The 71,434-nt window shown below is 42.1% G+C and overlaps 2 protein-coding genes across 4 annotated transcripts; both read left to right on the top strand.

Annotated features, from left to right (window-relative positions):
* Nucleotides 1-10,126: 10,126 nt before the first annotated feature.
* Rpl34 (ribosomal protein L34) lies at nt 10,127-13,842 on the top strand. Of its 2 annotated transcripts, none has more exons than XM_008843591.3 (5): nt 10,127-10,206; nt 11,533-11,606; nt 11,690-11,789; nt 12,008-12,111; nt 13,720-13,842. In XM_008843591.3, exons 2-5 carry the CDS (start codon nt 11,542-11,544, stop codon nt 13,802-13,804), a joined length of 354 nt encoding a protein of 117 aa, XP_008841813.1. In that variant the 5' UTR covers nt 10,127-10,206; nt 11,533-11,541; the 3' UTR covers nt 13,805-13,842. The 2 variants fall into 2 exon arrangements, with proteins under 2 accessions (XP_008841813.1, XP_029424572.1); XM_029568712.1 differs by lacking the exon at nt 10,127-10,206 and adding an exon at nt 10,271-10,563.
* Nucleotides 13,843-34,208: 20,366 nt separating this feature from the next.
* On the top strand, nt 34,209-48,982 carry Ostc (oligosaccharyltransferase complex non-catalytic subunit). Of its 2 annotated transcripts, XM_008843566.2 has the most exons (4): nt 34,209-34,407; nt 37,770-37,863; nt 40,089-40,286; nt 48,661-48,982. In XM_008843566.2, exons 1-4 carry the CDS (start codon nt 34,269-34,271, stop codon nt 48,677-48,679), a joined length of 450 nt encoding a protein of 149 aa, XP_008841788.1. In that variant the 5' UTR covers nt 34,209-34,268; the 3' UTR covers nt 48,680-48,982. The 2 variants fall into 2 exon arrangements, with proteins under 2 accessions (XP_008841788.1, XP_008841798.1); XM_008843576.3 differs by lacking the exon at nt 40,089-40,286 and having other exon boundaries at nt 34,227-34,407.
* Nucleotides 48,983-71,434: the final 22,452 nt, after the last annotated feature.

The raw sequence follows: 71,434 nt of genomic DNA, 5'->3' as shown, positions 1-71,434 counted from the left end.
TCAGAGTCAAACTATCTTGGGGCATCTTTAGTCCCACTAACAACCATTTACTGCCCTCCTCTGTATGTGCCCTCACATCTTTGTGACCATTAGGTAAATCCTTTAGTGTATGCTAACAGACCCCTAGTGTCCACCAACCAAAGGGCTAAGAGTATTGTGAGATAATTCCAGAGGCCTACGGCAGCGTTTTTCCTGCTTTGCTCTAATCCAGCCACCTGACATACCCACAAATGTATTTGAAAGTGTGTGGTTTTATGACTTCCTTTGTTCTGTTAATATTAAAAAAAATTACTACTTCATTGGAACACAGCATATGGGGAGATCTGGATCTGTGTTCCTGGGCCATGGCACTCATATTTCGTTCTAGAATAAACCATCTTGTTCATTTAAGATGAGAGCTGTTTCTTTCATTAACACTTTCAATATAAGTTTTAAAATTTATTATTTTTATTGTATGTATACCAGTGTATTGCCTGCATGTGTGTAAGTGCACCCCGTCACACAGTACCCATGGAGATCAGAAGAAGGTGTATGATCCCCTGGAATTGGAGTTACAGATGGTTGTTAGCCACCATGTGGATGCTGGGACTCAAACCCGGGTCCTCTGCAAGAGCAGCCAGTGCTCTTAACCGCTGAGCCATCTTTCCAGGCCCTCAATATAAGGTATAAAAGAAGATATACTAAAGCAAGGTCATCAGTTAGGACCTTTCAAATGTTTACACTGAATCAATTCATGTCTTCAATACAGAAAATGGAGCACAGGTAATGTAACCAAGCTGCCCACAAATAATCACAGAATTAATAAAATACATGGCTCCAGGTACACCACAGATTAGGGACCAGTTTTGAGGCAAAGCACAAAGGTTCTTCAGTGAAAACCTTTCAATCTTTTTATCTCAATGAATATAAATTCATTTAGAAATAACAAAAAAATTTGAGACTCATTTCAAATAAGAGGCTCAAGTCCTAATGTTCCCTCTCGACATTCCTTAACTACCTCCAATCTCTACCCATTCACTAAAAAAATAAGAGAATGGGGGAGTGGATTGATTCAAACACATTAGATGCATGCATGAATATTAAATAAAATATTTAATTAAAAAATAGTTTTGAAGCCGGGTATGGTGGCACACGCCTGAAGTTCCAGCACTTGGGAGGCAGAGGCAGGTGGATCTCTGTGAGTTTGAGGCCAGCCTGGTCTACATAATGAGTTCTAGGCCAGCTGGGGCTACAGGGAAACCCTGTTTCAAAAAGACCAAGAAAAAAAAAAGTTTTGAATGCTAGCTATGTACAGATACTGCTGTGTGCTCTGGAAATGCATCAGTTAAAAAAAGAAATACAGGCAATGCCCTCGGCCTTGTGTAATATATTTCTAGTCAGCATAATTAACAGTAATATATTTGCTAGAAAGTGTTGTTTAAAAAATAAAAGTCTGAAACTTAGGGCATTGAGCTGCAAGTAGGACCCTGAGACTAAGTATAAGGACATCTGGGAAGACTTGAACCAGCCTGAGTCTTGACCTGAGGAACAGTGTGTGGCCAGGTGGTCCAGAGTATTCCTGTTTACAAACAAAGACCCATGTGCAAGCCAGACTTCTGGATGCCAGTCATTCTCGATAAGCCATGCGTGCGCTTTTACAGCTGAAGACAGTCCCATCTCAGCCCACCAAGAGAGCAAGGTAGTTACTAGAAGTTTTATCAGGGTATTGCTGAGGCTATTTGTCTCCCAAAGTAAACATTAGACATAATACATACACTGGGCACCATCTAGAAGATAAGAACAAAGATCTGATGAGGCTGTGAATTCAACTTGCAGCTCTGCAACCTCCAGGGTCACATTTAGGGATTTCAGCTGTATGTGTCCTATGACTTCAAGATATTAAAGATGCTTTTCTGGTTAAAAAAAAAAAAAACAGTCTGAGAGAGGCAGCAATATGCAATTCAAATTCATTACTCATCAATGACATGAAAGAAAATTAAGAAACTATAATCATTGAGTATTTTCTTAACACTTGACCTAATGGAGAAACACTGGAAGCTTCCCTGATGAAGTCAGACACAAGACCAAGGACCCATTTTCTACACTATTCTTTAATGTTACATTTGAGGAAGTGGCCAGTGGGATTGGATGGGAAGCATAGGAACTAGAAAGAAAGAGGGAAGGTGTGGGTAATATGCTTAGAGCCCCTCAAAGTTAATTTAAAATTAATATCAGTGACAGGAGAACTTAGTAAGACAGTAGAGCATTTTATTACTTTAATTGTATTTCACAAGTTAACTTGTGAAATCTTTTTCTTTTTGAATAAAAATCCATAACATCAATTTAAAAGAAAATAGCTAAATGGAGCAATGGAAAAGAAGATGGTCACATACAGTAGTGACAAAAGAAATAAGATGCTGCGATATAAACGTAATAGGAAGTGCACATACCTATGTGACAGAGCTCTAAAATCAGACACAGCAAATAGAAAGATTGCTCTTATTCTTGTTCTTACTCTTGGCTAGGATGATCCAACATCAAAAAGATGTTAAGATGTCATAAGTTAGGCTGGGCATGGTGGCCCACGCCTTTAGCCCTAGTACTCCAGTGGAAGAGGCAGGCAGAGCTCTGTGAGTTCAAAGCCAGCCTGGTCTATGCAGCGAGTTCCAGGTCAGCTCGGGCTACAGAAAGACCCTGTCTCAAAAAAATACAAAAAGAAAAAGATTTCACAATATATACAATTCAAACAACAAAATGTTAGCAAGCTTTTGTCTAGAATTAAATAATTCTAAAGTCCGTGTGAAATAATCATTAAGAACTGTCACTTTAGTGGCTAGAGAGGTGGCTCTGGGCTTAAGAGCATTTACCTTTCTTTGAAAGCACAGAGCAGCCAATGCTCTTAACTGCTGAGCCATTTCTCCAGTCCTGCATTTGCTATTATTCCAGAGGACCAGGGTTCAATTCCCACCACCCCCATGACAGCTCTGCTGCCCTCTTCCAGCCTCTGCGGGCCTACACATATACCAGTACACATACAGGCCATCAAAACACTTGTACAAATGAAAAGTAAGTATCATGAAAAAAAATGTCATTTCTTTCAAAAGTAGTGTAGATGAGATGATAAAGGTACTTACCACCAAGCCTGGTGGTCTGAGTTCAATCCCTGGGTCCCACATGGTGTAAGTAGAGAAGCAACTTGTGCAGGGTGTCCTTTGACCTCCACATGTGCACTGCAACATGAGTGCAAGCACACATATGTAAAATAGAAGATAAATGGTTTTTGTTTTTATTAAAAAATAGGTGCTTCACATAACAAGTTCCAGATCAGCCAGGACCTTGTCTCAAAACAAAAGAAAAATAGATGGGGCTGAGAAGATGTCTCAGTGGGCATGCGTGCTTGCAGTGTAAGCTTGAATTCCCAGCACCCACATAAAAGTCAGCATGATTGTGCATGCCTCTAACCCCAGTATTGGGGGATGGAGACAAGGAGCCTCTGTTTTAGACAGCTTAGCTGAAAAGCCTCAGGTTCAGTGAGTGACCCTGTCCCAAAGGAAGAAGAATGATAAAGCAGGATACCCAGTGTCTTTCTCTGGCCTCTGCATGGGTGTGTGCATCTGTGCACACATACACAAACACAAAGTAGAGCAATATGGAAAAGGGCACGGCTTATCAGATATATTAAATAATATTGCAGGGGCTGGAGAGATGGCTCAGCAGTTAAGAGCACTGACTGCTCTTGCAGAGGGCCTGGGTTTGATTCCCAACACCCACATGGTGGCTGTAATGGCTAATCCTGGGTGTCAACTTGATTGGATCTGGGGTTAACTGAAATGAAAGAGATTTTCTTGATTGTCTGAAGCTGGAAGACACACCCTAAATGTGGGCGTTACCTTCTGATGGCAGCCGGTATAAAAGGCCAAGGCAGAGGAGAATGCCAATCTTCTTGCTATGTGCCTTCTCTCTCGCTGGTGAGTTTGTCTTGCTGCTATAGACTGAAGACTAGCTGATCTTTTGGAACTCGTCAGACCTTCAGTGCCAGATTGGGACTTACTGAAACATCTAGCCTTGTGGACTGAGCAACTACGGATTCTCAGCCTCTCCAGTGTGGTGCAGCCATTGTTGGACTACTTGGACTCTATCCTGTGAGCTAAGCTGATAAATCTCTATACATATGTATATTCATTCTATTGGTTCTGTTTCTTTAGAGAACCCTAATACAGTGGCTAACAACCATAACTCCAGTTCCAGGGGATCTGAGGCTTTCTTCTGACCTCCACAGCATTGCACAACATGGTACACTTACACACATGCAGGCAATACACTTATACACATTAAAAATAATCATATTACAAGACATCTCAGACAAAATGGTATAGTCTTAGAAAATGAGTGGATATTAGAAGTGTAAAATTGTTTTCATTTTAATTTTCATATTGAATTCTTGAAATGGATAAAAAAAAAAAAAAACTAGGGCTATTTGATTGGCCAGATGTCTGTGAGGGCTTTGCAGAAGAGATCACCACTGGAATCCGTACACTAAGCAGTGAGGATCACCCTTGCCAGTGCATGTGGCACTCTCCAATTCACTGGGGGGCTGGATAGAAAAGATAAGGTGGGGGGGTTGCTCTGTAGGATACTCACTTCTGCCACCAGACACCAATGCTCCTGGTTTTTAAGACTGTGGATTCAGATTGGGACTTAGATCACTGACTTTCCTGGCTTTCCAGCTCACAGACAGTTGATCAGGAGACCCCTCAGCCTCAATATTCAATTGAATCAATTCCTATGATGATCAATCAATAAATAAACAACCTATTGAGTTTGTCTCAGGAGAGTCCATAAGCTACCTAGCTATTCAACTCACATTCGTTAAGGCTCTATTATAGCTAATACAGAAAACATTTCACACTATGCCCTGTGGAGATTCCTAACCCATGCAATCCACAAGGACAGCAAAATGGCTGCTAACTAATGCTCTGTTTCAATAGCTTGTTATAACAGCTGATAACCAGGAGAGATCTAGAGATGCCATGACGTGAAAACACCCTGCAACCTGAGCCCCAGAATGAGAAGAGACAATATGTGAACAGAAGCAATTCTTGAACAGAGAGCAAGGTAAGAATTCTCTAAAGCATCATGAAAGGCATCAAGGTAAAAATTTAGATTCCTACAATCTCTCAGAATAAGAGGGAAGCGCCCCTGAGTGTATCACAGCAAAACTGCAGAGCACACTTAAAGAGATGTTTTGGCAAACGCTTGCAGAAAAGGTTCCCTCTACAGGAGCAAAAATTTGAATAATTTCTGACTCTTCATTGCATGATGGAAGCTAAAAGAAAAAGAAAAATGTTTCAAGAATTTAAAATTTTTTATTTATTATTTTTATTTTACGTGTATGAGTGCCTGCATGTATGTAAGTGCACCTGTGTTGTGCAATGCCTGCAGCGGTCAGAAGAGGGCATCCTCTGGAACTGGAGTTATGGATGGTTCTTAGCTGCGGTGTGAGTGCCGAGAACTGAACCCAGACCCTCTGTGAGAGCAGCTAGTGTGCTCTTAAGCACTGAGATATCGCTTCAGCCCCAATAATTAAAATAAAAGACAAGTGGCAACACTGTAGCAGCCATAGCAGAAGCTGGTGGTGCTTTGCTACACCTACCTTCAACTCACTTCTAGTTTTGGCTTGACTTGTGGTCAATTGGTCAATCGATTACAATCTTAATTATTTCTGCAAAATTCCTTTTGCCATATACACATTCCTTATGCTCCACCAGTTCTAACTTTATGTTTATTATTACATTATTATTACATTACAAATTATTGTCACAAAAGTGCATGTACTACAATATTCATAGAAACACTATTTGCTGGGTGTGGTGGCACACGCTTGTAGTCCCAGCACTCAGGAGGCAGAGGCAGGCGGATCTCTGTGAGTTCAAGGCCGCCCTGGTCTACATAGTGAGTTCTGGGACAGCCAGCTGGAGCTACAGGGAGACTCTGTTTCAAAAAAAAAAAAAAAAAAAAAAGAAACACTATTCATAATAGTCCAAACTTAGAAACTACTCAGTGCCCCTCCAAAGGACAATGGTGAATATGGTTGTTCAGTAGAATTCCATGTAGCAATAAAAATGAAAAACAATATAAATGAATCTTTTAAAAATATTTTATTTATTATTTTTATTTTCTGTTTATGCTGTTATTCCTGCCTGTAGGTAAATGCACCTGTGTCATGCAATGCCCGTGGAGGACAGAAGACGCTATCGGATCCCCTGGAACTGGAGTTATAGACAGTTGTTAGTTGCTGTGTGGGTACTGGGATTTGAGCCTGGGTCTTCTGCAAGAATAGTCAGTGCTCTTAACCACTGAGCCATCACTCCAGGCCCTGAGTGAATCTTATAAACATAACATTGAGAGAAATAAGTCAAGTAATGAGAGGTGTCATTTATATGAAGAACAGAGATAAGAGAACCCTATCAAGCGGGTTAGAAGTCAGTATTATCTTTGAAGAAAAAGACAGGGAAGAGAAGAAGGCACAAAGGATTCATTTGCAGCCTTGACAATATCGTCTTAAGGTATGTGTTAATCTGTGAAATTTTATGAAGTTATATAGTTATTATTTATGTAAACATCTTAATTTTTTATGTGTATGAGTGATTTGCCTGCAGGTAAGTGCATCACATGGATGCAGTGCCTTTGGAGTTTAGAAGAGGGCATTGGATTCCCTAGAACTGGAGTTACGGATAGTTTTTAACCCCCATGTGGGTGCTGGGAACTGGACCCAGGTCCTCTGGAAGAGTAGCCAGTGCTCTTAACCGCTGAGCCACCTCTTCAGCCCCTTATGTAAACAGTTTAAATTATTGCTTCTAAAGAATCTAGATCCAAAAGAATCTTTATATAAATTACTAGAAATAACAGAATTTATCAAGATGATTGAAAGTAAATATACACTAAATTACATTTCTAAATACCAGCAACACACTAGAATTCAGAATTTTAAAAGATATCATTTACAATAGATTAGAAAATGTCAAGTGCCTAAAAGTTGATCTAACAAAGTCATGCAAATCTCTATTTTGAAAACATCATAAAAGTTTACTCAGAGGCATTAAAGAGGACTTAAACACATGAAGGGATACATTATTATATTTAGGAAATTCAGGAATCATGAAGATACCTGTTCACCGTTTGATCTACAAATTTATCACAAATCAAACAAAATTCAGAATAGCTGACTATAAAATGTATCTGGAAAAGAAAATGTCAAGAACTTTCCTTTTGTAGAAGAAGGAAACACAGTACATATGTACCATTTTCATGGTTAGAATTTATGAATTCTAAAGAAGTAGTAAAATGTGGAACTAATAAAGCAAAGACAACACAATCAGTGGAACAGAATAGAAAGTCAGATCACAGACCAGTAGATATACGTAACTCTGGTATAAGTCAAAATTTGCATATTAGATTGGGTGGGGTGACAGTGCAATAACTGAAATTAGAAAATTATATATATATAAAACCTGTCTACCTAAATCACTCTATACAGAAGAGTCCATGCAAAGGCTAAATAAGTCCATGAAAAGGTTTTATTTTATTTTGAAACAAAGTCTCTGGATGTAGCTAGGCTCGCCTCAAACTCATACTCCTCCTGACTCATCCTCCTGAGTACTGGGATCACAGACTTGTGGCACCGTACTCAGCCTCCAGAAGACTTTACATTACTGAATATGTAGGTGGAATCCATGTTTATTGCTACACTAAGGACAAGAGCAAAAGTGTGAAACCAGGCTATACTCCCATCAGCAAATGAACAGATGAGGAAAATATGGTACGTATACACAAGGGAGTTTTATTCAGCTACAAAGAAAAATAAAATTACATTATTTGCAGGAAAATGAATGGAACTGGAGATTATGTTAAGCAAAATAAGCCAGACTTGGGTATACAAATATTACGTGTTTTCTCTTGTACATGTATACATATGTTACATGACAAGAAAGTAGAAGGGGATTATGAGGGAAAAGGAGGAAAGGATCCAAATGGGGGAACAAGGTAAGGTAACCTAGATCTATATCAGAGAGAGAGAGAGAGAGAGAGAGAGAGAGAGAGAGAGAGAGAGAGAGAGAGAGAGCTTAAGTGGGCTGGAAGGGGGCCAGCAAAAGGTGGGGAAGGAAGGACAGAGGAGAGAGTCTGGAACAAATATGAGCAAGGCTTAGGTGAATATCTTATGAACCTTTTTAGAAAAAGGTGGGGTTTTTTTTGGTTTTTTGTTTGTTTGTTTGTTTTCTGGGTATGGTGGTGCACACTTTTAGTCCCAGCACTCGGGAGGCAGAGTCAGGCAGATCTGTGAGTTCAAGGCCAAGCCGGTCTATTTTATGTGTATGAGTGTTTTGCCTGTATGTTTGTATGTGCACTACATGCATTTAGTGCCCATGGAGACCAGAATGCATCAGAATCCTGGGAACTGGAGTTACACAGCCTCCGTGTGAGTTCTGGGACTGAACAGGGGGTCCTCTGTAAGAATCAGTGCTCTTAACCACTGAGCCATCCCTCCAGCCCCAAGGTTTGTCTTTTTTAAAAAACAAGACACAATCCCACAAATTCAGAGTAATGTTGAATTTGATAGCATTTAAATTAACTGTTTTTTGCCGGATGTGGTGGCGTTCGCTAAATACAATGGGGGAAAACTGCAATAGCAAAACCATTTTTTTTCCTGCCAGAATGGAGAGGGGGACTCAGAGAGATGCATGAGTAATTTGCAATGCACTATATTAAAGGTCGCATCTCCCATGTACTCTGCCCAGCAAAGCCTCTCTAGAGATATAGAGATTAGATCCTAAGTTAGTACATTCACCCATTCATTTATTCAAAAATACTTGGCTCTCTCTACCAACCTTTATCCCGGTGCCTGGGGCAAAAACAGAAAGGATTAGAGACTGGGAAGACTAGAAGCACTTTATGAGCAAGTCGGAGGGTAGCAGGTATTTGACAGAGATAGCGGAGCCATGCAATGGGAGCCTTCTAGTTAGTGTCTTGACAAAGGTGGCAGCTATGTAGGGCATAATGGAGTTTACAGGCCTTACAGATAGCTGTACAGACTATCACCAGCCCTCAGGCACTTTCCTGCTTTCTCAGGTGCTAGTTGGAATACAAACCCTTCAGAAAACTTGAATGGGTACTGAGGGTACTGAGATGCTTTATCCAGACCCTCTGGTCCTGGAGTGCCTTCCTCTGGAAAATGCTTTCAGCTTTACAAAACCCTGTCATCAAGAGGCAGCAGCACAGGGACTGGCTCATGGAGGAACACAAACAAGTCCCCTTGCTTATTTATTTAGGTCATCTAGGAAGAGGCTGCCTATTAACAGGAAAGTGTTGATTACTTCTTTGGAGGTCATGAATCTCTTTGACAGGATGATGAAAACTAAGGACCCAATTTTCAGAGTCCTAGACCCAGAGCCTTAAGCTTCCACATTATCCTTTGGAGGTTGTTTCCCTCCTCTGTGCCTCATCTTCATACAGATCAAACTTCACCACCCAAGTAAAGCATCCTGAAGCTCTTTGCACATAATCACAGATTAACCACTATTTACTGCGCACTTACTCCTCTCAAAATTTCTAGGCTAAATGCTTTAACCTCCGGGTGACTTTGATCAAAGCACTGCAAGGGCACTTAATAATATCTTCCTTTCAAAGACCTAAGGATTTGTCCAAAGCAACACAGCTAGTAATTAGCAGATGCTGGATTAAAAGTCTTACTTGTTTGCAAAGTTTGTGCTTTTAATAAATGACAAGAAGGGAAGGTTGAATACCAGAAGGTCCTGGAAGGTCACCTAATGAGGTGCAAACTGAGACTTAAACCCAGGTCTAACCTCAAAGCTGGCTAAATGTGTCGTAGAGGGAACTCATCACTGTAAAGGAAGTTGATTCTGAATTGCCTCTGTTCTTTTTTTTCTTTTCTCCTTTGCTCTTACTTCCATAGTGATTCTCCATTTACTTTTCCGTGACCCACGGCCAGGGAGCTTCACGCCTATGGAAGCCTCACTACAAATCCGCCTCAGCGCCGGGCGGCGCGGCAGATTCCGTACAACGTGGCCGCGCGCAGTATTCCGTACAACATGGCGACACTCGCTCCGGCAGGTCCTTTCCTCGGATGAGACTTCCTGTCCTGCGTATGTACGCTTGACCCTTGACCTCGTGCGCCCTTTCCTTTTCCTCTTCCGGGGACTGTGTCTGCAGGTATGGTGGCCTGTGTCTTCTCCGTGTGTGTTCTCGGTACAATCCGCCTCCATCCGCGGGGTTTGTGGAGCTGGGCGTCCCCGGCGGCGGCTCCGCAGCTGGCGTGGGGCGGAGGGAGGCCTGCGGGGCCGGTTGTCGGCCTGGGCTCGCCGCCGGCCGGAACGAACCCCGCGGAGCCCGGGAAGCGGAGCGGTCCAGAGTGTGGCCCGCAGCCCGCGACGGCAGAGCCAGGCTTCGAGGGGCGCCCGGGGTTTTCTGGCGCGTCCTCGTGGCCGGAGTCTCCATGGCGAGGCCTGTCCATGTGAGAGTGCAGACGGCGCAGTGGCTTTCGCCTCGGGCGGCCTCGGTGTGCTAGAAGTAAGCTGGAGGTACTGAGTCCTGTCACTCGGGGTGACATGCGTGGAGCCCTGGCCTGGCATGTTGAGGTCCGCATGCAGACGGGGAGGCCTCGTTCATAGTGCTGCGTGTCTCACTTGCTAAGTAACCACTGCGCTTCAGAGGAGGACAGAACGGGGCCCATTAGGAGGCAGAATTCTTGATGCTGCTTGGGACAAAATGTAGGGTCGTAAATAGGTATCTTCCCAGTGTCAGGCACTGGGTAGAGAGAGCTGGTTAATTTCTTTTTTTATTTTGTTTTGTTTTTTTTCAGGCAGGATCTTGTAGCCTCAGCTGGCCTCAGTCTCACAGAGATGCCCCTGCCTCTGCCTCCTAAGTGCAGGAATTAAGGTCAGGAGTCGTTGACGCCCTTTATTTATTGCTAATGGTCGTGCTGTAAACTAGGTTAAATAAGATTCTGTTTGAGAAGGAAAAAGGCAAGCACTTGGCTCTGAATTGCAGATGATACACTGAGGATTCAACGTGAAGAGCACGGTTGTCTGGGTCCTTTAAGCCAGTGTCTCTTCAGTCTTCCTGGTAGCAAGTTGTCTAGACACCAGACACTTAGGAGTGAGCCTTACTAACCTGAGAATTTTTTTTGTTTTGGTCTTTTTGAGACAAGGTCTCCCTGTAGCCCCAGCTGTCCTGGAACTCACTATGTAGACCAGGCTGGCCTTGAACTTACAGAGATCCGCCTACCTCTGCCTCCCTAGTACTGGGCTAACTTGAGAATTTTAACCAAGCTCCACATTTGATTACAGAAAGGAACCCATTGCCTCTTACTAGTCCTTTCTAAATGAAAGTAGTTTTAAAACACGGGAGTCTTTTCAATAAGGGCTCAAGTGTGTGAACGCATGTATATATGTAAGGATACTCACGTAAATTATGTGATGATGCTTTGTGGTTTGACTTAACATTTACAGTGAGAAAATTATTTTATTTTTAATTTAGGCACTCAGAATGGTCCAGCGTTTGACATACCGTCGTAGGCTTTCCTACAACACAGCCTCTAACAAAACTAGGCTGTAAGTATTCACCAAATTTAGAATCACAAATACATTCATTTACTCTGATACACTGAGTTGCTGGCTTTTACCTGCCTTCCTAGGTCCCGAACCCCTGGTAACAGGATTGTTTACCTTTACACCAAGAAGGTTGGGAAAGCACCAAAATCTGCGTGTGGTGTGTGCCCGGGCAGACTTCGAGGGGTAAGTGATTCTTTTGTGAGTCTCAGTCCCTTGATAAGAAAGTGAGCGAAGGAGAGGTCACTGCTAAGATGATCAAATACCCCCATCGGTAGGTGAATTGACGAGCCTTTCAGATAAAGCTTTAGACCATTTCCCTTTGTAACCTAGTCTTAACACCAAAGTCTAGGAAAATTTGTTTTTAAACCTCATAAGATAATTACAGTGTTTTTATTATGCAGGTTCGAGCTGTGAGGCCTAAAGTCCTCATGAGATTGTCCAAAACAAAAAAACACGTCAGCAGGGCCTATGGTGGTTCTATGTGTGCTAAATGTGTTCGTGACAGGTGAGTAAAATGTCTAAATCAAATTGGATTAAGCGAATTGTATGTTTCTGTTGCTCTGGTCTAGGTAACTGACTTAAATCCTTCCTTTACTACAGATAATTGCTTATACAAAGTAAGTGATACTGAGACAATGTCAGAATTTAGGGACACCCCTAAAAGAACTTTGGTGGTGGTTGGGTTTGTTTGTTTTAGACTGGGTCCCACTATGTAGCTGGTCTGGAAGTCGGAGAGATCGGCCTGCCTCTGCTCCTGAGTGCTGGGATTAAAGGCATGGGCCACCTTACCAGGTGGGACTTTGGTTTTTATAGAAGTGGTTAAGTGTTATGTTTGTGAGTGAATGGGTAGGAGAGAGGCCTTAAAGGTGTAGGAACAGTATCAGTTTTGGTGTGGCTTAAGTAACAGACAACAAAGGTAGAAAACACGGATTTTGAGTCTTAAAAGAAAAGGATTCTTAGTTTCAAATGTGGGAGTAGTTAGATTTTTGGCAAAGTTGAGAATCTGGTGAACCAGAAACAGATTGCAGCAGATTAGATGAAGTTATTTGTTGAACAAAAGATGAGCCTTTGGAGTGTACAGATGCCTTTTACAAAGGAGAAGGACATTTGTACTTACTTGCCTTGACACCCGGAGCCTGGATGGGGGAGAGGACTAGGTCTTGTAGAGATGGGAAAGAATAATACAGTAGCTAAGAGTGGTTGTTGCGTGCATGGGTGGTGTGTATATGATAAAGTCCATCTAGAGGGACTTTCTGTGCCCATTTTTATGTAAGTTCACATGGCCAGTAAGGGGCAGTGCCAAAACCAAATGGAGGTTTTATAGAGGTCTTTATTCTTGACTCCACTGGCTCTTTTAAAATTAGTGGGAGGCAGTGGCAGGCAGATCTCTGAGTTTGAGGCCAGCCTGGTCTACATAGTGAGTTCCAGGCCAGCTGGGAGACCATGTCTCAAAAACAAGTCTTTGGAAAGAATTGTGATTGCTGAGGAGATGGCTTCCGCAGTGAGGTCTTGAGTCCAGTGGAGCCAAGTCCTGACAGCAGACCTGCTGGCCCAGTTCATGGAAGTGCTTTGTCAGGGATGAGTAAAGCATAGTTCATTAATGTAAACAGGAAATTCTGTGAGACAGACAAACTGTAAGGTTTAGAGGAGAAACTTCGTGCTTGTATTTGACGAGACTAAGGGTGCCATTTGAAGTTGACCCACAATTCTGGTTGTTTTAGAGAAGCAGAAAGGACATTGTAAATTAGCATAAGAAATGAGGGGGGTCATATATTTCAAGTTAGAGGACTTCGACTTTTTGCCTCTTTGGTTCAGTAACTGCAGACATGGGCCCATATGTTAAGATAAAGTCCCAGGCTCTGACTCCTTTCTTTACTCCTTAATTTCAATTTCCAATCATTGGTTAAGACATTTTGAAAATCAAGTAATATGCTGTGGATCCCAATACCACTTGGAATTGAAGAATGACTTTGCTTTAAATGTGCATCCATATAATTTCCCAAGCTACATGAATTTTTTGTTCTGTAAACTTTTCTGGGCCCTTGATTGCTTTGTTCTGTCTTACATGACTTTCCTGTGTTAACTGATAACTGAGATTTTTCTTTTCTTCTAGGATCAAGCGTGCTTTCCTTATTGAGGAGCAGAAAATCGTTGTGAAAGTGTTGAAGGCACAAGCACAGAGTCAGAAAGCGAAATAAGGCTTTTCTAAGTAATAAAAACCACAGCTTGTTGTATGGTTCTGTGTTGGTTTTCATTGTTTATCAGTGTGCAGATTTGGTTTGGTGGTATTTGAGGGCACTCTAGTACATTTTTTTGTTTTTTTGAGACAGGCCCAGCTGGCCTGGAACTCACTATATAACCTAGGCAGGCCTTGAACTGAGATCCACCTGCCTTCCAAATGTTGGGATTAGAGGCGTGTTCGACCATGCCCAGCTAGAGGGCACTGTAATTTATGATTGATTACTTTTTCTAAAGGGATTCTTTGACAGTCACTGTTGGAGCATAAACAGCCTTCATTTTGTGGCCTAAGTGATTTGAAAAGAATGGCCCTTCCATCCAAATATTTAATTATCATTTGGACCATTTCCATAGTAAGTCCTTTACCTCACCAAATCAGAAACCTTGTTGATCTTCAGCTTATTTGGAACAAAATTTTTCTTGCTATGTAGAGACCAGGCTGACCTCAATCTCAGATCTACCTCCCAAGTGCTGGTATTAGAGGTATGCACTACCACACCTGGCCTAAAGAAATTCATTAGTCTTTAAGTCCTTTTTTTTTTTCTTATGGTAGATCATGACCTAGCAGAGGAAGGTATGATCATGTGTGTGGATCTTACTTGTTACTACCAGTTTGAACAATGTGATGAACCCTTGATGCTCAGCACTAGTACTGAAGAGCCTCACAGTCCTGTCCAAGACTGGTTCCGCAAGGGGTCATGTTTCTTTACAGTCTCCTGGAAAGCAGAGCCCACCAGGCACACGCTTTGAATCCCAGCAGAAGTAGGTGGATCTGGTTTATATAGCCAATTACAGGTCAGCTTAGTATTTTAAAAGGTTCACTCTTAGCCAAATTACATATATATTATAGATGAGCTCTGTAAGACTGCCTCAAGTATCAGTGTTGAGAGTTAAATGGCTAGGTTGACAATTATCTTGTATAATTAATACTTGAACAATATTAGAAAATATAAGTGGCTGGGGAGATGGCTCAGCATTCAGTGTGTGCTGTACAAGTGACCAGAGTTCAAGTCCCCATGCTCATAAAAGCCAGGCACGGTGGTGCTTCTGTAGCCCCAGTGGGGGAAGGAGGTGGTGGTAGAGCAAGGTGGCCAGTCTAGCCAAAACGGCTGTGGTGCCTAAGTGAGCCTGTCTCATGAGATGGAGAGAGCAGAGGACACTGGACACCGACCTGCCCAAATGGGAGTATAGTTGAAAAGCTTTGACCCTTTAGGATTCACTCTTCCCTGTGACAGGTTGGTGTTCTTTGCCGCACCACAGTGCTTTGTGGCCCTCTGAGCTAGTATTTTAAAAGCTTGAGAACTAGTTTTTCTAAACTGGAAGGAGAAGCTTCATTTATTTGATCTTTTTGAGACAGGGTCTCCCTGTAGCCTCAGCTGACTTGGAACTCACTATGTAGACCAGACTGGCCTTGAACTCACAGAGATCCACCTGCCTCTGCCTCCCTAATGCTGCGATTAAAGGTGTGCACTACCAGGCCTGGTTCTACTTTTGCTTTTTTTAGAAAGCATTTTTGTAGACAGTTTGAAAGTATGGGAAATGTCTGTCATTACTTATAATTTTAATAGTGGATATTTTCATTTTGTTTTTAAGGCAGAAAAGATTAAGGGAGAAACCTGGGTCTTGAATGTTTCTCACATGGTTGCATGTTCCCTTGTCCCTCCCTGGCAGCTTCTCTCTGCCTCTGGCCATGGGGCAGGCAGGGCTTGTCAGTTTTATTCTCTAATTTGCTCTGTAGAAGGTCTGATTTCCATCTCCCTGCTTCCTGCTCTCTCCTGAAACTGAGGAGAGAGCAGGTCCCTGGCTGCCCTCCCTCCCTCCCTCCCTGCTTCCTTTTCCTCTTTCCACTGTTTCCTCCCAAAGATAATGTCAAAATTGAAAGCATAATATATGGATAAATTTTCAACCCTTTGATACATTTTTTGAAATGTATTTTATTGTCTGGGTGTGCCATCAAATCCATGTGCCATAATTTAATCATTTTAAATGTTTGAGCTAGTTCCAGTTTTTCTCTTAAAATTCATGAGTATTCTTTAATATTTGGTTTTCCACTTGAAATACAGTACTTATAATATTGAAGAGCACTGATTGGTGTGCATAGTGCCAGCTCTATCCAAGTGACCAAATGGATTCTTTAACTGCTGGGTTTCAGCTGGGGCGAGGGCAAGTTTTTATTGAAGCCAGTTCTGTGTGTGACAAAGTAGTCTTGACAGGTTCCTAAAAAGACATATGAATGTAGTCAGTGGTTTTCTTTTAAAGTCTAATATTTCTCCTGCCATTGGATTGCTTATTATAAATTCTATTAGAACGTTGAAGGGGGGCTTTTACCCATAAAAGCAGAAAATCTCCATATGTTTGAGTCAAGTTTGTTTTCAGCAGCTAAATATTAATGGCATATCATTTTTAGCCTAATTTAGGTGCTTGAGATGGCTAGCTGCAAGCTTAGCTCTGCATCTTCCAATGAATCACGGTCAGTAGGCAGAGATTGTGCCGTCGTTCTGGGTGTTAAGTTTTCTCCAAGCTATCTTCACTTATGGCTAATGCTAATTCTATAATTAGTAGATATTACCACAAGAACAGCTGGTGTGCTGGACCTACCCCATCCTGACTTGTGAAAGCAGTTGTGTGCACCTCTATGGCACTGAAGTTGTGTTTATCTAGAGACTTAGCAAATGCGAGGAGATCCTGTTTTCAGGGAGGAGCTGGTCAGTGCTGGCACAGCCTGCACTACCTCTCTGATTATGGTGTTGCCAGTTTACACAGGGTGCTTGCTGTTTGTTGGCTTTGGGAGCACTACTTTTATTTCATACATATTGGGTAAAGATTATCACTTTTTGTATGTGCTTATTAATAACTCATCTCCTAACCAAATACACCTTTTGTTGAATCTAGTATGTGCAATTGCAAGGGAAAACAAAGACTTTCAAAGGTGAAAATTTTCTCTTTAAACAAAATTAGGTGTGTAGGTGGCTTGGCTGCTGTACCAAATAACCTTATGCAGGGCACCTTAAACAACAGACATTTACTTTTCATCATTGGGGCTGAGAAGTTCAAGGCACCTGTAGATTCAGTGCCTGGTGATGGCACTTTCTCCTGGTTTGTTGATGGCCATCTTTTTGCTTTATCTTTCATTTTATAATGGCTGAAGTCTCATGAAGAGTGTCTTTATTACCTAATTATTTCCCTTCCCCCAAAGCCCCAGTTGCCAATACCATCCCCTCTGAAGTATGTAAATTTTGAGGGTATACAAATACTTCAGACTACAGTATTTCCTGATTTAAAGGACAGGATTCATAATACTGGGTCAAAAAAGGCTTTCTGGTTTCCCAGACACTAGCTACCACCCATTCTTAGTGGGCTTTCTCAAGTAATTCTGGTTAATAGGAAGGATTATACAAGTAGCTTTGCCATTCATTTACTTTTTAAAATATAATTTGCCTCAGCTTCCATTCATTCAACTAATACTGTGTGCCAGAAAATGATGCTGGATAAGTAAGTCCTAATATAGTGATCAAAAGAAGACCAGACTCTTCCTCGTGGTGTCCAGGAGAGACCATGTTAAATGAGGGGTGTGCACGCACTGAATAAGAATGGAGGGAAAGAGCTGAGCATGGAGGCATGTGCCTTCAGTCCAAGCACTGAGGAGGCAAAGGCCAGCCTGGTCTACATAGGTTTTAGGCCATCCAGGCCTGCGTCAAGAGCCCCTATCAAAAGGAGGGAAGAGGGAGGGAATAGGCTGGAGAGGTGGCTCAGTGGTTAAGAGCACCACGGGCTGCTCTTCCAGAGCATGTGAGTTTGGTTCCCAGCACCACATCACTAACAACTTCAGTAACTCCAGTTCCAGGGGATCTGATGCCCTCTTTTGGTTTCCACGGGTTTTGCATGGCACAGGTGCACTTATATACCTGTAGGCAAAACTCATACACATAAAAATAAATCCAAAAACTGGTTGAGGGGTGAGTCCCACTGTAAAACTAACTGACCTAATGAGCAGTTAAACTAGGCTTTTCTGAAGAAATAAGTTCAGGGCAAGGATAAGTGGTGGCTACATAGGTGACAAGTACACAGAACATTCCAGACTGTTCTGTGTCTGGAACCAGCCTAGGCAGTTGCCAGAAGTTAAGAAGCATCCTTAAAGAGAATTCATTCAATATAATTCACTCATAGTGTTTAGAGCCCCACCCCCAAACCTGAAGTGTGTGAGCATGCCCCCAGTCACTAAGGAGTATCCTGTCATGACAGCTTTTAATAAAAGGCCATATCTGTGATGTTTGTCCATCCTAAAGGAGACCAGTGAAGAAAAGCCTTTTCATCCTGCTCACCTCAGGACAAAAACTGCATTAGAGGATACTGAAATTACAACAAACAGTAGGTAATTTGGGCTCCAACCAACCAACTGTGCTATTAAGGATGACGGGATCAGACGTATTGACTGAACTCCCCTGATACGCATCCAGCTTCTATATTCTTTGGCCTGTGCGAACAGCCTGAGGACTTTGCTCTAACTCTCTCTCTCTAGGGTTGAAAATAAGCTTACTTCCTGACATGCCTAAAGAACAAATGGTTTTGAGGAAAATTCAAATGTTTACTACATTTTGGTGTAGGTCATGCAAAAACTATAGGGCATAGTGTCTGTCTAAACTATTCAACTCTATAATTGTAGAGTGAATGTAGCCACAGGCAACACACAAGTAAATGGACAGAGCTGTACTCCACTAAATGTTTATTCACAAAATGTCAGATTTGGTCCACAGTCCATCATTTGTGGACCCCATTCTCTTGATCCCACTTCTAGCCACAGCTGCCATCCAACTGCTCTTTACATAACAGATCTCAGATAAAATGAGCCCAAAGTTGCCTCAAGTCCCACTTCCCATGGATGGTAGGAAGGCATGCTGCTTTCCACCCCTTAATTTTTAGATCGGTCATGAACACAGTGCCACCAAAACAGTGGTGCAGTGCAGTGATCGGTCACACAGCACAGTACCATCAAAACAGTGGTGCAGTGCAGTGATCTTTATTATTTCTGCTTGCATACCCCTTAGCTTTTTTGAAAGTTTCATGTTTTAAAAAAGTTTTGAAAGATTTTGAATGTATAGACCTTCATAGGGTTTTAGATTGCCACCTAAAACTTCTCATTAGGAATTTGCATCCTTGCAAAGGATGCCATTTTCAGCAGAGTAAATGTGATTTTTTTTTGGGGGGGGGGTCTTACTGAGACAGGGTTTCCCTGTAGCCCCAGCCAGCTTGGAACTTGCTATGTAGACCAGGCCGGCCTTGAACTCACAGAGATCCACCTGCCTCTGCCTCTGGAGTGCTTGGATTAAAGGCGTGGGCAACCATGCCCGGCTTAATGTTTGAATTTTAAAGTAAACTGTTTAACCAGCTTATTAGATTGAATTAGGCTTCATAGCAGCTATTTTTTAAAAATATTTTTATTTTATATGTATTGCAAGTGCACCTGTGTTGTGCAGTGCCCTCAGGACAGAAGAGGCTGTCGGATCCCCTGGAACTGGAATTATGGACAGTTGTTAGTTGCCATGTGGGTCCTGGGATTTGAACCCAGGTCATCTGCAAGACCAATCAGTGTTCTTAACCACTGAGCCATCTCTCCAGCCCCCATAGCAGCTATTTTTAAAGACAGAAAAGGACTGCTCACAGAGTTAAACTATTCCCTTTTCCCTGACATACCTTCATACGATTTTTCCATAGAACATTAGCTAACATGATTTCACACTGAAGTCCTTTCCTGATTGGCAATTCTTCCAGTTTTGTAAGAATCAGAGCCTCAGAGCCTTGCTCTCACTGGTCCCGTGGATGGAGTAAGGAATCATGGCCTCTTGAACCGTGTTCTCTGGGCTCCAAACGTAAGAAACTCCCTCTCAGGAATGACCATTTCGGACAAAGAAAATGATTAGGATATTCATGAAAATTATCCTCACTCTATTCTATATTCTGAGTTCAAAAGATCCTCAGTGTGGGTCAGGAGAGCCTGTTACAATGCCCAGGATTTCTCTTATGTGTGCATAAGGAAAGAAGAGCTCAGCCACTTCCTTTTTATTTATTCACAATAACTAAAACAGTACAACCAATAAATGCTACAGCAAAAAATCAAGCAGGTCAAGGAGACAGAACACAGGGTGCAAGAGTTGCAATGTAAGCAGACCTCCCGAAGAAGGGACACTCAAAGACCTGGAGCTAACAGGAAACAGCCATGTGGATAGAGAACAGTTGGGGAAAAGATGGTGCTATATGGCTGAAGCAGGAGAACTCAGAAATGAGGTTACAGAGTTCATAGGGTGTTGTATTGTTCTTTGGGGTCACTGTTAGGACTGGTGTGGCAATAAGTCCTGGGAAGAGGGACCTCCTCTCTGTATCCCATTCTTTAGGGGCACTGCTCTAGCTTTCTCCTGGCAATACTCCACCCTATAAGCAGAGTCCAGGAGACTGGGGTGCTGTGTGTTCTCCCTCTAGGTGTGACCCCAGAAACTCCTGCCCCAGAACCCCAAACCCATTCACAGACCCTGAGTATCCCTCTTCCCTGGCACATTTCTGAAGAGAAGATTGTGTCATTGATGTACTAACCTGAAGCCTGCCTGTGGGTGTTTGAGGGGGTTAGGAAATTCTGTGGGTGTGTGCTAGACAGGGAGATGCAACACCTGCAGCACCGTGCTTGGTCAGAGACATCTGCAGAGAACACTAATGCTAGACCTGCCTTCAACACTTATATTTTCATAGTAGTAGTATAGAATACATACTTTTGAACCATTTATTAGTGGTGTATATAAGTATTTGACAGAAGATACCGTTCTCTGTGTCCTTGTTCTGAGTCATGCAAACCCCAAGGGCAGTTCTGCCTCTTTGGTTCTTGAGTAGATGGGAAGCCATCAGAGCTGCTAATCCTGGATGTGAAATTATTCATGTATTACCCTCGGGTTCATGTCACCAGTAAATGCACCATGGAACATTAGATGGGTTTGAGGTTTCCTTTCTTCTGTAAAGGGGAGGGGGGGGCGGCAGCGATGAAGGAACAGTTATAGAAGAGAATGGGAAACAGAACTTGACAAGTTCTCAGGGAAATCAATTTCAAGAAACAGTATGTGGGGCCAGGTGTGATGGCACACACCTTTAATCCCAGCACTCTAAAGGCAGAAGCAGGACGATCTCTGTGAGATCAAGGCCAACCTGGTCTAAAAAATGAGTTCCAGGCCAGCTGAGACTATGTCGATGGATGGATGGATGGATGGATGGATGGATGGATGGATGGATGGATGGATGGATGGATGATACTTACAAAAACTGTAGGTTGATAATCTAGAAACTGCTTTTCTTAGAACTGACAATGCTCCAAGACTCCTTGGATGACCTTAGAAATATCCTTGAATATCCTTGGAAATATCCTTGGAAAGAATCCCAAGCAGAAGGACACAGAACTGAAACTCTGACTGGAAGCTCAGAGCTGAGACTATAGTATAGTTTCTGCCACTATTTTCTTGAGTCCCTCATTTGTCTTGGAGTTTTTAGACCAGTGATCTTCAAAGTCTCCCATCATGTGTTCATTAGTTAATTTTGTTTTGACAATGAATTGGGCATCTACTGTGTTCCAAGCACTGTATGGGGCTCTGAGGGTTGAGACCACCAGAGCCCTCTAGGGGCTCCAGTCTAGCTCTCAGTAGACTAGCATAAGCCAATGGTTCAAGCTTCGATGGTACCTATGACCCAGTTGAGAAATTTGCTGGACACCTATATAATATATACAGGTCAGTATTGCTGATTAAATTATCCTGAGTCCATGACTTCCCAATATCCAATCAGATATTTATGTATGTGGGAAATCTGTTTATTATTATCCAAGCCTTAGTAGGCTTCATGTAAATATAAGCATACAAACTATTTTGGGCATGGTTTTAATAAATACTAAAATTTCTAGGAATGCAGCCACTATGGAAAACCAAGGGAGATTATATTTTTCTTCTGAACATTAATCTGGAGAAATCTTGGGGAAGGAGTAATAACCATAAAACTTTGATCTCTTGCAAGGTAATCTGAGATTCCCACATTCAAAAAAAATTGTAAATGTGTGGGTGAACTTGCTCATTTACATTTTCCTTAATCTTTGGTGCTAGATACTGTTTGCAGAAAGCCTGATTAATAATGAATTTGTAGCATAATACAAAAATCTATCATGTTCTGCCAAGAGCATCATGATTTCTAAGTGCTTTGCTTTCTGAACAAGTTTATGAACCTCTACTGTTGGCAATTGAAAAACATCAAAGAGTTTTAAGCCCATTAGCGTTGAGAAAGCTCCCTTGATGCCTTGAAGTATTCACATTCATTCAACAAGCATTAACTGTGTACCCTGTGTGTACCAGGCACTATGTTGACATTGGCCTGAGGAAATTTCTGGAGTATTCAAAGGGTTCATCTCCCCCAGGTTCCCTTCCTGGCACCCTGTTTCTACACACCTAGGTATTGGGTAGTGGTCGAGCATAGGCTCCTGGGCTTACTCATGTGACCCCGAGAAGTCCCCTAAAGTCTGTTTTATGAACATCCTAAATGGAAATAAAAATACCTTTTTCCAAGGTCATGAGGATTAGGGCTTCCTGCCACTAGTTGGTAATTAATGCATGCTGCTTCTGGTTCCTTTTCCATCTCGCTTCAAAAAACTAAACTCGACACACCTGCCGTCAACCATTGTATGAGCATGAGCCAATGTTTCCCTTGAGCTATTAACACTTCTAGTCATATGATTTCTGATGGCAGGTTAAAAAATGGACTTCTGGGGCTGGAGAGATGGCTCAGTGGTTAAGAGCACTGACTGCTCTTGCAGGAACCCGGATTCAATTACCAGCACCTACATGGTGGCTAATAAATGTCTGTAACTCTTGTTCCAAGGAATCCGACACCCTCTTCTGACCTCTGCAGCGCATTGCACAACACAGGTGCACCTACCTGCATGTAGGCATTAAACTCATACACATTAAAAAATATAAAAATATAAATAATATTTAAAAAAATAGACCTGCTAAAGGAATGTAGAGCAGGTTAAAGCCTGCAAACCAAATCTGTTCAAAGCCAAGCACTGCCTATTCAGTAGACACAGAGCTAATACACAACAGATGAGCAGGCAAGAACACGCTGGGACTACCTTTAAAGAGGGACTAGACATCAGGGCTCTGAATGAGGGTCACCATCTGAACTTTTTAATTTCAAAAGTCTTAAGCTTGACCATGTAGCCTATGACTCACTGTAGAGAACTACTGGAGAGATTATTAGGAAGCAGATTCCTTAAGAGATGATTGAGTACTCGGCCCCAAACAGAACATTTATACTACCCAATATAAGGCTCAGGGAACATACCAGAAGAGGGTATAGAAAGAAAGCAGAGCCAGGAGATAGGGAGAAGAGCCGTGAAAAGCCATCTTCAGGGCTTGACACAGCCACTGCAGTTACTATCCCACAGCACCTGAGGTGGCTGCCTTAGCCTGCACAAAACTGATTAGACAATCATTGATCTAGGAAGGGCTTATGACACCCTACTCCTCCCTGTTGAATTACTGGCTACTGGTGGACTCTGGGGCAGGGACAGCCATTGTCTCCAGTTGTGAGCCCACAGGTGAGCCCACCAGTTCCAGTGGACAGTTCCAAACTCATGGTCACACAGACGGTTCAGGTTAAACTCAGTGGGTCACAACACAAAAAGACATGAATATGAGAAAGGGACTTGGAGAAGAGGGGTGGTTAACGGGTGAACAGGAGCCAGGAGGAGGTGGGCACGAGCCAGAGTAACTACAGTGGTGATAATATACACATGTCAACAACAGTCAGGAATAAATTTAGTAAAAAAAAAAAAATCAGATTCCTGAATGCAACTGAAGACCTCCTCAACCAGAATCTGGAAATTAGGTTTCAAACGTACATTTACACAGATGTCCAAGACGATTCTCACCAACTTTGATCTTAGACTGCAAGTTTGATGAATAAGAGTTTGATTGTAGGCCTAACCACTAACCAGTTAGATAATTTGAGCAAGTTTCCTAGCTTTTCTGTCTCAGTCACCCAACCTATAAATATGAAGACGATACTGAGGACGTCAGTGGTTCTGTGGGTCACTGAAAAGGCCTCTCGTCCATGTCTGAGTTCATGACCCGTAGTGGGGATGCACAGCCCGGTTTTCCTCCCTATTTCTTCCATGCTTAAGGACAACCAAGAAAGTGCATCAAAATGGTCAGGAACTCTGTCTGAATGACTAAAGAGAGGTGATGATGTTGGGAATAAACCCAGAAGTTAACGGATACCATGCTTTACCCAAAATGTTTTCTCTTTGTGAGGAATTGTGGCAGTGTGCTCATGCGTGCGTGTGTGTGCACGTGCACACACACACAGGCTGAAGTGCCAAGCTGTATTTGATTAGTTCTGGGCAGAAGCGTGAGGGCATCTGAAAACCACAACTGGAGACATCTTTTCTGGTGGGCCTAATGCTCTGGGTATTTCCTTTCAACTGCACTTGAGGGAAAGTACTTTGATATAATGTACATATGGAAATATTTTACAACATTCTTAAAAAGTTAGATACTTCATTCAATATATATAAAACATACTTTTTCTGTTCAATGTGTATAAATATGGCCAAATCAATGCCTTTGCCATTTCTAAGATGGAATATTTTTGTTTTGTTTTGCTCTGTGCTGTTAAATAGATTTTCAGAATATATGGAAGAACCCAGCTGACAGCCCCAGAGACAGATTCTTTTCTCTAGGCTTCTGGCCTTCAGCAGCACTGACAGCTGCTCAGATGTAACCCGTTTTTGGAGCTGAGGAGGCAGTTTGATTTCCCACCAGCAAGGAAAGGTGTTGAGAATGGCTGTGGTGGAGCTGGCTGGCCATTCAAGGACTTTTAGCTCTGAGGAAACTGCATTTTACAGGTGCAATTAAATTGCAGCCTGGATTTGAGTTCAAATTCTTTGAAAAGATTATAGTCTGATCTTCTAAGTGTTACTCCTGACCTTGGGGTAAAGTAAGCTTTGGAAAGATACTCTTCAATTGCAAGAATTGATTAATGATTGCATTTAAGAAGGAATAAGGGAGGGGATCAGATGGAATTCACTTTTTACTTCTCAGTTTCTTAGCCAAGGTATTAATTAACTTTTTACATCTATTTATTATTGATTTATTTACGTGTGCACACACGTGCACATGCACATGGGCATGAGTGTGCATCTGTATGCCAATGGCATACATGTGGAGGTCAAAAGACAACTTGTGGGGCCTGGAGAAATGGTTCAGCAGGATGTGGGTTTAGTTTCCAGCACCCACATGGCTGCTAACAGCCATCTGTAACTACACTTCCACTGGATCCAATGACTGCCACCGGCATTGCATGACATGGGTGCACTTGCATACTTGCAGGCAAAACATTCATACACATAAAATAAAAATAATAAAATATTTTTTAAAAAGGTTGCCGGGCGTGGTGGCAAATGCCTTTAATCCCAGCATTTGAGAGGCAGAGGCAGGAGGATCTCTGTGAGTTCGAGGCCAGCCTGGATTGCGTAGTGAGTTCCAGGCCAGCTGGGCTACAGGGAGACCCTGTCCCAAAACGACCAAAAAAAAAAAATTAAAATTAAATATTTTTAAAAAGACAACTTGTAGGAGTTGGTCTCTCCACCATATAGGTTTTTATGTATTAATTAAAACATATTAAAAGTAGTGGAACAATTCTTTAAAATGCAGTTCTCAACACTTACTAAACACATTTAAAAAATTATGTCTATGATTTTCAAGGTAACTAGATATTTTAAAAAATCCTGGGTTTGATAGTCATCTGAAAACGATGCTTTCTCGAGATTTTTCTTTCATCATTAAAGGAGCAAACCATTTGCATTTAAAGATATGCTTTAGTGCCCTGGGAAGCAGCCTTTTCTATTTATGTTATGTTTAATTGCGCTTATTTGATCATCACATTGAGGCGAGTTTGCCTTTTTACTATCCTCGTGAACACAGTTTGCGAATCTCAAATACCGAAAATACAGTTTGGTCAGAGTGTGTGTGACCGATTCCTAGAAAAGAGAAAGCCTGCCCTGCTGTGGCCATAGAAAGGAACTGCAGGTGGGAAGCTCAAACAGTTACTCAAACTGTATCAACTTTGCAGGTAAGATTTTCTTAAATGTGTAAATCATCTATAGTTATTTTTCTTTAGAAAATAAACACGTGTGATGCCACATGGCAAAGTATTCTTCATAATGTCTAAGTCTTTTCTCCTAATGTCCAACCCTCACTCATTCTCAGAAGCCTTTTAAAACTTGAAACTATAGAAACTATCAGACGTGTACTTGTGAAGCTCCTGAACTCATTTGCCCCTCAAAACTCTAGTGTGCATGAGACATCAGTGTAGGAATGGCTTTTACAAAATGAACAGATCTAGACTTTTACCTAACACTTGCTACCAAAAAGCTACTGTTTACAATGCACACTGAGCCATGTGCTCTTGAGACCTGGCCACCTGACCTTGATTTCTGGAGACCCCCCCCCTTTTCCTCCACCATAGGTAGTGAACAAATGGAGGTGTAGTTTACTTAGCAAATCAAAGCACTGAAAGGCAGTGCATTCATATTTCGAACCTCAGTGAAAACTGAGAAGAATGACGCTGTATGTGTGAGATGTTTTAGGCCTACGGATGAAAGGGCAAAATTATCTGATAAGGGTAGATCCAAGTTTGTAGCTCCCCTAACTGATGCTGGAGAACCAGTTTTGAATAAAAGTATGGGTCAGGCCTGACTCAGCAGGACAGTTCCAGGAGCCATCTGGAGAAATGAGTGCCCTCCAAGTTTGGGCCCATTGTTTCTTTTTTTTTTTCATCTTTTGAGGCAGGGTCTCCCTGTAGCCCCAGCTGGCCTGGAACTTGCTATGTTGCTAATTGCCCAGGCTGGCCTTAGAACTCACAGAGATCCACCTGCCTCTGCCTCAAGAGTGCTGGGATTAAAGGCATGTGTCACCACACCCTCCTGGGTTAAACAAGGTTAAGAGGTGGGCTGTTCATTCAGGTATAACTGTAATGTGGTTCAGTAACCCCACACATCAGGGCAGGTGTGCTGGATAGCTTTAGTGTCAACACACCTGGGTTGAGGGAGCCTCAATTGGGGAATTGCCTTCATTGGACTGGCCTGTAGCCATGTCCATGGGGCACCTTCTTGATTGTTGAATGATGTGGGAGGGCCCAGCCCACTGTGGGTGCTGCCACCCCTGGGCAGGTGGGCCTGTGTTGCATAAGAAAGCAGGCTGACCAGGGGTTTAAAGGAGCAAGCCAGTAAGCAGCATTCCTCCATGGCCTGTGCTCCAGTTCCTGCTTCCAGGTTCTTGCCCTGAGTTCCTACCTTGAGGTCCCGGATGAACTGTGACCCGGGATATGTAAGCTAAATAAACCCTTTCCTCACTAAGTTGGTAGTGGTCAGAGTGACAATTACGAGTGCTGTGACAATGGAGGACAGACTAAGCAGGCCACAGTCGCTTTCTACCATGTCAGCTCGGCGTGTTAACCATCTTTATAAGCCAGAAGTCTTGTCTCTGAAAAGTGGGGTCAACATCTGCTCCAGAGGATTATCGGAAGGCTTAGATAAGACGATGTAGCACAGTTCCCATGCATAGTGGACATAAGTATTGGTTGTTTTACACCTCTAATTCTTCTGCTCTTTGTAGCAGGAAGACCAAAGTTCAAGGCCAGCCTGGGAAATTCAGTCATGATCTTGTCTCAAAAATGAGCAGGTGTGATGATGCATGCCTTTAATCCTAGCACAGGCAAAGGCAGGCGGATCTCTGGGAGATTGAGGCCGGCCTGATCTACATAGTGACTTCCAGGCCAGCTGAGGCTACAGGCAAACCCTGTCTCAAAAAAAAAAAAAAAAAAAAAAAAGGTGGGGGTTGGCGGCAGCGAGGTGGCTGATTGGATAAAGGCACTGTGGCACACGTGTGCACACACACAACAAATTAACATGTAAAATTAAATAATAATAATGACTTTTAGAGTGCTGGGGATATAAATTTAGTGGTAGAGCCCATCCCTGGCATTTATAGAGCCATGGATTCAGTCCCTAGTACTACAAAGAAAATCCTCTAAGATTAGCTTCTCTTGGGCTATGCCCTACACCCTTAACATGGCCCCTAAAATATTCAGTCACTTAATCTCCTCCCTTCCCTTTTTGTGATCTTCCTTCATTTTATACAAATGCATCTAAATTTCCCTGTTTTTTTAAAAAATCTCTCTGCTACCACTTCAAATTTTTTTATTCCTTTAATATCCAGGTGTGGTAGTGATTAACTCCTACTTTAATTCACTATCGTTTGTTTATTTTTGAGACAGGGTCTTATGCCACTCAGGCTGGCTCTGCACTTGCAATTGTCCCGCCTTAGCTTTCTAACTGCTAGAATTACAGGTATGTGCATGCCTGTCTCATTATCACTTTTTTTTGAATTCCCATCCATGTTTTTCCCCTTCTACAATCTGGCTTCTGTCACTATGTTACTGAAATTAATTAATTAATTGACCAAATATGTACAAGAATTTATCAGGATACCCATTCCAAACATAGTGCTTAGGAAGGAGTGAGATCTGTTTTTCAGCCATTGTAATACCATGTACCCGACAACATGTTCAATGGCTAGTGGTCAGTAAGGGCCCATTGTCAAATGCAGTGGCTTCTGCATTTGGACTCTGCGCTGCGGTTTGACCGCTCTGCTGGCTCTCCTGTTCCTTTGATCTTCGTATTTGCTTTGTAGTATCCTCCTAATCATGTAGGTGAGTCCCTAGGCATCAGTCTGCACTCCTTTTAACTTCAGTCTGTGAACTTCCTATAATTATGCACTTCATTGAGTGCAGATGTGTGGGTATTTTTTTCTAGGAAGAGAGTTTATCGTTCTTACCAGCTCCATAAGATGGTCTATGTTCCTTGCAAAAGAACACCCCCTACTTCCTCCAGCCCATGTTCAGGCATGTCTACTATCTGTTTCTTCCAATGATAGTATAACAGCTGCTTCAGCTGGCCTCCAACTCATGATCCACCTGCTTCAGTCTCCTGAGTGGTCAGAAAATCACACAGTAAATGAGCCAATACTCTACAGACATTTCTTTTTTTGGTCTGGATGTCTTCATTTCAAGCCTCTTGTGAAAAAGAAAAGAAAACTCCTCTCTGATGTCATATTTAGTGGTTCTATAGTATTTCGCTGTATTGATGCTTTACAGTGTAAGGCACTGGGTTCAACCCCAGCACCTAAGAAAATGCCAAATTCAAACAAATAAAGAACTGTGCAGTAAAAGGTTCTGGCAGTATAGTTCCAGCTTAGCTAAGTTAATGTAATCATGGTCTGATTTGGCACTCATATATGCCTTTTTGAACAATATTTAATTAAATTTCAACTGAGGGCAACAATGCAATGATTCTTTGTACAAGTGAAATATGTTTTCTCCCCCAAAGAGGAAACAAACCCCTTTCCATTTTGTGGGGATAATCATCCCTTTTCTAGAGAAATCATAATCCTTCTCTGCTACCCAGTAACTTAAGTAGTGAAAGGTTAAATGCTGTCCGCAAATGTTATATTACATATTGTAGAAGAGTGGGAATGAAAAGGCTAGTGCATACAAAAGTCTTCATAGTGAAACGAGGAAGTGGGGCGGGAGAGATGGCCCAGCGCTTAAGGGCACTGACTGCTCTTGTAGAGGACCCAGGTTTGAGTCCTAGCCCCTACATGGAGGCTAAAAACTGTAACTCCAGTTCCAAGAGATCGGATGCCCTCTTCTGACCTTTGTGGGCACTGCATGACACAGAGGCATTTATCTACAAACTTCCTGAAGGCAATACACTCATACCCATAAAGTAAAAATAATCAAGGAAATATTTAAAATGAGGAAGAATAGTGATAACTATTCTAGCCCTTATTCTCTGGCTGGTCACATGGTCATAGCTGGTATAATTATTATTTTTATGTATATGAGTGTATTGCCTGCATGTGTGTAAGTGCACCAGAGTCCTGCAGTGCCTGAAGAGGTCGGAAGAGGGTGTTGGATCCCCTAGAACTGAAGTTACAGATGATTGTTAGCCACCATGTGGGTGCCAGGAATCGAACCCAGGCCTTCTGCAAAACCAGTCAGTGCTCTTAACCGCTGAGCCATCTCTCCAGCCCATAGCTGGTGTTTATAACTATATTCTCCAGTACCCATTTCATATCCTGGTCACCTTCAGCAAAACTTAGCTGATTGTAGTTTCCTGCCTCCTTCTGTGGCCTAAACCTTAAAAATCTGACCCTTGTGAGCCACTGACAATCCTGCCTCCATTAGTCTGTCATCCTCCTTTCTTCCATAGGTTTTGGGAATAAGAAGAGTATCTTTTTCCTCATGGCCATTTTGTAATAGAAATCCGCTTTTTCCTTGACCAAGATTAATGCCTCAAAACAATAGCATACTCTTATTTACATTTGATTCCCCAGCATGGCATGAGCAAACCTGAGTAGCCAGGTGACAGCCTTCTCTCCCCATGTAATGTAACTGCTGGCGAATCTTTTGCTGGAGGCATTCTTCCCCTTAGTACTGAAACTTTTTTTTAAAACCTTTTTAATTTTTATTTTATGTGTATGAGTGTATTGCCTGCATGTGTGTGAGTGCATCCGTGTCATGCAATGCCTCCGAGGTCAGAAGAGGGCTTCAGATTCCCCTGGAACTGGAGTTAAAGATGGTTCATAGCCACCATGTGGGTGGTGGGAATCGAACCTGGGTCCTCTGCAACAGCAGTCAGTGCTCTTAACCGTGGAGCCAACTCTCCAGCCCCAGTACTGAAGCTTTTAACTCAAAGTTGTAGAAAGTGGGAAACAAAATATCACTAGCAGATTTCTAGAAGTAACAATGAGAAGATCGTTGACCATTTACAGATCTGATTTCTTGACTTTGAAGTCCTATAAGAGAAACATAATCATATATTGAACACTGATTTACAGCACAAAATACATATTGAAAAATATTTTCCTGCTCCAAAAGGTGTTGACATCATAGCTGAGTTTTCAGAAAGCCACACCTGATTTTACATGGTCGTTTAAGGTAATGGAGCACATACTCAGACCAGTGAATTTCATAAATAGCCAATTTGCACAATTCATTCTCAATAAGTTCCTTGACCAGAAACAACACGTGGTGGTATATCATAACAATGAATATGGCATTCTGTATGTCTATACAATAGTGATTTGTGAGCAGCACTGTGGGTCAGAAAGGAAAATATACTCTTCTTCTTTAAGTGTCTACTTAAGTGTCTTCTTTAAGTGTCTACTTCAGTGACAGTCAATAGCTTACCCAGTCTTACCTGAGTAATTAACTGGCCACAGGGGCTGGCTCATCCTCCTGAAGAATGGTGCTGTGATATGATATCATTGTCAGTTTCTTTTTAAAAATGTTTTTTATTTTATGTGAAAAATTATACTTTATATGTGCTTTGCCTACATGTATGTAAGTGCACCATGTGCATGCAATGCCCTGCAGAGGCCAGAAAGGGGTGTCAGAACCCCCAGAACTGAAGCTACAGTTGTGAGTGCTGGAAATCAAACCCAGGTCCTTTGGAAGATCAGGAAGTGTTTTAAGCCACTGAGCCATCTCTCCAGCCCCTGTTAGTTTCTGATATTGGCAGATTGGGCCTTTAATAGTGGCCTTAGCCAGATTTGCTGTGAGAGTGAAAGGCATTTGTAACTGCCATGACTACTTTTTTTGTGGACCCATTGAGGAAGAGCAGGAATGGATGGGAAAAGAGATTGCCTGATATCTATTATAAACATGCTCTCTGCATAGGCTGCTCTTTGATTGCCATTCATATGCGGCACTACTATACTATCTCCACACTTTATTTATACAGAGAGCTCTAACTACCTGCCCATTTTCTAGATTGCCTCAATAATTTCGACTGTTTTTCTTCTAATTACCTATCCATCCAGCCAAATGATTAGCTTATGAATTACCACAGACCCCTAACTCTTGCTATCACTCCTCCTGGGAAAAACTAACAACCAAATATACTGGTAAAGTTCTGTCCACTGGGCAGTTTTCTCTCACCACTTGCCTTCAGCTCCCCTGTACCCACAGTGAGACTGTAGTGCAAACCACCTACTTTAGGAAGTTATGTCACATTAGGCGGACCTGTCTGTAGATCAGGCCCCTATTTTTTCTTCTTTGGTCAACTGGTCATAGGGTGTTCTCCATAATGCTGAACGGACAGGTTGGAAAAGAAGAGGCAATGTGGTAGAAATGTGGGCCATGTGCATCTGTACTATTTCTCATAGAACTTTCTTCAAGACTTGCTTGAGAATGCACTTGTACATAACACTTTGATGATGGAATTATGTAGGAGACACCAACATTTATGGGTTGGTAATTTTCACATTAGACTCTGTCACACTCTTGCTCATGTTTGTGTTCCATAGTCTCCACTAAGACTAAGTGACAAGTCAGAATATCATTCTCAATGGAAATTACTTCCCTGCAGGGATAGCGTAGATGCTCTAAAACCCTATAGTTCTGCACTGTGGTTCACTTATAGGCACCATCAAAAGTGACAGAAAGCACCCTTATGTGCCGTAGACATTACAGGTAATATCAGATTTGGCGGGTCATATGGACCAAGAGCTTTCACTTTAATCTTTTAATGGATCAAAGCTAGCAGCCAAAGCCAGGCATACTGGTACATGCCTGCAACCCCAGCAATTATCAGACTGAGTTAATCATGAATATGAGGCCAGGCTGGGCTATACAGTGAGAGCCTATCTCAAAAAAACAAACCAAATAATACCACCACTAGCAATTTATTGGATCACTTGGTAAAATAGGCCCCAAACAATATGATTCAATGAGCTATATGCTGCCTATAAAATCCCAAGTGTGTGTTTCTCAATGAAAGAACTAGTCAAATGCAGCAACTCTAATTATCATGGAAAAAGCTCAAATGTTACAGATCATCTATTGACCCCTAGAAATAATGTAACCTAGTGTGTCAGTTTTTAATTTTCTTGCCTGTGTATTTGGATATAAATGTTATTATAATGTTATTCTTCAGCAATTATGTTATCTACTAACTAAAAGCACAGCACCAGTGCATGGCATCCTAGAAAAATTCATGGTTCAATAACAGAGCAAACAAAAACAGTTCAATAACATGTCAGCCTGCTCTAGATGTGTATAATCAGTCACTTTAAACTCTGCTCCAAAAGGAAGTTGACAGTTGTATAATTTTTTTAATTAAAAAAATATTTTTGGTCTTTTCAGACAGGGTCTCCCTGTAGCCCCAGCTAGCCTGGGACTCAGGGCATAGACCAGGCTGGCCTTGAACTCACAGGGATCTGCCCGCCTCTGCCTCTTGCATGCTGGGATTAAAGGCCTGTGTGACCACACCCAGCCTAGAGTTGTAGAATTTTAAAGGATCCTATTAGAAAAGAAAAAAAAAAAAAGAAAACCAAAAATCCAACCAAGCCATCTCCAGAGCTAATTCTGCCATGTAGTTTTATTCACTTGGATTGTAAATGAAGCCCGGGCAAAAGATGTCGATTCACCCTGGAGTAGTAGAAGATGGGGTGGAGAGAAGCAGATAAATTAGTACATCCCCAAAGACCTGTTAGTATTTTTGATGCACGTAGGTAATGAAGGCGAGAGAGCAGAATGACTTCAAGAATTTTGGTTAGAATGATTTTAGCATTTATCAACACAGGGGTGATTGGGGGAGAGACAAAGTTGAGAGAACAATAAATAATTCAGAATAATATTTTGTTCTGCCAAGTACTGTCAATGTTAGCATCCAGGAATCTTTGTGGAGCTGTCCTGTTGATGTTCCTGATAGACATGGACTGGATTTTTTTAAAAAAAGGATAATATAGTGCTTTGGCAGTTATTGATAATAAGTGCTGTTATTTTTAGCACCCCGATATAACGTGAAGAAAATGCTTAGCGGTTTTGAACTCTCTTAATCCCTTGAGGGAAAAACAGAGACTAGAAAAGGAGGCCCTTTCCAAACGTTCCCATTCATCGTCCAAGTCTGTGAACCTGGAGTTTCCAGCAGCCAATCAACGTCCAAGAGAGCTGGTAGGCGGGGCCCGGTGGCGCTGAGCTCTCCGCGGCTCCGGCTCGGCCACGTCGGGAGCCCTGCAGGTCCTTGAAGGTGCAGAATTACCAGCCTGGCTCTCAGTAACAAAACGAGCTCCTGGTCCCCACTTAAGTTTAGTAATATCACGCAGTATGTAGTATTTGATCATACCCTTTAATCGATCAGTGTGGTTTCTTTTCTTTAGTAAGTGTGACGACTACTTCCGAGCTTCAAGGACCTGGCGGTCTTCTTCTTGCGCATGCGCGGGGGCGGGGCAGGGCGGGCGCGGGACTGAGGCACCGAGTTCTGGCCTTACGGCCGCCGACATGGAAACTCTGTACAGGGTCCCGTTCTTGGTGCTCGAATGTCCCAACCTGAAGCTGAAGAAGCCGCCCTGGGTGCACATGCCGTCGGCCATGACGGTGTACGCGCTGGTGGTGGTGTCGTACTTCCTCATCACCGGAGGTAACGCGGGAGGGAGGGCGGGGAGTGCTGATCTCGGTGCGGGACGCCGGGCCAGAGATCCGTGCTGAGCTCGGTGCCCCCCCAAGTCAACGGCCCTTGAGGCCTGGCCTGTGGCTCCTCGGCCGGCCTCGCCGAGCCTCGTCCAGAGATTCGAGTTAGAGATGTTTTTCCAGCCCAGATTGTTATTTTTTAATTACTTGCTGTGCGTTATTTGACGGAGGTTTTCGGAACCACTGTTTCCGTGGTTGATCCAGAGGGCATGGGACCCCTAAACTTCTCTTTATCTGTGGCCCCTGGAAACTGGAAGAGATCTGACAACCTTTAGGTTTTTCTTTCTTGTCAAATCCGAGGATCTGGGTTTGTTTTGTGTCCACTCCACCAAAGTAAGAAAGGAAAATTTCCAAAACCATGATTTTTGAGAAATACTTGGGCTTGGAATTTAGGCTTGTGAAAAGATATATATCTCGCAAGCGTAAGTTGAAATTCCAGAAAATAAAAGGAAATATATATATAATTAATATGTAACATATAAATATATAAATGGAAAGCATCCCTGTTCTTCTCAGTTGTCTGTCTACCAGACCCTTTCAAGTGGAAAATGAAGAGGGCGTGGCCTTGGTGAGTTGGCAGTCTGTCTTCCATCCTTTCAGACATCACCCTTTGGAGCTCCTTCCAGGATTTATTCAGGAATGCTTTTAGATTCTAGGAAGTGGTGTACTTAATTCAGGTTCGCAAGAGTGGGTCCACTTTTTTTGTTTTTTAAGGCAATAGCCTTATCTTTATTTTCGTTGCTATTTTGTGAGAATTGAAGAGGTAGAAGACTGACAGGTGTTAACTTCAGAGTACCTTGAGTTTATGCCCAATCTAGAATACGTTAGCAATAAATAATACTAAAAAGTTTTTTTAAAATAATTTTTGTTGAAAAGACACTATCTGATGTTCCATTAGCGTTAATATTTGCTCAACACATTAAGTGGTGTATGTTGAAATAATGAAACTTGAAATGCATTTGATTTTTTAAAAAAAGAAAAAGTGTTTTTACTAGTCTGTTTCCTGTAACTCTTCCTTCAGCGACAGAGCTTTTGCAGGAAACTTAAGTTTTCATTTTGGCCACCTTGGTTGGTGTTTGTAAATCAGGAGGGGAATCTCTGCCTCAGTCACTGGGTGGAAGTGGAAAGGACTCCTTTGAGTGGTCAGGGCCACAACTCTTACAGCTAATCAATTTGACCACTAGAAGGGAGACTCCTCTAACCTGTGTGTATCTTTGTGCATAAAATCAGCATCACTGACACATACGAGGATGACTGAGTGACTGTTAATCAATGCTGGGGTAAGAGTGAACAGCAGGCCTTGCCTTCCTTGAAATGTAATTGACACATGTGAAATACCACATTCTTTGTTATACAGAAGTTGTTATAAGCATCAATTAGAGTGTGTTTTCTGAAGAAATGACCTGTAAGCATGAATTTGAATGATTGGAAAGGGTGTCCTAGAAAAGAAAAAAATAATGGACAGATAGTTTGCTTAGATCAGAGTTTCTTAAACATTTCACCCTTGTGACCTGTTTTTGCCTGGGAATTTATTGTAAAATCCTGGATATATTTGTTTATAAACAGATATACATACCAAATATTTAATGATAATGACTTATGAAGAAACTTACTTTAATACAGTTACTTACTTTACATACAGTTTTACCATTTAAAAAAATTTTTTTTCTTTTTTTTGGTCTTTTTGAGACAGGGTCTCCCTGTAGCCCTAGCTGTCCTGGAACTCACTATGTAGACCAGGCTGGCCTTGAACTCCCAGAGATCCGCCTACCTCTGCCTCCCAAGTGCTGGGATTAAAGGCATGCACCACCACGCCAAGCTTAAAATATTTTTTTAAAAAGAAAATGAGGTTGGTAAACTAGATGGAGTATTGCTGGGAAGACGATGACTGAAAAGTATCCATTGAATTTGGCTGCATGGAGGTCATTGGCAGCCTTTGCACAAAGGATGCCCGAAGCCAGATCAGACAGAGTTGATGAACCAAGGCCTAGTTTGCTTAATTCTTTCCAGGACTTTATCTTTAAGAAAGTAAGCAAGACATAGGACATTAAGGAAGAGCTGATGTAGGAAGGAGAGCTTGAAAGGACAGGATTGAGAAGAGATCAGGGAATAGAGTCCTGGTAAGTATAGGAAGGAGCTCACATTGATAATGCAGATGGAGTGAAGGAGGTTCTTGAATGTAGGTACCAGGGTGTGGAGATTTGCCGGGGCAAAGACAGGAATTTCTGTGTGATGGTTTTGTCAGGTCAGGGTGAGACAGACTGGTCTGCTATTTCATAAGAGAAACTGAAGGGGAGGTTATTTAAGAACAGCAGCAGAATAAGAGAGTAGATGATGCTGACAGTGGAGGTTGAGGTATAATGTTGATAGCATTAATACTGATGATCATGATTACATTGTGACATGGGGGATTGTTGGTTGGTATGATGCCTTACTCCTGTAATCCCAATGCTTGGGAGGCTGAGGCAGGAGAATTGCTTGAGTTGAGGCCAGCCTGGATTACATGGTGAGTTCCATACCAACCTTAGTTACAGAGACCCTGTCTCAACCAACCAAAAAAGAAAAAGTTTTACATTTAAGCAAGATAATTTCCTCAGTTTGTGGGAATAAATCCAAGGAGTTGGGGGCATAATTTTGTGTGCTAAAATAGATCTTTAATAATAATAATATAATAATTATCTCCCTTATTATGGAGTTATTTTAGAGTATTAGAATTAGTAAATTTTCTTTATGAAGTTGATACCTCTTTTAAACCTTTTTTTCTCCCCTTTTTTTGAGACAGGGTCTTAAAAATGTAGCTTTGGCTGACATGAGTGAAACTCACTATGTAGACCAGGCTGGGCTCAAACTCACAGAGATCTGTCTGCCTCTGCCTCTGGTGTGTTGGGAGATAATATTGTTTTAGAAGTCTTTCTAAAACATAGAATATCCAAATGGCTTATCCAAAGCTTAGAAGAGTAGCTGGATCTGATTTGATTATAATAATAGATCAAAGCAGTACTATTTAAATGTAAATAAATGGTTAGTGGCAGTGAAAATGAGTCTTTTTTCTTTTTATTTATTATTTTTATTTTATATATATGAGTGCATTGCCTGCATGTAAGTAGGTGCTCCCATGTTGTGCAGTGCCCTCAGAGGTCAGGAGGTGTTGGATCCCCTAGAACTGGAGTTACAACTACCATGTGGGTGCTAGGAATCAAACCTGGGTCCTCTGTAAGAGCAGTCAGTGCTCTTAACCACTGAGCCATCTCTCCAGCCCTGTGAATTTTATTTTTAAAACAAAAACCTAATCTGGATTCTTCTTTCATTTAGGAATAATCTATGATGTTATTGTTGAGCCTCCAAGTGTTGGCTCTATGACTGATGAACATGGGCATCAGAGACCAGTAGCGTTCTTGGCTTACAGGTAAGATACCAAGAAGGATTTGGAGATTGGAAAGGTAGTTGGGGCATGCCTGGTTGATTATTTAAAGGTACACAGCAGAGCATGGTGGTGCTTGCTTTTTACTCCAGCACTTGGGAGGGAGGTGGAGGCAGGAGGATCTTCAGTTTTAGGCCAGTCTGGGCTATATAGTGAGCTTAAGGCCAGTAGTGAGACCCTGTCTCAAAAAAGGTTTATTGGAATTAGTCATGTCCATATATATATATTATCAGTGTTACCCTATAAGTACCACTCCGTAACCAACAGGTGCTCCTAATTTATTGATTATCTGTAGCTATTTTTTTTTAATATTTTATTTTTATTTTATGTGTATGAGTGTATTGCCTGCATGATTTAAATGCACCTGTGTTGTGCAGTGCCTGCAGAGGTCAGAAGAAAGTGTCAGACTCCCTGGAACTGGAGTTACGAATAGTTGTTAGCTGCCATGTGGGTGCTGGGATTTGAACCTGGGTCTTCTGCAAGAAGAGTCAGTGTTCTTAACTGCTGAGCCATCTCTCCAGCCCCTAATTTATTATTCGTTTTTAATGTGTGTGAGTGTATTGCTTGTGTATATATGAGTGCACCTATGTTGTGCAATGCCTGCAGAGGTCTATAATTCTCCTGGAACTGGAGTTACAGACGGTTGTTAGTTGCCATGTGGGTGCTGGGAATTAAACCCGAGTCCTTTTCTAGAGCAACCAGTGCTCTTAACTGCTGGGCCATTTTTCCAGCCCCACAACTATTTCTTTTTTTTGTCTTTTTGAGACAGAGATTCCCTGTAGCCCCAGCTGGCTTGGAACTCACTTTGTAGATCAGGCTGGCCTCAAACTCACAGAGATCCACCTGCCTCTGCCTCCTGTGTGCTGGGATTAAAGGTGTGTACCACCAGGCCCGGCCTGCAACTATTTCTTAATAGAGTGTATTCATTACTTTTCTGTTGCTGTGATAAAACACCATGACCAAGGGAACTTATAAAAGGAAGAGTTTATTTGAGCTTAAGGTTCCAGAGGGATCAGAGTCTGCCATGGTGGGGAGGGATAGTGACAGGATGGCTGGAGGAGAAAGCAGAGCACTCACATGTTGAAGCAGGCACAGGAAATGGGAGCAACTGGAAATCCCACAAGGCTTAAGAACTCTCCAAGGCAGCTGCCTCCAGCTTCCTAAGTCTCCCTGAACAGCGCCACCAACTGGGGACAAAATGTCCAAATACTTGGAGCCTGTGGGGGACATTCTTATTCAAACCACCACATAGAGAAATTTACTTTCTCAGAGAATTCAAGAAAACTATATTCCTAGAAAAGTCTGATATAGGCTGACAGGTAAAGGCACTTGATGTCAGGCCTGAAAACCTGAGTTCAGTCCTCAGGACCCATGTGGTGGAAGGGAAGAACTCTCACATGAACTCTGACCTTCACATGCACACTGACATGCATGCCCATACACAAACACAAGCATATAAGACAAATAAATAAAAATATAATTTAAAAAAGAAAAATATGCTTGAAGCTTATATACAGATTTGCATGTAAGGGTTACAGTTTCTTCCTAGAGACGTTGTTGGGATCAGAGGGCCTTAATTAAGAATTCATGCTTTAAAGATATTTTCCTTTGAAATGAAAAGCTTACTAATCATTATGACTTCAAGAAGCATAAATAGTTCCTACTTAGTTTGAAATTGATAGAAATTTAAATAGCATAACTTTTCAAAGCTAAAGTTTTGTGTAAAGAATTTTCATATATTCATGTTATTCAACTTTTCAAATAATTAAAATGAGTGTTGATTTTACAGATAGTGTTGCTAGTTGATATTTTGAAACATTTTTTACCACAAGCTACGTGGTCAAGTTAATTTTTTTTTTTTTTTGCGGCGCTAAGGATTAAGACTTGGGAGTTCTAGGCAAGCACTCTACCACTGAGCTGGGTCCCAGCCAAGACAAAGGTCTTTATCTGCTTCATTCATTGCTGAATACCTAGAACTAGAGCAGTACTTGATGTGTAATATACTTCTCAATCATTGCTCCCAAATAAACGAATAAGCAAGTGCATATCTAAAGGTTTGGTAAATAGTTGTAAGGACAAAACTAAAATGTTAGCACAAAAGTATTTTAGCATGAAATAGAAATAGGAATTTCAACCTAAAGGGGATAAATTGCATTTTTTTTTTTTTAAACAAATACTCATTTGTTTTGCTGTGGTCTTTTCTTTTTCAGAGTAAATGGACAATATATTATGGAAGGACTTGCATCTAGCTTTCTGTTTACAATGGGAGGTTTAGGTTTCATAATTCTGGACCGATCCAATGCACCAAATATTCCAAAACTCAATAGGTTTCTTCTTCTGTTCATTGGATTTGTCTGCGTCCTGTTGAGTTTCTTCATGGCTAGAGTGTTTATGAGAATGAAATTGCCGTAAGTAAGATACTTTGTATACTAAGCAGTTTACAAATTGGTGTAATAACTTAGACAACATAAATCACAGGAGGTTTAATTTAACACTTAAATGTGAAAAAATCCAAGAACTAAAGAAATTGTGATTTGCCTCAGATTATAGTTATAGTCAGTAACAATTGAGATCAGTACATCTTGGCTTTTACTAAACGAGGAAATTTAGTTGTTTTGCCTCAGCATCACTGAGTGGAGATGATTATTTTTTCTCTAAAATGTCTTTCAGTTAATATGTAATTCCAGTAATAATAAGGAAGATTTTCCGGCCATAAACTGCTGCTGCTCTTTCAATGTTGGTGTAGGCTTGCTCATTCCTAACCCAAAAATCCAAAGCTTTTGATGGCCAACAAGATGCCACAGTGGAAAATTCCACACCATAAAACTTTTGTTTCGTGTACAGAATTTAATATCATATAAAGTTCCTTTCGGCTACATGGATGATACATATATCATAAATGATTTTTTGGTTTGAGTTGGGTTGAGGTTTTTTGCGGTGCTGGAGGTTGAACCTAGGAGCATTGTGCTTGCTAGGCAGGTACTTGAGCCGGGGTTTATCCCCAGCTCCCCATAAATGAATTCTATATTTATATTTGGGTTCTTATCCCTAAGATACCTCATTACATATGCAAATACTAAAAGATCTGAACTCTCAGCTGGGGAGATGGCTCTGAGGACCTGAGCTTACATTTCCACCCATGTGAAAAGGTGGGAATGAATATGTACCTCTGTGATCCCATGCTAGAGAGCAGAGATAGGTGGATTCCCGGAGCTCACTGGCCAGCCAGCCTTTCTGAGTCTGTGAGGTCCATGTTCAGTAAGAGGCCTGTCTCATTCTGAACTCTGCCTGCACATGTACCCATATGTACACTTGCACATAAATGTGCACACACACACACATAAACATAAATACTCCACATACACCTAAAAAGGAAAAAAAAAAAAAAATCTAACACTTCTGGTCCCAAAACTTTTGGATAAGGATGTTCAGCCTCCATGACGAAAACCCGTTAAACCTTAGATGGGAGAAAAGTATTGTCCCATAAGAAGATGGGGAAGGGCTGGAGAGATGGCTTAGCAGTGAAGAGCCCTGGCTGCTCTTGGTTATGGGTTTGGTTCCCAACGCCCACATAGCGACTAGCAACTGTCCGTAACTCCAGTTCTAGGGTATCCGATGCCTTCTTCTGACCTCTGGGGCCCTTGTATGACACGGGTGCACTTGCGTACATGCAGGCAATATGCTCATACACATAAAATAAAAATAATAAAAATAAAATAATAAAAAATGGTTGGGAAAGGGTTAGATTGATTTAAAGAAAATTAAATTAAAGGGTAGTATTGATTTAAAGAAAATTAAAAAATTTTTTTTTTGGTCTTTTTGAGACAAGGTCTCCCTATAGCTCCAACTGTCCTGGAACTTACTATGTAGACCAGGCTGGCCTCAAACTCACAGAGATTCACCTGCCTCTGCCTCCTGAGTGCTGGGATTAAAGGTATGCGCCACCATGCCTGGCAATTTAGAATATTTTTTAGAAGAAAGATAAATTGTTTTTGTGGAAATATATAATTCCATCTGAGCTCATTAATTTGAAATTTAGGTAAGTCTGCTGATGTTCTCATAATTCCGATTTCACCTGGGATGCGTTAGGAGCCACAGGAACTCAGTACTTCAGTTGTTTTTTAGGATCTGTATTAAGCATCAGATATCAGCCACACTGATATTTTAGCATGCTTGAATTTTACAAGTTCACTTGTCATATGGCTTACTCTGTCTTCGGCCTTGAACATTCTTGGGGTAGTCAGGCTACTTATCCTATAGTTACATTCCTGACTTAACCTTGGTGGAATGGGAGGAGCTCACATGGGGTTCTTTGCTGAACTTTTCTGTGGCCGTGTAGCCCTCGCAGGCTCCTACCTGACTCACTTTTGTCTGAGGAGATACTTCTGACCACTGGCCAACTTATATGAAGACTTAGGTACAGTAACTTCGTTTAGTTCTTTTCTCTGCCCTTTTGGAGGTGATTCACCTGGTAAAGTATACTCTTATACCAGAGATTGGACTTTTCCATAGCAGATCAGGAACAGTGGCCGTCAGAGAGGATAAAGAGACTATTAAAAGGTAACACCTGCATCTGGAGAGGTGGCTCAGTAGTTAATAACACTAGCTGCTCTTGCAGAGAACTTGGGTTCAGTTCCCAGCACCCACATGGTGGCTGACAACTAGTTCCAGGGGATTCGACACCCTCTTCTGACCTCCGCAGGCATTGCATGGCACAGGTGCACTTACACACACGTAGGCAATATCTCATATACATAAAATAAAAATAATAAAATATTTTTTTAAAAAGCAACACCTGAGCAGGCCTGGTGGCGCACATCTGATGGCACTACTAAGGCAGATCTAATTAGAATTGGAATTCAAGGCCTGCCTGATCTATATAGTGAGTTCTAGGCCAGCCATAGCTACATAGGGAGACTGTCTCAAGACATAATGGCCCCTCACTCAAGAAAGAAAAAAACCCTCCTGAAAGCAGGGAAACTTTCCAGGCATAGCGCACACAGAACCTTTGCTGGTCTCACCCTTTCTGATGTCCTCATTCTTCCTTGTAGTTAAGTCTGTCCCAGGAATGTGTGCCAAATAAGAACAGAGGTTAGTTTTTACTTTGAGCATTTCACTTCAGGTGGCACAGCGTGCTGCCTGTTGCTCACAAAAAACAAACAACTTTAGGAAGTGTTTAATTCTCTGGATTTTGTCCATCTTCACATTTATGTAATGTTTATATATATAAACATTGCCTTCCTGTCCCTGTTAAAAAAGTCAGTGTGCAAGACTGTTGGCTAAATTCAAGTTTGAGGGTAGGGAAATAGGGTAGGACTCTGGGGTTCAGTAGCAAGTGTCTTTAGATCTCACCAAGCACGACAGAGGTCTAAATAGGAAATCACTGCTTCCTGTAACTTGTCTCAAAATTGATTTTAAGATTTGCATTTTCAAGAGGAAGGAATTTGTCTTTCAATTTTTTTTTTTTTTTGGTCTTTTTGAGACAGGGTCTCCCTTGTAGCCACAACTGGCCTGGAGACTCATTATGGAGACCAGGGTGGCTCACAGAGATCTGCCTCCTCTGTGCTGGGACTAAAGGCATGTGCCACCATGCCTAGCCAGTAGTTTCTCTCTTTGATTCTCATAATTAGCTGAGATGTCTGCCGAGATGTAGAGTGGAAGAAACCATGGACAACTTCCAATGAGAAGGGAAAGAAATCTGTTAACTTTTCTGGAGTATTTTCAGGCCCTGCACAGATGGTGCATGAGGTCAGCAGATTGCACATAGGATGGTTGTAGCTCCTATCACCGGCAAGGAAGTTCTCTGGAATTATAAATGTATATAGACCTGAAGAAAGAAATGATGTTTGGACCCTGAGTAGAAGATCTGCGTGCAGATTTATACCTGGGTTATCGATAAAAAAGAGTTCATGCCTTTAGCTTCTAATATTAGGCAGAATTTTAATATTTTTCAACTAAATTTTTTATTTTTGGGAATTTCGTACATGTATATAGGGAAACATGATTATATCTGCTCACTGTTTCTCCTTCCAGCTCCTCCCAAGTCCTCCCCAACAATTCCCTCCAAAATTCATACTGGTTTTTGATACTCCACAAAGTCCAGGTAGTGCCGCCCGTATGTTTATGGGTGTGGGCCATCCACTGCAGCATAGGAAATCCACCAGTGGCTGCTTCTTTTGAAAATGTCTATTTACTCAAGCCGTTCTGGGGATTGAAGTCAGGCCTTGTACATGCTAGGCAAGTGCTCTCCCACTGAGCTGTATCCCCTCATAGAATCATTAAAAAGAGAAAAGAAGAGAAAGAAACTACATGGCATGTTGTAGTGCAGTGGCCTAGCTCAGGCTAGTACTTGGTTGCAGATGTATTTACAGGTTTCTGCATTTACACATGTCTGTTATAAAGCTGTATATACAACCGTTCTAAGTAGTACTGTTATATAATTGAGAACAAAAATCGCATTTAAAGGGCTGGAGAGATGGCTGAGCAGTTAACAGCACTGGCTGCTCTTACAGAGGACCTGGGTTCAATTCCCAGCATCCACCTGGCAGCTAACAACCATCTATAACTCCAGTTCCAGGAGATCCAGCACCCACTTCTGACGTCCACTGGCATTGCATGACACAGGTGCACTTAAATACATGCAGGCAAAACGCTCACACACAAAAAATAATAAAATAACTGTGTTTTGGTCTTTTTGAGACAGGATCTCCCTGTAGCCCCAGCTGTCTTGGAACTCACTATGTAAGCTGGCCTTGAACTCACAGAGATCGGCCTCCCAAGTGCTGGTGGGATTAAAGGTATGCACCACTATGCCCAGCCTCAAAAATGGCCATTCTTGAAATCGGTACTCAAGTTTTTCTAACATGGTAAGAAAAACCTGGGACCTCCTGAATAAATCCTAAAATCACAGCAGCAGTTTAACAGAACAGATGTTCTCTTAAAGGGATGTAGGAAATGAAAAAATAAGAATATAGAAGTGAATTGATACTATTTAAGACATGACATGAAGCACATAAGAGATTTTTTTTTTCCATGTAACTAAACTTTACAAGTGTTGAGACATCTTGTTTCTAAGCCAGGTGTATTGTTGCACACCTGGAATCCCAGTACTTGGGAGATGGAGGCAGGAGGACAAGAAGTTCAAGACCAGCCTCAGCTACATAGCAAGTTTGAGGCCTGCCTGGGCTACACGAGATTCTGTCCTTTTTAATCCTTTCTCAGGTGTTTATATTTTATTATTATCACCATAAACATTTGTATTCATCAGATACCTATTTTTTCATGTCTGAACTGCAGTCTCTGTGTCGCCCAAGTTGGTTTTGAGCTCATGAGCTTGGGTGATCCGCCTAAGTAGCTTAGACTGCTAGCACCCGCTCCGTAGCTGGCTTCTACCCATTTTCTGGACACTGAGCATTAAGAATTTTGCCTTTGTGTCTTAGGGTGATTTTACATTTATACTTAGACTAGTACTACTCAGTTTATGACTTCAGTGTAGCCTGTCACTTCTCTTTCATCTCTTTCCTCTTTTCTTAGGTTTGCCGATTATTCTGATTGGAGGAATACTAAACATTTTACTGTGGACACAGTATTTGTACATATTTAATAGTCTAGTGACATTTCAGTATATATGCATTTGTAGTTATCAGGTCACAGTAACTGGTATATCTATTTCTTGGGACAAATGTTATTTCTTCATGTTAGGAACACTCCAAATTCTACTGGCAATTTTGCATTGTTCATTAAATAATATTCAACCATAGTTATCCTGTACTGTGGAACATTAGAAGTTACCCTGTGCAGCTGAGGCCTGTACTCATTAACCATACTCTCCGTCCTTCTCTCCCCACACCCTTCGGGCCCTGGCCCAGAGAAACCTTGGTGTTCTGCGACCATCCTTGCAGGTGTTTAGACTCTGTTTCATTAGCTTCCACAATTGGAGCTGTATTCCAAAAAATTAAGGCCATAGAGTCTGGTATGTGTGGTTTCTTTCAGTGAGTAACATCTTGAATCCATGATTCTTTTCTTTTTTTCGCAAATGAGAGGGGGGCAGGGGGAGAACAGTGAAATAAAGCAGGTGCACAGCTGCTGGGGACGGTGGAGGAGAGGAGTGAGGAAGAGCTGGTGTCCAGCTGTGGGCTTATGCCTACTGGCTGTCAGACTTGGGGTTACTTCTGTGAATTCGTCTCAGGTTCTAGATCTGTTTAGTGAAGGCAGTAGCACTTAGAGACCATTGAGAGTAAGTGAGAAAGCATCTTATAGGCTAGTAAACCTAATATGTTTTTCACTGGAAAGTTAATCCTTAAAGTTGTTTCCAGTTGGGTTTTCTTCCAATTTCAAAAAGGAAGAAGTAAGCCATTACTGTTTCTAAAAGAGAAAAGTTTGTTTCTGGGACTCCTGGAGCAGGGTTGAGGAGACTTGTATCTTATTAGTGCTGGTCATTCTTTTCTGGCCCAGCGGTTTTGACCACTTAACTGTTCCATACAGTTCCATACAGCCTCCAATTTCAAAAAGGAAGAAGTAAGCCATTACTGTTTCTAAAAGAGAAAAGTTTGTTTCTGGGACTCCTGGAGCAGGGTTGAGGAGACTTGTATCTTATTAGTGCTGGTCATTCTTTTCTGGCCCAGCGGTTTTGACCACTTAACTGTTCCATACTGTTCCATACAGCCTCCTAGCTGTACAAGAGGAGGGGGCCTGGCAGGATGGCTCAGCAGAGCTCATGAACTGAGTTTGTTCTCTGGGACCCAGTCTGTGGAAGGAGAGAGCCGACTCCCATAAGGTGTCCTATTACCTCCACAAGTGTACTGTGACATATATGCACATGCACACACACATACACACACTAAAAATTTTAAATCAAAATAACTCTTATTTGGTTATTTTATATACTTTTGGGGGGCATTTCTGGTGTTAGAACCCAAAGCTTCACATGGTAAGTAAGCACTTGCCATACAGGATTTTAGGATTATTGCAAGGAGAGACTTTGGTGCTGGTGCTACCTTAGCACCGTGCCTGCCTTAATATATAGAGGGGCTTAGTGATTATTGAACAAGTGGCTACCTTAAAAATCAAAGTTAAGTAAAGGTCTTTCATGGTGGCTTCTGACTATAGTTTTAAATTGCATTTATTTATTATTTATTTATTGTCTGTGTTGGGGGAGGGGCATGTGTCCTGGTACATATGTGGAGGCCAGAGTACAGCTTGAGGTAGTTGGTTCTCTCCTTCGACTATGTAGGTTCATGGGATCAAACTCGGGTCATTATGCTTGGCAGCAAGCATCTTTTGGAGCTCTCAGTTTACCCTTTTGTTTATTTGTAAACATCAGACATTATAGTAGCAAACTTATGTGGTGTCTTCCATGTCAATGTATATACTCATAGGGCCCTTTTACTATTTTATTTAGTTTGGGTGAGGGTGGGAAAGGTAAGATGTGCTGGGTTGAACAGAGTTGTTGTAAAGGTGTTATGTTAAATGGCAGTTCTCAAAGTAGATGACTGGTCTGCTACTGCAGGAGAGTGCTAAGTCCAGATTGGCTGCATTAGCTCTCATAGATCTAGAGAGTCAGCATAAGTCCAGAAGTTGGGAGGGAGGAGAGTAAATCTTTTTGTAAAAAATATATTATTTTTATTTTCTATGTATGAGTGTATCGCCTGCATGTACGTAAGTACACCTGTGTTGTGCAGTGCCCAAAGAGGTCAGAAGAGGACATCGAATCCCCTGGAACTGGAGTTACGGATGGTTGTTAGCCACCATGTGGTGCTGGGAATAGAACCCAGATCCTCTGCAAGAGCAGTTAGTGCTCTTAACCCCTGAGCCATCTCTCCAGCCTGAGAGTCAAATTCTTAAATGTTTGTTGTGTGCCAGCCATTGTAGTAGGCCTCAGTGAGAGAAAGGTGTTTATAATTCTTACTTTACAGGTGAAAACACTTGGCATTCTTGATAGTTGCAGCTTATTACAGGAGTGACGTTGCTGTATGAGAGCATTCTCATAGATAAGCCTGTTGGCCAGCCTTACCCAGTGAGTGATAGGAGCAGGTCCAGGGAGTAAGTTCTGAAGGCATGCTAGTGAGAATAGCATGTAATAGATCATTTAGTAGTTCGGATAGTACTACATAATTTTTCAGATTTTATTTTGTCCTGATCCTGAAAATTATTTCTTAATATTAGATCTCAAATATTTATTGCAAATGAGAAAAGTTGGAACATTTATACTGTACTTGGTTCTTTAAGGAAGATTTTAGGGCCCAACTTACACATTGAATAAAAGGAACTCTTTCTTGCCTGATTGGCTTGAAAGTTGACCTCTGTGAGCAGCGCTGAAGTCTGTGACTGCTCTCTGCCACCTCCCAGGTGCACAGAGTGCAGGGCAGGCACCTCTGCACTTTGCAGAGGGCTCCGAGGCTCGGCATCCAGTCCCTCACTGCCACCTCTAGTGATGGTTAGGGTTTTTGGAATCCAAACCAGTTTCCACTCAAAGTTTAATTTTGTTGTAATTTTGAGTTCCAAAGGATTCTCTGACTATAAACTTTAGCCTTTATGTAGTATTTTTATTTTTCTGGTTCTTAATGTCTAATTCTGTGCTAGTTAGTATATCGCTTTGTAAGTTTGTACTTTGAGAGGAAGGAGGCTAATTCTTTATTGGGGTAAGGGGAGCAGGATATGAACCAAGGGCAAAAGTGAGGAGGAGCAGCTATATTTTAGGGTTGCCATTTGATTCATAGGTGTGAGCACTTTGAATTGCTGCTTCCGGTTTACTCTTTGTGTCTATAAATTTTATTTCTGCAGGGGCTATCTGATGGGTTAGTGCCTTCTGAGAAGAACAGTGGATGCTGGATTTGCTCCTGTTCATGAGGCTTTAAAGGCAGAACCAATCCCCGGTGCAATGTGGAAACAAGAGCAGCAGTGAAGAAGCAGCGGGTGCCGGCCTGGCACTGCAGCCGCCGGAGCTCTGTGCCGCCAGACGGTCCATCACAGTGTTTTTCCTGCTGACCTGCTCTGTTGTACCAAGGATGTTAAGTGGCATTTCTTGTTTTTTTTTCTTAAAGAATATACTCCACTTCTAAAACTATGATATTGAATAAAGTGATTATTTTTTACAACCCCCTTATCGATTTTTGGATATGACATTTCTGATTCTCAGAAATTTAATGTAATCAGGAAGATCCTGAGAGCTGAGAAATCTGGACAGCTGGTCAGTGCGTCCAGCGGTGCTTTGCCGTTTAATGGTGTGTGCGGTGCTGTTTCAGGTTCACATGCAAGACTTCCCTGGACAGCACGACATGCAAAAAAGAGCAGAAATAAGTAATTTTCTAATTTAACATCTTTTATGTCTATCATTTTTGCTGAGTGGTAATTAACCTTTTGGGTTTATAAACTACGAAGTGCCATCTTGTGGCATTCTTAGGTATGTTGGTAGCCAGAGAACTTAACTACCTTGGTTAGGTTGCTTCGCAACGGAGCAGTCCCCTGTCCCTATCGATACCCTGCATAGTTGCATAATTATGTTGTATGTTTTGGACACATCTCTGGGCCAGTCCTTTCCATTCTTTGACAGGCTATGGCCTTCACTTCTCCTGTGGCTCAATTCGTTCTTATCCTAAGACCTATAATTTTACAGTAAGGTTTTCAGCTGAGTCCCCTTTCCCTTCCAGGTTAATGGGGGATCGTATTATAACTGCGTCAGTAAAAATTCACTCATTTATTCCGAAAGCTTTGACTAGCTCTTTATGCTCAGCAGCACAGGATGAATGAGATGAATAAAGGCTCCGGCCTGGTCGAGCTTCCATTGGATACAGCAGATCAGAATGCTAAAGCTGTCAGATTCTCATAGCTGCAGCAGGAAAGTAAAACAGTTAATGAGAGTCACAGAGAAAAGGGATGGCTGTGCTCCGAAGGAGGGAAATGACCTCAGACTTCAAAGGCTTGGTTCAGTATTAATTGTAGTTTTTATTTATCCTTTGATCATATTTTAAATTTAAAACCCTAAACTGATAAAATTCAAGAATGTCTACTTTTCCTCACGGTGGTGGAGTCGTTAACAGTTCTTGCTACAAACCACTAGATGGTGCTACATCAAGGGTTGGTATGTTTTAAAACTAGCTTTTGGGGGCGGTAATCATATCTGCCCAATGAAATATATTTAAGTCAATAATATGTTAAAGTGTGTAATTATAGAAAATATTTTGTTGGTAAAGATGAATGTTTATGTGAATAAAGAATATGACCATTCCTGGCATAAAGTATTTCAGGGGCATGAAACAACACAGCTGGAAAGCCCCCAAACATGAAACAGGTGAGTGGTAGAATAAGTTTACATACTGGATTAGAGACAGACTCGTCTTTGATTTGTCACTTGAGGCTCTCCTAGGAGAGGATGCCGACAAGTGTCAAATGGTTTTGTGGAGCATTCAGCGTAACTACTCTGAAAGAAGAGGAAAGCAGTGAAATTTGGAAGCCAGCAGGCAGATCGGAAGCCATCACTGGTGCCCGTGCCCCATGGGGAGCTCCCTAGCAAAGCTTGCCTGTCAGGGCAGTATGGTAGACAGAAGTGGCTCCAGCCCTGGTTCGCCGTATTGTGGTGTCATTGACCGAAGGCTGCCTTAGGAGTAGCAGTTTGGAAAATTAGGGTGAATCCCATAAAGCTAGCAACTGAGGTTACCAAGCACACTACAGCAAATCTTCAAGGGAGACTTGAGCAACACGTTTATGAATGACTTTTTCTTCTGCTGCTCTGATGAAATTCACAAAAGTGACTTAAAGGAAAAAGTTTATTCTGGCTCACAGTTCAAAGGTGCAGTCCATGACCGGGAAGTCAGGGCAGCAGGAACTTGAAACAGCTGGTCACGTCACAGTCATAGCAGAGTGGTAGGTACATCCTGCAACTCAACTAGCTTTCTCCTTTATTTATTTGTATGTGTGTCTGGGTATGTGCATGTGAGTGCAACTACCTATGGAGGCGAGAGAGGGTGTTAATCCCCTGGAGCTGGAGTTGCAGGTGTTTTTGAGCAGCCTGACATGGGTACTGGGAGCCAAACTCGGGTCCTCTGGAAGAGCACTAACCCTCTTAACCACGGAGCCATCTCTACCAGCCCTTTCTCCTTTTTAATTTCGTGCAGGACTTCCAACCTAAGGAATGGCACCTCACATGGTGGGTAGGTCTTCCTGTCTTATAATCCTCTTCCACTAAACACCCAGGTGATTTGAGATGCCACCACATTGACAGTTGAGATTAGCCATTACAGATTTCTTTTATAAAGAAAAATCCTATGTGTAGGATTAAAAATGAGAGCCTGGTGTGGCACATGCCTATAATCTCAAAACTCAGGAGGCTGAGGGAGGAGGTTAAAGTTCAAGGCCAACCTGGGTCACATGTCTTAAAAAAATGGGAAAGCAGGCTAGAGAGATGACTCCGTGGTTAAGAGTACTGCTTGCTCTTGCAGAAGACCCGGGTTCAAATCCCAGTATTCTCATGGTGGCTAACAGCCATTCCTAACTCCAATTCTAGGGGATCCATGCCCTCTTCTAGCCTCTGCAGGCACTGTACAACACAGGTGAACTCATAAAAATAAAGTCTAGCCGGGCGTGGTGGCACACACCTTTGATCCCAGCACTCCGGAGGCAGAGGCAGGTGGATCTCTGTGAGTTCAAGGCCAGCCTGATCCACATAGTGAGTTCCAGGACAGCTGGGGCTACTCCCAGCACTCCGGAGGCAGAGGCAGGTGGATCTCTGTGAGTTCAAGGCCAGCCTGATCCACATAGTGAGTTCCAGGACAGCTGGGACTACAGGGAGACCCTGTCTCAAAAAGACCAAAAACTAAATAAATAAAATAAAGTCTAAAAAAATGGGAAGGAGAGATTGTGCTAGGATCATTGTCAATGTTGATTTGAGTTGCAAAATGCGAAGTGACAGGCGCTTAGTACATAGTGCATGACTGAAGGTAACGTTGGAAGTTACTTTCCCATGTTGTTTGAAATGGAATCCAGGTCTTCAGAGAACAGATGTTACTCATAAGCTGAAATTTTTCTAGTGCAGAAGAGCAGTCTTAGCACAGTAATAAATAGTATACATTTAGTGATTCAAAGAAAGCCAGATATACTAGATGGTCAAGACACTAGATGGTCAAGAAAAACACAGCTCCTGCCCTGGTGGACTTCAAGTCTAGAGGATGCACAGCAAAGAGTTTGTTGCTGGAGCAAAGCTTCATCTTCAAAACTTGTAAGGTTAGTTTCTTAACGAGCCTGGAATGTTAGTATACTTGCCTCAAATCTTTTGTTCTTTAGGTACTTAGACGGTTACAAGGGAAAGAGATTCATTCTACGCTGAGCAGAGGATAATACATTAGGTTCTGGAGTGTTTCTCGATACTTAAGAACGCCAACAGGCACCATAATTAGGAATGTAATCCTGGAAGTTCTGTTGTCGTTTCTGGCATTTTCTGTAGATCCATGACAAGGCTATGAGAATCATTAGGGTTAGCTACCTAGATGGTTACATTCAACAATTCAGGCACTGTAAAAGTTTTTAATTCTTTTATTTTTATTCCATTAAAGATTGTAAATTCAGCTGGGCGTGGTGGTGCATGCCTTTAGTCGCAGCACTCGGGAGGCAGAGGCAGGTGGATCTCTGTGAGTTCAAGGCCAGCCTGGTCTACGTAGTGAGTTCCAGGACAGCTGGGGCTACAGGGAGACCCTGTCTCAAAAAGACAAAAAGAAAAAAAAAATTGTAAGTTCAAAAGTCCCAGAGAAAGGACTAATGGACCAAGTTGGATGAGATATTTATCTGGGATTTTTTGTTTTGTCTTGGAAAACAGAAGGTAGGGTTTTTGTTCTTGGCTTATGTTTAAAGGGCTGAATAGTAAAAGGCTCAATGTATACTAAGGGAAGAACTTGTTGACTTTCACTATGTCTATAAATATATATACATACATATATATAAAATCTCTTTAAATTCAGTCTACCCACTTTTTTAGAAGATCCAGTTATCAAGTTTATGAAGTTTAGTGCATAGTTTATTACAATGTCTGCAAGAGAATTGAAACCCTCGCTACCCTGAGTGAGACGGCTAACTTGAGTTGCCCTTCCCGTGATGTCCGCCCTTATTTTGCAGGTGCTTGCTTTGTCTTCAGAAAGCTATTTTTTTGCTTTTTTACTTAACTGAATTTATTTCCACTCATTGTGTCTGCAGTGAACCTGTCTACCTGTGCTACATAATGGTGACCAGCATTCCACATACTGAGCTATCACGTACCTCCTTTTTCCAGGTTAGCCCTTTCTAGTGTTTTAGGCTCAGAAATACAGGCATAGCTCCTTTATGATTTGGCTGGGCTACTGTCTGGATTACCTGGGAGCATGTGTACGGCTTGGGGGTGCTTATGCTTATGTCAATTTTTTGGCAACTACTTCTAAGCTATGCTGATGCCTGTGTTTCAGCAACAGTTACTGTAAATTTGGACAGGCAATCCCATGAGTTCCTAGGCATTTAGGCCTTTGGTTCAGTCATACTTGGACCTGTATTCCAGCTCTTCCAATTACCAGCTATGCCACCTTCAACAAAATGCTTAGGTTTGCAGAGCTTCATTTTCCTTTTAGTAATCTGAAGATAACAATACCGTACCGTAGGGATGTTCCAAGAATTAACTGAACTAGTGCACAGCCTCCAGAATGTATTAGGTGCTCTATAAATACCAACCCTGAACTTAGCTTTGCCCTCATAGCAGTCCTTCTACTTAATGTGGGATTATACGCTCTCCTCTGGGGATGGGAGTGGTGGAAATGCGCACACACAAGCATGTGTGATAAATACGATTGAGCGCACAATGTCTGCTTTTATTTTTATGTCCATTTAAGGATGTTTTAAAGATTTATGTAGGGTGGAAAGAGCTAAGCAGGGGCTCCGCTTGACTGTAGGCCAAGGAGCTGCCTAGATTAATGGATGGCATCTCCTCTTTATAAGTCTGTCTTCAGAGTCGAGGATGAACCTTCACACATGAGTGAGTGCTAGTGTTGGCAGTTGGTCCACCTCAGAAAGTTTTCTCCTCATAGCAGAGGGCGAGGACCGGTCTAAAGAGCATTAATGGGGAGCCCCAATAGTTCAGTGCCCAACACTGTCTATGCTATTTTAACTGAGGTGATTACTGTTGCCAAGTCCTCAGCACTGTCTACACTATTTTAACTGAGATGATTACTGTTTCCAAGTCCTCAGCACTGTCTACGCTATTTTAACTGAGGTGATTACTGTTTCCAAGTCCTCAGCACTGTCTATGCTATTTTAACCGAGATGATTACCGTTTCCAAAGATGGCTGTAACAATTGTTCCTACCTGCATGCTTTTTACAAAGTGACCTTGCTGCTCACCATCAAGAAGTGGAGATTATTTCTCTAGCCATTGTGATGTGGTCAGCTTGTGGCTGTTTTGATCAGTAGAAGTCAGAAGACACTGCCGGTGCTGGATAGTTTAGCAGGCCTGGCAGCTTCTGCTTCCTGCCTCTCAGAAGGCTAACTCTTGGGATGTGCCCTCTGAAAACCCAGCTTCGAGATCACAAGAACCCCAAACCACATGAGAAACCATATGTAGCTGCTCCTGTCAACACCAGCTGAACTTGGAGCTGACCACTGCATCAGCTGTTAGTCCTGAATACCCAGCCCCAGCTGCCCTCAAACCACAGCTGTATGAGAGCCCTAGGGAGAACTGCCTAGTGGTGCCTAGTTGGCTTATAGTGGGAGCTAGGGATAAACTTGTTTTCAGCCACTACCAGGTTTGGGGGTAGCTTTTATGTAGCAATGGGTAACAAATGGAAATACTGTTAAAAAAGTTTTTTAATTGATTTTTATTTTATTTGTATTAGTGTTTTGCCTGCATGTAAGTGCACCCATGTCTTGAAATGCCAGTGGAGGTCAGAAGAGGATGTTGAATTTGAATCCCCTGGAACTAGAGGTAGGAATGGTCATTAGCCACCATGTGGGTGCTGGGAACTGAACCCAGGTTCTCTCCAAGAGCAGTCAGTGCTCTTAGCCCTGAGCCCTCTCCCCAGCCTGGGAAATGCTGCTTTGGCTTTGGGATCAAGTAGTGGCTGGAAAGTGGCAGGATCTTGAGACACAGAAAACAAACTAGCAGGAATGGTTTCCAAAAGACCGTCAGGGATACGGCAGGTTCTGCAGGGAACTGTTGATGCCCAAAGACATTGAAAAAACGAACCTGGAAGCTGGAGGGGGGGGGGGGGGGGGGGCTTGCTATGCAAATACAGAAAAGAACTCAGAACCAACTCATGGGTTCTAGTGGGAAGCACAAAGGGTCACCTTTCTTAAGAAAATGCACCTGGCATTTTTGAATGTGAGAAGAGGGAGGTGAGCTAAAGGATTGTCCAGTCTTTTCAGGCAACAAACAAATTAATCTTTTTTTTTTTTTTTATCTTTTTTTTAATCAGTTTATTCGAAAATTTTTCTTCATCCTCTTTAAAAAGATTCTTTGGCTGGGCGTGGTGGCTCACGCCTTTAATCCCAGCACTAGGGAGGCAGAGGCAGGCGGATCTCTGTGAGTTCAAGGCCAGCCTGGTCTACATAGTGAGTTCCAGGACAGCTGGGGCTACAGGGAGACCCTGTCTCAAAAACACCAAAAAAAAAAGGTTCTTTGATAAATTGATGATTAGGAATGTTATGTTTAGGGTCTGGAGAGATGGCACAGTGGTTAAGAGCACTGGCTGCTCTTGCAGAAGATCCAGATTTGATTCCCAGCACCCACATGGTGGCTAAAAGCTGTCCATGACTCTGGATCCAGGGGAATCTGATGCCCTCTTCTGACCTCTGCAGGCATTGCATGACATGGGTATACTTACATAATGCAGGCAATACAGTCATATGCATAAAAATAATAAAATATTGAAAAAGATTATAATCTTTGCTACATCATAATTTCTCTGTGTCTAACTCATGATAGTTCATAATTCTAGTTTATTTGACTTTTTCAACTTACTAAGAACTGATATGTTATCTCAGTTCTCACCATCCTGGTGTTGGGCATGTGAGAGAGCACTCCTAGCTCACAGCATTGCTAACAGCCACAGCCATCCTTCCTTCTCAAATTGCAGTGTTCCTGTTGTGTAGGAACTCGATGCTTTGATGAAGCAGCTTGATGTTGAGCATTATGACTCACTATAAGGATGAGGGATATTAAGCTGGAAAGGTACGTATTAGCCATGTTGAAAACTCCATTGGAACCTCACTTTTACTTCTTGTCCAAACTTACACATTATCCTTTTCTCTGAGGACAGTAACTAGCAATTTCAAACCAGAAGAAGCTTCAAATTGTAGATACTTTCATCTTACAAGATTTCATATTCATAGTCTGTGTCAGAGTTGTTTTCTAGACTTAGTGATATAAGGCTTGCATGCTTTGATCAGTAGACAGCAGAAGTGACACTTATGGTACTAGAGTTTTTGCCTGGTACCTTCCAATTCATGCCCCTTGATAAATTATTTGACCTCATTTCTTCTGGCTGGGGATACTGTGATAAGTTTATTCACTTGTAGAACCAGTGTACTGGCTCAGAGGGTCTCTAATGCCCTTTATGCCATTCCTTTTAATCTTTCCTAGTTTTCTGGTGCATAGGTTTTCTCATCACTGTCTGTAGGCTGCAGATGCATTCCATCTGTCCAGCAGACAGGGCTCTTGATAACAGAATAGGACTTGAGTACAGTTGGCCCGTTAGTCCTTTGCTAGTTAAAAGAACTGATCGCTTATTGAACTTAGGCTTTGGCCTAGGCATTTACCTGCTGCTATTTCACATGTAAATTGACTGTGTTCTCAGGCCTGTGTCAAATGATTGATTTTATGTGTTGTAAGGATTTAAGTGACACTATTAGCAGTTAGTAGGAAGAAACTCCCTGTGGTGAGTCACATTGACAGGGGATTGAGAAATAGTCCAATGATAATTGTTAATCTGATTTGAGACCTGGGATTAAGTGGCTTCTGCAGTCTGGGACCTGTGAGAAGGAGCTGGTTTTTCTGATCTTTTCTGATCATTTTCTGAATGTAGCTTTTATCTGTTAATGGATACTAATAACCTACTCCCCGGGTGCCTTAAATAGTGCTTCAAAACAGAGAACAACCCCAAAGGTCATTTTCTCTGCCTTTCTCATTGCCCCCTATGGTTCTTCAGCATTAATTATTCCCTATAGTTAAACCACATTCAGTTATAAGGTGTGAGTTACATTCTTTAGTATTTTTTTTCTTTCTTTCTTTTTTTTTCCTTCAGATAAGGTCTCCCTGTAGCCCCAACTGTCTTGGAACTTGCTATGTAGACCAGGCTGGCCTTGAAGTCAGAGATCCACCTGCCTCTGCCCTCCGAGTGCTGGGATTAAAGGTGTGTGCCACCACGCCCAGCCTTAATTAGTATTTTCTAGTAGATGTCTCAAGAGCTGCATTTAAACTTACAACACTACTTAAAATTCTTACAATAATCAAATGAAAGAGATGTTAAACATTTAAATCACGTTTTAAAATTAGGCCAGGACAAATGACCACACCTTCCGTTTTCCAAATTTGGACACTGCCTGTGTCTCTTCACTGGGGTGTCCAGAGGTTGAATAACCTGTGCAGGTCACCCCGACACACTCATCATGTCTGGACCACCTGGCTTCATGTTCACAGTTGGGTGCTGTACCTGGTCAGTATTTTGAGAAGAATGGAACTTGTATCAGGAATGACTCCACGTGGACTGTGTCCTTACAGGCAGGTTTGCCTTCTCTTTCTCTACTTCAAGGCCCCCTGGAAACTGTCCTATAATCCAATTGTTACTAAGGTAAAACTTTAATAAGCAAATTGCCAGGAGAAGGCTGGTGGTTTTCCTCATTCAAATTCATGTTGATGTGCTCTCTTTCTCTGAGCACGTTAATCAGTGTTTCTGAACCACAGGGGTAAACAGAGGTGTGTGAGGGTGCTGAGTCGTCAGTCTTCCTCTGTACGTTGGACCTTTTAATCCACTAAATGCTTAATTTTCTTTGAGAAGCTCTTGTTGAAAGAAAATCTTTGATACTCCAGGAAATCTTGGCAATAAAAGCAGCTGAAGTTTATTGAGAGCATCTGGAGTTCTGGTCATTGCTCCCAGGTATTTCTGGTGTGGCCCCTCACTGCAGTTCATAAAACGACTGTGAAATAGTACTATTTAGCCCATTTTGTAGATGAGGAAACTGAGGCTCAGAGGAGTTACATGACTTGCTGAAAGTTCATAGACATTAGATGCACATTTGGATTTGAATCCAAAGTTGTTGCTCTTAACTACAAGATGATGGCCCTTTATTGGGCCTCCAAAGAACAGGAATCTTTCAGTACTGATTTTCAAAAACTCAACTAGAATGGAAAGTTCAGTGTCTGAGTCTGTTTTCATTTAATTAATTCTTTTCTTTTTCTTTCTTTCTTTTTTTCCCTTTTTTTTTTTTTTTTTTTTTTTTTTTTTGGTTTTCCTTTTTTTTTTTTTTTTTTTTTTTTTTTTTGGCCTTTTTGAGACAGTGAGTGCCCTGTAGCTCCAACTGGTCTGGCACTCACTGTATAGACCACGTTGGACTTGATCTCACAGAGCTCCATCTGCCTCTGCCTCCTGAGTGCCGGGGCTAAAAGCAGGCACTACCATGCCTGGCAAAAATTTCATTCTTTACCAAACTTCTCAAACCTTACCTCTAGCTACACTTTCACACACTAGCTTTTGCTGTATTTTATCAGTTTAGTCTTACTCATCTGCATTTCTAAGAAATGCGCATAGTGCTTAGGAACATAGTATGGCATGCATAGCTTATATATCTTAACATATGTTTGGGCACTGAAATAGAAATGGCTATTGCTGAATGTATGCACATTGCTCCACTTAGTAAAAATGATATTTAAAAAAAATTTATTATTTTTATTTTATGTGTATGCGTGTATTGCCTGCATGTAGGTAAGTGCACCCATGTTGTGCAGTGCCCGAGGAGGACAGAAGAGGCTGTCGGATCCCCCAGAACTGGAGTTATGGACAGTTGTTAGCTGCAATGTGGGTGCTGGGATTCAAACCTGGGTCTTCTGCAAGAACAGTCAGTGTTCTTAACCACTGAGCCCACTCATAAGTTCTTGAACTGACTTTGACCCTTACAAATGCCCGATTTGATCTGTACTCCTGATTTCCTAGTTTCTCTCTGTGTGTTTTCAACGTCTGCTTTCTTTGCCACAGACTTATGCTGTAGAGACTGCTGATTTCTCCAGTTTATCTGTTTAAGCCAGGCCTCACACTTTGGTCATCCAATATTAGATGCTCACTTCAGATCAAATCAGTGATGCTTAGAGACTGGTAGTCACAAGCCCATCTCAGATAGGGCTTGAGGGACCCTCATTCAATAAGGTGGAATTTAGAATTACAAATTGTGCTTTGTTAACTTTGCTCACATCCTTGAGACGGATTAATTCAATATGTACATAAATACAAAAAGTCTTAGTTCTGACATTGTAATGCTGAGGGACAGACCATAGAGGTAATATCAGTTGGAACTCCTGAAGCCTACTAGGTGAGCTGGGAAATAGTCCCCAAACTTCTTATTGATGTTCAGTGATATCTGGTGCATCTTTGGTTGATTCACTCAATCTAAAAAGTAATTCTGTTTTTTGAAACATGAATTGCTTCATTTGGCACCTGGTTAGTTGATTGATGAGTATAATTGGTAGCAAGACCATGGCTGTTTATACATCCAAACCCCATAAAAACCAGACTTGCCAGGGATGGTGGCACACGCCTTTAGTCCCAGCACTTGGGAGGCAGAGGCAGGCGCACCTCTGTGAGTTCAAGGCTAGCCTGGTCTACATAATGAGTTCCAGGCCAGCTGGGGCTAGAGAGAGACCCTGTCTCAAAAAGACCCCCCCCAACCCCCCCCCCCAAAAAAAAGCTTAGGAAAAGGAGCACTGAACAAGTTAATTCATTGACATATTGAAAGATTTTGATGGTAAGCAGTGAGGTTACACTCACAATGTACTAGCATCATCTCATGAGAACCAGTTCACCTTGCCAGCCACATATACAGAGGTCCTTGCCTCAGGATCTGAGCATCCCTGCACCTCCTTGCTAGGCATGTGAGGCATGTAACACCTCGACTGCTCTTTCCTTGAGCAGCTCCTCAGGGCTGTGTTTGCAGCCTGCCACACAGCACAGTGAGGTAACATTCCCCTGCAAAGGGCAGCTTGCTTTCCTATACTTCCATGCACTAAGCAGCACTCCCCTAAATCCAGTGTTGCCTGGCCGTGCACTAGCTACCCGTGTGTACAGCATCTGTCTCAATCTCCTGGGATTAGGAGGGTGTTGAAAAATCAGTGCCAACAAGAAATTCATGGTGCTCACTACACTGTAACCAAGTCCTTTGTCTGACCCAGAAGTCTGGGGTCTTCTGCCAATAGCCATGAAACAGTAACAGACTAGCTTATTAGCTTGCAGACAGACCTTGCTGACACTGTTCTAGAAGAGCTTCCTCAAGTTACAAAACAGAACAAAATACAGTGACAAAAATCACTCTGTCTATCCATTTGTTAAATGTTTACTGACCAAATAACGTTGACGATGTACAGATTAGTTGGGAACGTGTTTACGACATGGAATACAATCTCACAACACACTGCATTCTGTGTAAAGAAGTCCTTTCCTAGCAATGTGTGTGCTATAAGCATGATTTATTTTATTATTTATTTACTTTATTTATTTATTTATTTATTGTCTTTTTGGAACAGGATCTCCCTGTAGCCCCATCTGGCCTGGAATTTTGTAGACCAGGCTGTCCTTGAACTCACAGCGATCTACCTGCCTCTGCTGCCTAAGTGCTGGGACTAAAGGCATACGCTACCACCTCTGGCAAACCTGGGTTAATTTTTCAATTTCATTATGGAAAATTTAAATGCAGTCAAAAGTAGACAGTAAAAATCCTAATCCACTTCATTCAATGCTTATAAACTTATCAATTTATAGCTAATCTTGTTTGAGCACTGCCCAGGCCCACTCTCCTAGTCCCATCCCATATTAATTTGAAGTAAATCTCAGACATGTATTTACCTATAAACAAATACTTTTGAATAAATAAGTGTATTCGACTGTCTTATTAGACCAGAATTAAAATCCTCACTAGCTGTCCTATTTATGTCAGTCCTGTTTCATAAGTTGTCATTAAAGCAATTCATGTGCGTCTAGTCCAAATATTGTAATTCTGATCCTGTTTAAATTCTTCTTTTTTTTTTTTTTTTTTTTTTTTTCTTGGGGCTGGAGAGATGGCACAGCGGTTACGGTTAAGATCGCTGGCTGCACTTGCAGAAGACCTGGGTTCGAGTCTCAGCACCCATACAGCGACTAACAATTGTCTGTAATTCCAGTTCCAGGGGATCCAATGCTCTCTTCTGTGAATATTGCACCTCCGTGAATATTGCATGATATGGGTATGCTTACACATGCAGGTAATACGTTCATACACATAAAATAAAAATAATAAATAAAATATTTTTGAAAATTATTTCTTTTATCATTCATATTATTAAAGTTTGTTTTTTGTTTTTTGTTTTTTATAAAAAAAAAAGGCTGGGTCTTGCTGTGGCCCATGCTGGCCTCAAACTCACAATCCCCCTGACTCAGCTTCCTGGGTGGTGAGATTACAGATATAATCATACTCAGATGGTATGTTCTTTTTAAATTAATAGACTTGATTTTATTAGGACAATTTTAAGTTTATAGAAAAATTGAGCAAAATGTGGAACTCCCTTTTCTCACTGCTGCCATCTCCACTTCTCTCCTCTCTCTCTCTCTCTCTCTCTCTTAAGGTTTTGTTCATAATTAATGTTGACCTATGGAATGCTTTTTACACATCAATGGAAATATATTAAAGCCCAAATTATAAAATTTAATATCACTACTGTAAATGATAAGGAGTAAAGATCTGAGTACAGGAACTCAGGTAATTAGCCATGACGCTAGGCAGGGTGGGAACCATTCTTTGAAACCGGCCCAGACAGGCTCAAAGTCCCCATTGTATCTCTAGTGTGGGGGTTTAAACACATCACCTGGACCCCCTGCGCCTGAATTCTTCACATCTTTGTAGGATAAACCAGGTACTGCATGTCTGTTCTTCACAGCAATGGCTAATACTTCAAAACTGTCCCCAAATGGTCTTCATTCTAACATCAGAAACCTGTTAAAAATTCAAAAATCTCTAAGAGGTTCTGGAATAAGACAGCAGATTAGAAAACTCCGCAACTCTGTGAATGAAAAGAATCAGGGCAACGAAGAAAGAAAGAGAGCTGGGAGCCAAGGTGCCCTAAGCTAGACAGCCAGAAGCCAGGTGCGGTGGCAGCGCTCGGGAAATGGAGGCAGACAGCGGGGAGTTCGGGGCCAGCTTCTGCTACCTTACGAGTTGGAGGCCAGTCTGGACTACAAAGGATTCTGTCTCAAAAACAAACAGCAAACCGACCAACCAACCAACCCGAGGAAAACCAGGAAGGCAACAGAGAAAGGCAGAAGACAGTGTGCAGCTCCAAGCGCGGCTGGCGAGGAGGGTTAGCACTCTTCTCTTCTTGATGTGTCTACTTGTAACAAAACTGTCGCTGTCCAACTCCAGCACAGAGTTCCTTGGCTCCTCCACTTACGTTCTTTGAAGGCTTTCTGTGGACTTAGACCTAGCTGAACGATTTTTCTCGAAGACAAGCTTGGTACACAGTTCCCACAGGCTGCAAATGTGGTGACCCTGGTGATCCTCACGCAGAATATGTCAAAGTGAGCTATGTGTTTCTTGCTTATGAAGAGCTGAGAGCTCACCTTTAGTAAAAACACAAACCAGCTGTCAAAAAGGCCTCTTTTTACAGATGCCCATATTCAAGTGCCAAACGGCAACTGCTGTGAGGGACCTTCCCTTGAACTTTCTGAGATGCTGTTTTTTTTTAATATTTTACTTATTATTTTTATTTTATGTGTATGAGTGTATTGCCTGCATATATGTGAGTGCGCCCGTGTTATGCAATGCTGCGGAACTCAGAGAGGGCTTCAGATTCCCCTGGAACTGGAGTTAGGATGGTTCATAGCTGCCATGTAGGTGCTGGGAATCAAACCCAGGTCCTCTGCAAGAGCAGTCGGTGCTCTTAACCACTGAGCCATCTCTTCAGCCCCCTGGTGTTTTTATCTCCTTAACTGGGGTTCAGAGTTGTCCTGCCAGGCCTCAAGAGTGCCTTCGACTGGGTCTGGTCATGTGACTGTCATGTTGGTGCTTCTAACAGGGCCTGTGCAGTAAAAACCGTTCCTGGTGACCACGATGACGTCAGTTCCAAAGGACAGCATTTCCTTCCGCCTTCCACTCTGTTTCCCTTTCCTTTCCGTCCTTTCATCTTTTTCTTCCTTTTCTCCCCTTCTTCCTCTTCCCCTTTCCCTTATTCTTTCTCTTTTCTACTAGGTCAGACTGATTCCAAGAATCATGGTTTGAAAGGTAGGCTTTCTTCTCAGAGCATCTATCCAGCGAGAGGCTGCAGAGCAGAGCTGCTAGTCAAGGTTTTAATCTGCCCTCCACCACTGATCTGCTGTGTTAACTGCAGTTTACTTGACCACTCATGTTGCTTCCCTCTGAAATGAGGGATACTTGCAGGATCTGTGTCATGGGTTGTCAAGAGGACTAGGTTTATTTATTCAACAAATAACTAATGAATTCTACTAACTGTGAAATATCCTTTCAGATGTTAGTGATAAGACTGTTAAAAATATAAATTTTTTGTCCCCACGGATATTGTATTCTAGATGGGGAGGGTTATTTCAAGTAAATATATAATGTCAGGCACATAAACACTACAAAGAAAATCAAGGTGAGGATATGGTGATTAGAGGTTCATGTAGTAGAGCGTCTGATAAACCCCATGTGCTGTTGTGGTTTCCCTAATCTGGGCTGAAGGAGTGACTGGAGGAACTTTAGTGAATGGCTCACAGAAAAGGAAGAAACACTCGTGTCAAATTGCGATTAGATCTTACACTTAGGTGCAGCACTTTCAACTCCTTCAAAGGATTCTGCAGGTTGCGTATTTTGTTTATTTATTTATTTTTAAGTATTTTGTTAATTATTTTTTTGTGCATGAGCATTTTGCCTGCACGTATGTAAGTGTATCCATGCATACAATGCCTATGGAGGCCAGAAGAGGTCATCAGATCCCCTGGAACTGGTTGTTAGCTGGCATGTGGGTGCTGGGAATGGAACCCAGGTCCTCTGCAAGAGCAGCCAGGTGTCTTAACCACTGAGCCATGTCTCTAGTCCCCAACCCAGGTTTGAACAAGACACACTGAAAACATTAGCAATACATTAAAAAATTACCTCATGCCTGTTCGTAGCTTCCGTTCTTGAATCTGCATGATGTCCTCAGGGATGTTGTTTTTCATGGAAGTATTCAAACAGACCGAAGAGTTTGAAACTGTGTACTAGACAGGCCGTTTGGCCTGCCGTTGGCATGCTCCCCTTCTGAAAGAAATGATCACAGGCAGTTCTTAAATGTCCAGGTCTCCATGTTCTGAATTCTGCAACTCAGCTGCTCTGACCTGACTCCATCCACAGAGGCTGCCTGAGCCCAAAGGGCTGACAGGAGGCTTATATCAAACACACTCAATTTTGAAAAATGATGTATTCATATGTATTTTTAGCGGTAGTTGGCAATCAGGAGAGGTAGATAGTGCATGCATCGAAGTTGCAGGTGCAGAGGGAGGGGACAGCAGAGGTGACTGGACAACTAGCCTGTCATGGCCTCCTGATCAGTTGGCTGCTAAAAGGGTTTTGACGTTCACTTCCCTTTGGTACAGTTATAGTGGTAAATTGACCATGGAGGCTGAAAGAGACATGTTTACACCAGCTGATGCTGGTCTACACCTGACTGCACATGTCCTCTGTATAGTTATGTCAGGTGAAGACAACAGAGCAGAGAACACATCATTATTTCCATGTTCCTTGTTCTACGTCAGGACAAACACTTTAATATGGTTCAGAGAGGAATAGCCTGGAGAATCTGGGTAATCCTTGAGCTGAGAAGCGATAGACTTCAACATGCCAGCAGACTTAGGTTTGGGATTTGATTTACAGCCCTGAAAGCTTCTCTGGAGACTCTTTAAAAGAAAAGCTTGAGGCTGCCGCTAAGACTGTTTTAGAGGAAAGAGTGTCCCAGGTCAGATTCCTGGCACTGGTTTCTCCTGGCTGCATCGACCCTTTGTAACTGAAAGGCTTAGGAGGAGGAAGGAGCAGAGTCGAGTTGTCCACTTCTAGTTGTGAGGAAAGTAAGACTGGCTTGGGTTAGGTAGAAAATAATTCCACAAACTGATGTATTCATTTGATAGGTCTTCAAATTAGGTCCTGTTGAGAGACAAGGTGACCAAATTCACCACACGCACTTGGGGAGTGCAGTCACCTCCCCAGACCTTCAGCTCCCTCAGCAAGTCTAGAGGGTCAAGTGTGCACAAGACTTGCCTCTGAAGTCCTAACTGCAACAATCTGTGAATCAAGGTGGAAAACCTACCACGACGCACCCTGGGTTACTTCATCTCAGCCAGTGATCACCAAATGCCACGGATACGAAGCAGACCATATTTTTCGAGAAATCAAGTATCTACCACAGCTCTGAGCAATTAAAGTGCAAGGTGAGCAATGGGCAACTCTTGTTTTGAGTGACACTGCATGAAGCAGGGGCACTGAAGGCAGAGGATACCCATGTAGTTCACCTGACTCCGGATATTGCCTTTCAGAAAGCAGCTTGTCATTCATGAAAACGTATTTCTGCCTGTTGATTTCTTAACTCTGCTGAGCTTTCCCATTACCCCTTGTCTATCACTGGGCATCCAACACGGTGTTCAATCAGTCTGAAAGTCTATCTCCCAACTTTGATTTTCTCAAGACAAAGCGTGGGCCTTTTAATATGTGCACCATGACATTGTGCCTGGGAACTTACAGATTTATAAATGTTAGTTGAATATGCTGGATGACATCTAACTTAAATGTTTATGCTCAGGTTGGCCCTGAAAGCCAAACTATGAGAGTAGAAAATCATAGTACAGCCAGGTTCTTAAGGATTTAATCAGGTCTAAGCAGAAATGATCTGTTGTTGAACAGATGGATTTGGAAACAAATCGAAGAGGCAAAATCCAACGAGGTTGAGATCTGATAGTGTTGTTGAATACCAAACAGGCACAAACCCTAGCTGCCTCTGTTGATTAGACAGTGATGAGAGTGGCACATTGCTGGGGGAGAGCCAGCCTTTGCAGAGCACATTCCCCAACTCCTACAGGAAAAGATGTCCTCAGAGTGTTATGCTGAGAAGCTGGGGAGAGGGGCACCCAACAAGGTGCTTAGCAACACTGCAAACCTGCAGGCCATGCAGATGACCCAACCCACAGCAAAAAAAGACTTTGATACCAATATATCGATTTTATTTTATTTTTTAATATACCATTATAAGCTGGAGAGATGGCTCAGCAATTAAGAGCTGTGGCTGCTCTTCCAAAGGAACCGGAGTCCATTCCCAGCACCCACTTGACAGCTAACAACTGTCTGTAATTCCAGTTCCAGAAGATCAGATGCCCTGTTCTGGTTTCTGCAGGCATTGCATGCATGTGATGCACTTACATACATGTAGGCAAAACACTCATACAAATAAATTAACTAATTTAAAAAAGGAAAGTTGGATGATACAAATAACAAAAAGAAGAGTGCTGGCCCAGTGTCTGAAGGCAGATAACAGAGAAGCACAAACAGCTCATGTGTCCGCACAGAGAAGAGTGGAGACGGACTTCATGGAGGTGGGAGATCATGGACATTCCCTTCAGTTTCCTCAGCAAAGCAGGAAATAAGAGTGCTCAGTGGGATGGGGAAGAGCTGCAAAGTTCAGAGGAAAGGAGACATGACACAACTTTTTCCTAATAAAAGGAGGACTTCTCTCCCAGTTATGAAGTTTATAAACGGACTAAGTGGAGATACCGGTAGAGATGAGATAACATATTTTCTGGGAAGGTCTTAGTTGGCATCAGATACAAACTAGAGTATTGAGGGATGACTAAGGGTTCTTTGCTCAAATATTTAGTATTTATTCTGGAAACTTGTCTAGAAGGATTTTTAGTGTTAAATATAGAATTCCTGATGTGGCATAGTAAAATAACTACATATATACAGGTGTAAATACATATAAATAGTTGTGTTTATATAGTCTAACTTATATGAGTCTTTCGAAATTCTATTTCATCAAAATATTGACAAAAATGCTTAACAAAACTGTGGTGATAAGAGACTAAATTTGCCAAGAAATGAAAAGTTAAAATTAAGCATTCTTGTCTAATAGCCTGAGGGGAATGTATTCTATTTTAGAACCACTGAAAGTCCTCAGTAATCTTGCAGTAATAATATTCATGCACTCTCGGCACTCCAGGAACTGCTGGGAAATTGCCTCATTAACCTTTATATTACCCTTGTGGGGTTGGCAAGACTTTGATGAGATTTCCATTCTCTATAGTAAGCAAAGGGAAACAAGGAGATTTGGAGAAAATTGTAAACATAGCTCAAATGTAAGTGAGTCTTGTGTTGAGTCCTGCGAGAGTCATTAGCTTGGGTAGAAGAATGAATGAATGCAAGTCTATGGATCACAAAGATGAAGCAGTCATTCTTAACTTTCATCATAGATTTCAAGAACGGAAAGTCATGTTCGAAGAAACTGTGAGAGCAAAAGGGAAGGAAAAGAAAATCTAGCGAGCACTTTCTGCTGGGCCTTTCTGAACTGTCTGCACAGAGGTGTTGGGGAAGCCAGGACTCATTACTGCGGAGACAGCAGCACAATATGAGGACTAAGGAGCAGGGCTGGAATTCTACAGCTGCTGGAGAGAAGGAAAGGAATGAAAACAAGGTATGGCAGGAGATGCTTATGTGAGGCCTGTACAGGAAGCAACACACTCTGCCCGTAAATCATGCGGCCCTGGATTGGAGCGTGTTTGGAGGGCGGGGCAGGGAGAATTGATAATTTTCTGCAAATTGTAGTCATAGTTTGACACCTAAATGGCCTTTCATGAATAGGCAGCGGCTAACATCTACTGAGAACTTATTGCTCGCTAGGCAGTTCTTTATATGTGGTAATTCCATCTTTGCTGCTTATGAGGTAAGAACTTCACTTACTCATTATACCAATTACTGAATTAAACCATGGAGGTCAAGTGGCCTGCCCAAAGTCAGTCTGATAGCCAGATCAGCCATTTATACAAAACCAAAGAGAAACTGAACAATAAGTACATAATCACTGTTGATCCAGTAAATGAATGACCCAGCAAAGAAATAACCTGGCAAGGTTCAGTACCAAGATGAAACCCAGGCAATGCTCAAAGTACTGGTTATGGCTTGAACACGAACTGTTCCCCCACAGGCTTCTGCCTAGTGACTGTCTGGGGCGGCTTAGAACCTTTGGGAGTTAGCTAGGAGAAGAGGGTCTTTGGGGCTGGGCCTTGAAGTTGGTATCTGCTTCTGGTTCTGACTGGTGTTCTCTGCTTCCTGACCTGCCAAGGAGCTGCCAGTGCTTGCTTCTCCTGCAGATGATGCTTCCCCAGCTGACATGCCTGCTGGAATGTGATAGATTGTATCCCCTGAAACCAGGAGTAAGCCTTTGCTCCCTTAAATCAAGTATTAGTTATAGTGTTAAGAAAAGTAGCTAGTACAGTGCTCAAGGAGGTAAGGGGAACATTCTGCCTGGCCTTTCACCTGCTGTTCTTCCTCCTGGGCTCCCGCTCCCCACGTCTGTGCCATTTTCATCCTGCCCCAGGTCTCAGATGTGCTCTTCTCACTAAAGCATCTTTAAAGAAAGTCTAAATTCTGTGACCCACCAAGCTTTCATCCTCTTTCCAGTCTCTTTAGTAAAAGATCAAAGCAATTAATGATCTAACCTTTAACCTCTTTACCCCCAAAAGTTGCATACCAGAAACAATTCTTAGGAATAAGGGTTAAGTGCAAAAAAAAGGGGTCCTTGGAAACATACTTCGGCTCTGTGCTTCCTGGGAGCCCTTTGTTTTCTCCCTCACTGTTATGCCCCTTGAATGGTTTTGTTTGTTTGTTTTGGGGGTTTTGTTTTTGTGTGTGTGTGTGTGTGTGTGTGTGTGTGTGTGTGTGTGTGTTTGATTGTACTTTAAGTGTGGAGTGAACTCAGGGACTCATGCTAGGCAAGTGCTGTAGCACTGAACTGCATCCCAAGCCCACAAGGAAAGCTTTAATTAATGCTTTGTACATTAGTGGGGCTGGAGAGACGGCTCAGTGGTTAAAAGCACTGGCTGCTCTAGCACAGGACCCGGGTTTGGTTTCTGGCACCCATATGGAGGCTAACAACCACCCATAACTCTAGTTCCAAGGGATCTGATGCCCTCTTCTGGCTTCCATGGGCATTGCATGACACAGGTGCACTTATATGCATGCAGGCAACACACAAACACACACATACAATAGAAATGATATTTTTAAAATGTCAGTCATAAGAAACTGATATTCATAAAATGAGGTAGACATGGATCTTTGCTACTTTTTTTACTTAACTATGAAAGCAGCAACGATTTGATTCTTATTATGGTTTAGGACAACTCTGTTAAACACTTGTGTGGTCTTTTGGTCATTTAATGCCTTTAGTGACCCCAACAGAAAAGAAATCTGAGGCTCAAGGAGTTCCTTTGACAATAAACAAGTAGAGAAGAAGAGATTCCAGTTCTTTCTCCCTAAGTCCAAAATAGGTGCTTTTGGGGCTTCAACCAGTAACCATCCACTTTCTTCTGGTGGTAGAGATGGAAACACTCATGGCCCCAGGCTCTCAAGTGCCTCCCAGAGGAGACTTTCCAGCAAACACTGTTCCAACCATAATGAAAGCTTCACTCATCTGTTACAGTAATTACAACATTTATTTCCTGCAGAGTCTTCTGTAAGTCAAGTCCCAGAGGCCTGAGGAGAGACATTTCTGTTCTGGAGTCAGGAGGGCGCATGAGCTCTGGCCCCTATTACTCCTTGTCACCGCAGTGACCCTTGAGCAAGCTAGGGAATCTTTCTTTTTCAGGCCCAAACCCCCCAGGGTCCTGAGATGAAAACAGACATTAGTACAAACACTGGAAACTTCCTAAACTCTGAGCTTTAATCCTTCCTAGGGTTCTGTGCATTGGCTCGCATCATGCCACCCCGACAGCCTCCCTCTTGCCTGGTGCAGGAAGGTTCCACTCGTGCCTGTGTCAGATGCTGCTAAGTTATTTTGTCCCAAGGAATAAATTTCATTATCTCCCCGGGCTAAGCCTCCAGGACAGGGATGTTGAGTTGGCCGGTCATGTCGAGTGCCCTAGCTGTGCCTAATTTATAGTAGAAACCCAGTTAATATCTGCTGAAAGAGAGAATAGGATCAACTCCATGAAACTGAAGAAAATAGCAAAAGGCCTTAACACCTTGGCTCAGGGGGATTTAGGAATTTTGCAAATACAGATTTTGTTTTTTAGACTTTGCCATAGATCTGTGAAAATAGAATGTCCTCTGCAGGAGTTGGTGGTTATTTTTAATCAGCATTGAACTAGGTGTGCCCGAGGCCTCAAGTTTGGCAGCTCACTGCCTTATCAAAGGACAACCTGGAGATGGGATTTGGTAAAGGGAGAAGGGCTTATTTTCATTTTTTGCTAAAACTGGGGAGAGAAAAACTTAATTTGTCTCCATTTTCTGTAGCAAAATAGGCTTCTGTCTGTCCCCCCCACTGGTTGACAGTTGTTTACTGAGCAACGATGACGGTATTTCTGAGTTAAGGCCACCCAAGTACCTTTTTTTCCCCTGCTCTGTAGCATTGTTTGTGTTATTCCCAGGCTGTATCTACTTGATTTTACTTCTTTTGCTTAATCATTTATTTGTTTGTTCATCCAATCAATAAACACTTATTGAAGGTTTATGATAAGTCAGTTGGATCCAAGTAGGTTTTTGGCTGTAAGAGGAAATGTTCCCTGAAGTTATAACTCTAGATCACTGGTCAGGTGTTTTCACTCAGTGTGACAGGCAGTTTATGGTGGTGGTAGAGAACTATGGAGGAAGGAGACACAGGGATGAGCTGAGGCTTGGCCCCTTGTCAATATTACCATATAATTCTGCCTTTGGCAGTGAATGAACTCTGAGGGACTGTCCAGATTCCATTTTTTTGGCCACAAGTGTGGGTGGATAAAATATTGTGTGCGACTAGGCTTAGAACCTAGTGCTTTTTAATTTCAGATATTTTTTGGTGGGGGGGCCAGTGCTACAACTTGTGTCTCCCCAAGTCTCACGAGTTAAAGGCTTACCTACCAGCTTATGCACTGTTGGGGAGTGGAAGAAATTTTAAGAGGGGGTCACAGACGAGGCATCCTTTGAAGGCAGTTTTGGGAACCAGGCCCCTTCATCCGTCTCTTGTTTTGCTTCCTGGCGCCATGAGTTGAGTGACTTCTTGGCCGCCCACTGACCATCATGATGTTCTGTTTTGCTACAGGCCCAGAGACAACAGGGCCAGGGAAAACGCACTGAGGCCCCCCGAGAGCAGGAACTCCTTTCTGAAGCCT

Source organism: Nannospalax galili, unplaced genomic scaffold, assembly GCF_000622305.1.
Source record: "Nannospalax galili isolate Female #2095 unplaced genomic scaffold, S.galili_v1.0 scaffold571, whole genome shotgun sequence".
In the NCBI taxonomy this organism is placed as follows: domain Eukaryota; kingdom Metazoa; phylum Chordata; class Mammalia; order Rodentia; family Spalacidae; genus Nannospalax; species Nannospalax galili.
This window is presented reverse-complemented; position numbering and strand designations above follow the sequence as displayed.

Bases quoted from the DNA above. Each gene is read 5' to 3' on its own strand.
- Rpl34 (XM_008843591.3), top strand. From the start codon at position 11,542: ATGGTCCAGCGTTTGACATACCGTCGTAGGCTTTCCTACAACACAGCC. The intron at 11,790-12,007 runs GTAAGTGATTCT...TTTATTATGCAG, and splicing joins GCCCGGGCAGACTTCGAGGG to GTTCGAGCTGTGAGGCCTAA. The intron at 12,112-13,719 runs GTGAGTAAAATG...CTTTTCTTCTAG, and splicing joins GCTAAATGTGTTCGTGACAG to GATCAAGCGTGCTTTCCTTA.
- Ostc (XM_008843566.2), top strand. From the start codon at position 34,269: ATGGAAACTCTGTACAGGGTCCCGTTCTTGGTGCTCGAATGTCCCAAC. The intron at 34,408-37,769 runs GTAACGCGGGAG...TCTTTCATTTAG, and splicing joins GTACTTCCTCATCACCGGAG to GAATAATCTATGATGTTATT. The intron at 37,864-40,088 runs GTAAGATACCAA...TTTCTTTTTCAG, and splicing joins GTAGCGTTCTTGGCTTACAG to AGTAAATGGACAATATATTA.